Below are 72,089 nucleotides of genomic sequence, written 5' to 3'. Positions count from 1 at the left end.
TATTGCATTAAGGTCATACTTTTACTCACGATTCAGATCTAGAACAAATATGGCACAACTGTCTTATTGCTGCCTTGAAAGCTTCTACAGCAAATTTAGGGGTGCAATAGTGCTAGAAACACTTTTTTCTGGTCTCAAAGTATATGAGGATTATTTGAAAATTGCTGAAGAAATTAAATGGCAAAGAAGTTTGTTTTGTTTAAAAAAATAAATATAAAGGCAGCTAAAGGTTAAATTGGGTACACACTAATAATATAAAATGTGTCCTCAGCTGCAATTACTTCCGATATAATAACATTCAACTTCATATGTCAAGCTTCAATGATTTTATTAGCTTCAAACTCAAAACATTTTAATCTAAGAGTAAAGAAAAAGAAGCATATGTATATATTAAGGATGGACGTGTCTTGAGCAGACGAGACAAAGAACAAGGAAGAAAAAATTGACAGTTCTCTTCAGAAGTGAGCAGTGAGTGATTGTTTCACAAGGTGGCAAATAAATGAAATATATATTCATACTACTGCACCAAAACTCCATCTCATTAATCCTTGGAAGAGATATTTGATAACACAATTCATATGCAAATAGGCTTAATCCATATTTAATCTGTGTCGGAGTAGTTGGTGCAGGAATTGTGTGCTTGTGGATGAATGTGTGACTGGGGTTGCTCTTCATCGCTCATATCACTGTATCGCTGCTGTCATTCCTGTTTATCATTGACTTTGACAAATTCAGAGGAAAAGGCAAGGAAGGACGACAGACACTTACACAAACTCATGCACATACAAAGTGGTTTTATACTTGTACAAGGCAGTCTTTTATGCGGAGTAGGATGCAACTTGAGGTTTGATTCAACTGAATTCATGGCAAAATCCAGCTCCTCTAGAATATGAAATATGAAGGAAAACTTTTGGATAAAATCTCTTTAAACCATCAAAGCTTACAATACATGGAAAAATACTATAATATACTATATTAATCTATAAATCCAAAATAACTTGTTGGCATAGTGGTTCACACTCATGCTTCTGATACATTGAACCATGGTGCTCACGTGGGAAATGCAGGTTCAAGTCAGGCCTGCATTGCCCCTGCTCCCATTTCTCTTTCCTCAATAATTTAATGTGCAATTTTACTGTCCAAGTACTAAATCACCCCCTGAAATAAGGTTTATATAATATTAAATCCATAATGGATGTATTTACAGTGCCCCAACAAGTATTTACACATTTAAGTCACTAAAATATCTGAATAATTCATATATTATTTAAATATGACTTGTGTTGAAAAAAATGAATAAATAAGTAAATAAATAAATCACCCCCTGGATTACTTAGAAAATGAAGATTATATAATGTTTAATCCATAATGAATGTATTGACAGTGGCCCAAAAATTATTTAGACACATAAAGTCATACATTATTTAAATGTGACTTAAAAACAAACATACAAACAAACTCCCAGAAAATCAATAACTTCAAATGACTGAAGGTCACTGATATTCAGAGACACATATTCATAAACTGTCCTGTCTTTTTAAAAATCTGTCTGTAGTGTGCGTGTGTGTGTGTGTGTGTGTGTGTGTTTTATGGCCTCTAGAAGTCAGCGACATTGAGTCCAGGCAAACTTTATTACCACTGTCTAGTGTGTGCAGAGAGAGAGAGAGAGCGAGAGAGATTAGAGTCTCTTGGGGGAACCAGAGATCCCAGCGGCCCTCATTATCTGCCTATTTGGTGTCACTTGTGGTCAAGCATAAATATGTATTGAAAGATCAATGTTTGTGAGTGTGTGGGTGCGGGTGTGTGTTTGCTCAGTCCCAACATGGGCCTGTATGCTCATTGAGACACAGGCCAGACTCTGTTTACTTCAAAGAGACCCTTGTTCACAGCCAAGAATTATGTGTATTAGTGTCATATTCATTTACAAAAACCCATTACAGTCTAAATACTCTCTCAAGCCACAAACAACAAGAGCCACAGATCTATACTACAAATTATGTTATTCCTTCATGATGAACATTACTTTGACTTGCTTAGTGCACAAATCGTATTAAGGTGCATATGTTTTCACTCGGGATCAAAGACATTTCTTTCATATGGGTGTACGCTTTCAAAAATCACACATTTATAAAACCCCTCAGTTCATTTCAGCATTAGTTGCATCTCTTTCACGCTGTAAATGGCTGCATCTAGACTTTTTGCATAAAATAACTTGCTCAATTGAGAGCCTAACCAACCATATTTCCCTTGGGAGAGAAAACAGAGAGGAGGCTTTCTTGGGCCCCCTGCAAAATCTTCTGGGAGCTGGAGGGAGTGTCTGGTCATCAAAAAGGGGCGTGGTTGCGTCCAACCATCAAAAAATCTCCAATCCCCTGGGCCCAGGCCTCCCGTCCAATTCATTCGCAGGAGCTGTCAGTCAAATGAATCGCCTCACTTTCAGACACTGAAGTGCAGCATTTCTGTTCCCAATTAAATGATGGACTCTCTCCTCAAGTACAACATATACATAAATGCAGCTGGTCCACAAAAGGGTCATTCATTAGTCTACTCTTCCCACCCTCTGGGATTTTAGAGTTGTCGAACTTCATAGCCCTGGGCTATATTTGATGAGGTGATCGAATTCGAGGTTTTTGCATTTTTTATCTGCTGATACAGAAGCAACTTACAGAAGAACAAAATCTATCGAGATGGAAAATAAAAACATTTGATGATGTTTTTATGGTTAATTGATTAAAAAGTACCTGCTCCATATGACGAAGTCTCAGGCCGAGAAATGTAAAGTTGCCCTGGGATTTGTCAGTGACTATTTCTGCAGTAGGTGGTGACACATGACCTTTTGTATATCACGAGTGAATTAATGATTCATTCACTGAACTGATTCATTCAAAATACTGATTCATTTAAATATAAAATAAGTATCTTAATGAAAGAGGCTTTGAATCTTTCAATCAACCAATTTGTTCAAAAACGCTAATGCATTCAAGAATAAATAATGAATGACTCACTGAATCATTCAACATATCAACCGATTTGTTCAAAAACACTGATTAATTCCAGAATGAAACAAGTGACTATATATGAGGGTGTCACTGAATCACTCAATTAACTGATTCATCTGAGTCTAAAAAATAGATGTTTTAAATAAAGTTGTTTATGAGTTATTTAAGAGTGTGTCACTGAATCATTCAATAAGCCGATTTGTTCAAAAACACTGATTCATTGAGGAATGAAACAAGTGTCTTTATGAGAGATTTAATGAATCATTCAATCAAACAATTTGTTCAAAAACACTGATTTACTGAGGAATGAAACTAGTATCTTTGGAAGTGATTCATTAAAAAATTTAATCAACTGATTTGTTCAAAAATTAATTCAGAAATGAAACATCACTACTGGGTGTTGCTCAGAAAGATTCAAGAATTTATTTTTCATTTAGAATTATTTTCATTGGTGGAGAAAAAAAAAAAAAGTCACTGGCAATATTTTGGCTAAAATGTAAGTTACGCAATATTAACAGCAATCTTCCAGAACACCCAAACAACTACATGAATATGTGCTAAAATGACTTTAAGTTGAGCTTTCATTAGCAATAGAGATCTCACTGGAGACTGAGGGATTGTCAATCACAATGATCTCTGCTGTGAGAAACACACATTGTCTTTGCTCTCTCACCAAGACATGCACACATAACAGAGCTGCTTATTAGAGCAGATAGGGGAGTCTGGGAGGTCGTCGGGTCAAGAGATCACAGGTCACCGTGTCTGATTTCCCTGTGCACTGTCATGGGTTGGAGGGGGTGTGGTTTGCGATAAACCTGCCTCTGGCACTAAGACTTAGAATCTCTTCTAGCAAAGCATGATTGACACCCCTGCTGCCTCCAGCCTAGTGTGAGGGTTGTGAAGGTCACATATACAGTATGTTTCAGAGAATCAGTGCACACACACACACACACTGCTCAAGGCCTGTAAATGGTGCTGGAGGTGAAGATGCATTGAGAATATGAATATGAATATCAATTACATTATAAAGAATTTGCAAATCTGCATGCATGATTAAGACTTCATATCTGAAATATATAATCTAAGATGCAATAAACCAGTTCTTACTTTATCTAGGAAAAATCCTCTTTGTGCTACTGTGCACCAAAGACAGGTGATATTCTAGTCTCACTTCTCTGAGGACCCCTTCTGCCCCCATTTTCCTTTCCTTCATTTCAGTGCAACAAAGGATCTACTTAACAGATAATTACAGCCCAAGGCTGGCAGAGATTAAGAGACACTGGGAGAAAGAATGAGAGAATATCAACTGAAATTGAGTTTTCTGAATTTATTTCTCCCATATAATATATTTTTATCTAGGCTTCTTCTTCTTCTACTTCTTCTTGTCATTCGCACCTACCGTTTCTTTTCTCTCTCTCGCTCTGTTTTTCACACGTTCATCAAACAACTGTGGAAAGTCAGAATCATTCAACAATTACGGTGATTCATGGCTTCTTCTCCTGTTATTGTTCCTTGCACTGCTTGCCACATTTATAGTGTAGCCTTCTCTGTCAGCGACGAGGGATTCACATGTGATAAATGCAGGGAAATAGTTCAGATGGTCACTGCAATCACCTGGATCCAGTTCGTATCCAGTCCAGATGGTGGATCAGCACCTAGAGACGACCTCTACAGCCCTGAATGTCAGTGGAGACCATGTCAACTAGACAAACCCTAGAGACAGATTTCCTGTGAAGACCTTGTTGGCCATCAGGCACAAGACCACGAGAACCAGACGAGTCCTCTGCTCAATCTGACCTGCGTTGCAGCCTGAAATTAAACCACACCATGCTGGTTCCATCTGGCCAGAGGAGAACTGGCCCCCCAACTGAACCTGGTTTCTCACAAGGTTTTTTTCTCCATTTCTGTCACCGATGGAGTTTTGGTTCCTTGCCACTGTCACCTTTTGCTTGCTTATTTGGGGACACAATTTCTGGCAACATTGTTGACTTGACTGCACAGACACTATTAGAAGAGAACTGAACTGAGCTGGATGATTACATCACTGAATCAACAATGAATCAGCTTTAATTGTTAAACTGTCTGTTTTCTATATTATCCTCTTGTATTATCAGCACACATTTTTCCTGTTTAACACTGTAAAGCTGCTTTGACAATCTGTATTGTATAAAGCACTATATAAATTAAGGTGACTTGACTTGATTAATAATAATAATAGTAGTGCTTTACCTGATTCCCAAAGAATAATGTTATTGCTCAAATTCATTCACTTTCATACTGCATGCATCAAGACGATGTTTGTCTCACAACGTATTTAAAAATTGCTTTAAAATTACCTTAAAAATAGAATAGTAAAATGAACACAAATTAAATAAACTGACATCACAATAACAGTATATTAAGCTATAAAAGATATACAAAAAAAAGTAGATAATTTTGTCTTTGAAAAATTTGTTGAGAAATATTTCATTCAAAATCTCTGACTTTTGATCTCAGACTTTGGTTTTGTGACAAAAGTGAACACAGTTTGAAACATTGTTGAGATCTCTTTTGGAGCTCCAGAGGTAGGCTACATTTGAGACTTTTACTCAAATCAAGTCTCCATTTGCTTGCAACTCTCAATTTAATCTCATTGCTGTCTAAGAGAAACAGCTGTGATATTACAGAGATCTTGTGTGATTTTTATATCCTGTCGGTTGGTACTGGAGCGCTGACATCCTTATTAACGATATCATACTGCCTCATACGATCTCTCAAGCTCTCTTTGCACAGATAATATAGCTTCTCTCTCCTCTCTCTTAACTAAAGCGCTTGTACATTAGCAGAAAACTCAGTGTCTCTGGGTTTATCTCTTAGTTCATCTCTTTTATCTGAGTAAAAAGCAGGCTTTCATCTCCCTTTTTCAAGTGTGCGTCTGTCCCCACCCAGCCTCTCTGCTCAACCAACAGACACCTGCACACATGTGCACGGATGTGCGTGAGCACCAGAGTGCCTTTAAGTGCCTCTCCTGCCATAAATCCCCTGGTTGCCAGGCAACAGGCCCCTTGCTCTTGTCAGAGAGGCTGAATAAGCATGTCTCTCTCTCTTTCTCTCTCTGTGTCTGTGTGTGTGTTTATGGGGCTTCCCAACCTTTTATACACTGCAAGCAAATACTTAAACTGCAAACGAATGGTGAATCAGCCAGTGCTAGGATTGTTGTGTCAGCTAATCACCCATGACAGCCCAGCTGTATATTGATGATTGTTAGGAAAATGTGTTTTGATGGTATTTTGAATTGCTGGGGTGTTCTGTGAGGTTGCTAGGTGGTTAGTTATTGGACCAAGTCAAAAATAACTCCAAATCTCATGATCTGTAGACGACTTCTCTTATAAAACAGCTATTTTTCAGTGTAAACTCTAAAAATAGAAAAATCAAAAATTTAAGTTTAATAAAAAAAATAAAATAATAATTGGTACTCTCTATATGCACACGCACACACACATTTAATTTAATAAGTGTAAATGCCCAAATCGTTCAGTTATTATGTATATAATATAATATAATATGTGCTGTCTGATCAATTTTATGCATTAAAACCGTTTGCACAGGTAGTTCCAAGTCATTATGTGCTATATAGTAAGCAATTATATAATTTTTTTAAATTAGCCTCGTTTGTGCGTACTTAGTATAATTATTACTGATAATTAATAGTAATTGGAGAATACATTTTTCTCACGACAAATGTTCATTTTGAATCAGATTCGCTGTGGGAGACGTGAACTCAGTAAAGTCTCCTGGACGACTCACCGATTGAGTCTAATAATTCAAACCATTAACTCATGAGCGAGGCCGTTTCGTGAATCTTTTCGACCAACATAATCACTCACTGGTGAATAAGAGTCATTTTTTTCGCGAAGCGTAAAGAGCCATTTATTGAAATGGCTTTAACGGCATCGACCGTTAACGCAAACACTGCTAATAAATAAAACAATTCGAGTTACAGTTCACGTTTGTGTTGTTTTAAAGGCTATTTGACTCTACAATAATACTCTATCGACGTTCCTCTCACGCCTCATATGGCTCCAGAGAAAGAAACATGAACTGCAGTAAACTATTGTCTACCTTGACACTTGCCGTCTTCACAGCGCAGGGACTGACAGACATTAGATCATGATCCGTCTATGAGCTTTGATCTCACGGTCTGTCTCTCTCAAACACACAGACGTCCACACAGGTGTGTTGCCTCGAGGTAAGGGAATATGTGGGAGGGAAGGTCAGAGAGTTTTTGGGCTGTCTGTCTCTCTCTCCAGGGCAGCCGAAAATCTCCCGTATTCTGTCTTACCTTCCTTTCTTGGATCTGACGATGTGACTTCTAAGAAAGTGTTACATTCGCGTGTAACTTTTTGTGCATTTCTATTTGAGCGTCTAGCCTATGGGTTTTGCCACGTGGACTTAATACTCCATCAAACACTTTTAATTTGTCCATTACATTAATTGTGCAATAGTGGACATAAATACATGCATCACAGGGAAATTCTGTCTTTTTTTCCTTTCTTTACATTTCCCCCACATTATTAGTTTGATAGCATTGTTTGATGCAAATAACAGTAACAAACATTTCTCGAATGAAAGGGCTGACTACTTTGTCTTGTTCGGTTAATTTTATTGCTAGCATTTTTGTGCTCTAAATACAAAGTTTGATTAGAAATGACACAAAATAAAAAAATGTTTGGTTCTCAAGTGATATTTACACCACTGTTCAAAAGGCAGCAGGATTCTGTTCGTTTGAAAGAAACTAATACTTTTATTCAGACATTTATAATAATAATATATTTGTGATAATATTACTGTTTTTACTGTATTTAATAAAATAAATGCAGTCTTGGTGGACATAAGAGACTCTTTCAAAACCATCTTACTGGCCCCAAACATTTGAATGGTAGTGTTTATAAATTTTTCTTCACATATCAGGTCTCATATTTTATCTCAGGTTTTTAACACTGTTGACACTATTGTCACCCTCAAGTACACTAAAACAATAATATATTTATAAAACTTTATTAGGGGCAAAAAATGTTGGATGCGGTGGAAGTGACGCCACAACTGAGAATATGTAAAAAACAAACAAAAAGTTTCCAAGACATTTATAATGTGGCGATTATTAAATCATGAACAAAGTTGAAATCAAATTTTTTTTTAATGAACCCCTAGTGACTAATGTTGAATAAAACACATACATAGGTCAGGATCTTTTGCGTCTTTGAGTCCTGTACTTTCCAGGCTCATGTAAGTCCATTGTATAGACATGTTTCCCTGCCCCCTGTCCAAACTGGGCAAATCCATCCCCCTCTCTTTTTCTATCTGAAGAGGGGGATGAGTGTGTTTTTTTGTGGAGGCGGTGAGGGTGAGGGCTGCTCAGCACAAAGCACTCTGGCAACACTTCAAACTACAGCCGCTGTTTGGCAAGGCCTCAGTGAAATTCCTCTCCCAACAGAAAAAGAGGTGAAGAGGCAGAAAATGGAGACGTTCATAAAACTTCCAGAGCACAAGTTAAAATGCTGATGCATTACAGCTCATTTAATGGTAAACCAATCAAAGTTTGTACGGATATAGATTCAAGCAAACAAAAAATATGCGAAGAACCTTAAAGATAACCTCAGATATAAAATGATGTACACTTTCCTGTAAACATGTAATCTATAAAATGGTAACTCTATAAGGGGCAAAAGACATGCAACTTCAACAAATCAATTAAAAAGCACATCAAACATGAGATTAATGCATCATATCAGAACTGCTGCGGTTTAAGTTAATTAAATCCTACTGACTTGAATCAGCCAAGCTCAAGACATCCGTTAAGATAAACACGCTCTCTCTGATCCGAGGCTCATATGGACCCGATTTAGAAAAAAGGGGGTAGCTAACAAACCCATATGCATGCACAAGTGCAGATTTCATTGCCTGCCCTCGTCCCCACACATTCAGATAAGAGAACGGAAATCATCTCCACCCCTCCAAGGCTGATTTACTGATAATGAATATTCAACTTTGATTTCACAAAGACATAAAGATGTTATTGGCCCCCAGAAAAGTGGAAATGAATGGCAGGCAGCAGAAAATGGAAACTCTGACGCAGTTAAACGCAATAAAGTTTATAGGCATCTTATAACTGCACATAGTAATATATTGTACTTAATAGATTGAACTTTATGGATTAAAAAACTGCTGAAAATTTACTCATCCTCAACCTCAGGCCATTCATGATGTAGAGGAGTTTGTTTCTTTATTGGAAAAAATTTAGCATTACATCACTTGTTCGCCAATGGATCCTCTGCAGTGAATGGGTGCCGTCAGAATGTGAGTCCAAACAGATAAAACATCACAATAATCCACAGGACTATAGTCCATCAATTAATATCTTGTAAAGTGAAAAGCTGCATGTTTGCAAGAAACAAAATTATAGGGTTTTAATTTTAAACCTTTGCTTCTGGCCAAAATACTACTTCATAGTTTATAACAACGTTCTTCCAGTTAAAAAGTCCATGCCGTGGTACTTGATCTGTGCAGATGTCTCTCCTGATTCAGACAAGATGAGTTTTTCCACTAGAGAAAGCAAGATTATGGATAGGGAACTCATATTTTAGCCAGAAGCAAGTTTGGTTAAAAACATCTTTATGATTGATTTGTTTCCTACAAACACAACATTTCTCTTCACAGGATGTTAATGACTGGAGTCGTGTTGATTACTGTGATGATTTTATCAGCTGTTTGGACTCTCATTCTGACGGCACCCATTCACTGCAGAGGATCCACTGGGGAGCAAGTGATGTCAATTTCTCCAAATCTGTACCAATGAAGAAACAAACTCATCTACATCTCGGATGGCCTGAAGGGGAGTAAATTTTCATTTTAGGAAGAACCATTCCTTTAAGGTAATAACAGAGAAAGGGTGAAAAGTGCCAAATAATGCAAAAATTGTTTGCTCTTATATAATAAAAAAAAAAAATTGCCTTTTATATTTAGGTATCACACAAACACAAGTGGAATAAAAGTATTTTATTGATTAGCCATGTCATTATCCATGTTCCCAAAAGAAGCGGCACAGGCTAACAAACAATGACGTTGCTTCAATAGAGACTACCTCCAGATAGCATAGAAAAGATTTCTGTCTCTGTGTATACCTCATAAACCCCATCTACCCCCACCCACCCTTGCTGCATCCACACCCTTTTTGGAACAATAGTGACATTGAAAACTGCTTCTCCTAGCTTAACTTTAAGCATTTTGTAAGAATGCATATAATTTTTTGTACTCCCAACAACCACCATTTTAAATGATCATATAAAAAGCTACACATTGTTACACTTTCAGTCAGATTACATAGGAACCGAGATTAGTGTTGTACACTAGCACATGATAAAGATCCAGAAACCAATGAGGCAAGTCCACTACAACTTAACACTACAGAACACATAAAAAAAGAGAAAAAAAAAAAAAAAGGAACAAAAATATATGGAATACAAAAGTTTTAAAACCAAGCTAGGGTCAGTACCATGAAAATGCTGATTTAAGGAAAAGGAAACAAAATAAAAAAGTTAAAATAGTTCCATCTTAAAAGATCCTTTTCATGTGCACTCGTCAGCATCTGCGTCACAATCCCTCCATACTTGCATTTTTTCCATCCAGGGCAAAAACAAAAAAAAGGGGGTCGTAGCAATAAAGGAGACTGATATCCACCATTTCCCTGTTAGACTCCCTTTCATCTGCGACAAGTGTGTGTTGTGTGTCAGGCACTTTCTGAAACACTAGCCCACCCTCTGGCAAACCTTCCACGACTCTTCAAATCACAATTGCAGATTCATTCAACATACAGCTGTGGAGAGACAGAAATACATTGTTCATTTTGAAACTTAAGCAGAATGCAGTGAATACAAGTTTTTTTTTTTTTTAACTCATCTCACCTTCAATACTTGTAGACCGTGAGTGTTTAGAGGTCCGTGTCAAACCAGGCCAGCTGATTGGAGTCTGTAGGGGGCAGACCATCCATTAGGTCCTGAGCGTGGCCCAAGTCTGGCAGTCCCTCTACTGGGTACTCTGCTCCAGGATGGTGGCCTCCCATCTCATGCTCCAGCATGCCATCCATGCCCAGACCATCCTGGCCATAGCCAGAGTGGAAAGAACGATAGCTGGGGTCTGAAAGGGATATGAGAAGTCAATTGTATCATTTAAATAAATGTTTAAAGACAACATTTATACTTTATAAAATACTTTAAATAATTGATTAAACTTGAAACATTTCATAAAATTATAAAAATATGAATAAAATTAGTTCAAACAAATCAAAAAAAGTTTGAATAAAACATTTAAAATAATTTAAATAGACATAAATAGTTAAAAAAATTTTAAATAAATGTTTAAATGTTTAAACAAATTTATAAATTTAATAAATGATTAAATAAGAAATTAAAAGTTAGTTTACAAATAAATGAAATGCATTACCATCTGGTCTGTATCCAAGAGGCTCTCCCGGAGCACCAATATCAAGGCCCAAGTCACCAGTCTAAGACAAACACATTTCTGGTTTATGAAAGTGGATTCATAGTACATTAATAGCCTTCATCTGAGAGCAGACAAATGTTTGTACCTCATTCCAGGCCATGGGCTCCGTTCTGAAAAGAGAGCTGGTAAGTTCCACGGAAAGACGCTTCTTGTAGTCCTGAGGCTTATCCTCGGACATGCGGAACAGCACTGCTGCAGCGTATGTGGCTATATAGAGAGAAGTACGTAAGATATGAGTGTCAAGATCCACTCTTTAGCTGGTAACACAATCCACATCAAGAAAGAAACAGACAGATTTTGCCCACTGATATTAAGAGAATTTTTATTTGTTATAATGCTGTATGGTATCTGTCAACAGGGGGCAGTCACTCACCCACTCCCTCGTTCCTGGAGTGCAGCAGCTCTGTGAGAGGAGCCGTGGCTCCTTCTGCCTCAATGGCCTCTGCTGACTCTTTATCCTGAGCCAGCTCGCACAACACTCCTGCTGCTACCCGCTGGATATTCTCAATAGGAGAATACAGCAGCTATAGAGCAAGAGAAACACTTTACAAAACTCAAAATCACAAGGTTTGAGACTAAAGATGGCAGCCATCTTTCATGTAGAATGCGTGAATGTAGGCAATCAGCACGTAAGTCATACTTGTACGAATAAGGGGATGGTGTTGAGCCCCCTGATGACGATTCTGTTGTGTACGTCTCTGGCCAGGATGTGAAGTGCTCCAGTGCAGCCTTCCACGATCTCCTCCATACGAACTCCCTCCTGAAAATTACAATCAGACAATTAGTGTCAAACATTTAATTTTCCACAAGCACAGAAAATGCCAAACCAAAAACCAAACTTAACTCACCACAAACTGTTGCTGTGTGCCACCCATTGAAGTGCGCCTCTGGGTGTCCTGGTGTGCCCTCACCAGCAATTGGACCAACCGGGGAATTGCACCCTGCTCACGGAGCGGCGCGTGATTGGCTGGGCATAGCGCCAGATTACGGATCAGACCGACCGTGGCCTAGAAGGACGTGGAAAGACTCTTGTTAGAATGTGCAATATTTCAAAAGATCATGTGCAAAAAAAAAAAAAAAAACCTGGCCACTATCTGGCAACGTACCTTAATTAACGGCCAGTGTGAGGGTGGGTGCAGCAGTTTGACCACTACAGGCAGGCCGTAGTGCAGACGCACTGCATTCTGGGCCATCTCAGCATCTTGGTGTCTGGATGTTAGATGGCGTAGTGCGCAAACAGCAGGCTCGGTGATGTCCTCTCTGTCACCAGCTCTGAGAACAGTACGGACCAGGGCCTCAATTCCACCCACTTGGCAAACCATCATCTTGTTCTTGTAGTTGTTACACGTGAGGTTAGATAGTATGCCAGCAGCGCAGGTGACCACATTGATGTCATCTGAAGCAAGAAGCTGAACCAGAGTGCCAAGAAGTCCTTCCATCCCTTCCTACAATGGAAAAAAGTTAATTTAATAAAAGTTGTTTAAATACCCATGACAACAAACCAAACCATTGATGGTTTGCATGAATTTACCTGCTTGGTGGCGGCATCTGACAAGTTTCTAAGAGTCCAGAGGCAGTTTTGAACCAGACGCTGGCTGGGATCTGTCAAGTGAAGGCCAAGAGCCTGCATGCCACCTGAAAAGCACAAGGGAACAGAAGATGAGACACTGACATAACATACATGAACGCACACTTATTTGATACAAGCAGGCAAGTACGTACCAGCCTCAACGATGGCAGGTTTGTTGCTGGAGCAGACAGATAACACCTTAAGCACACGACTTGTGGTCCAGAGCAGTTTCTCATACGTGTATGTTCTCATGATGTTGACCAGAGCCTGAGGTCCTCCACTGGCCAGGATGATCAACTGTGGTGGCAAGAGTTGAGACAAATTAACATGAGTACATCTAGTATATTTCCCCCCCCAAATAGCAAGACCAGTGCAGTATGTACCTTGCTCTCCTGGTTGCCATATGCCAGGATCTGTAAGCAGTCTGTGGTGATGGCAAGGAATTTGACATTGGTTTTGTTGAGCAGGGCCACCATCTTCTGAAGTCCTCCAGCTAGACGAACAGCCATTTTAGCACCTTCCTGATGGAGCAGGAGGTTGTGAAGGGTGGTGATGGCATAGAACAGCACACTATCAACGTGGGACCTGGAAACAAAATCATGTAAGGTCCATTTAGTGGAGAACTAGTACAAGAAGGTACAAGAAATGAAGCATAAAATCTTCAGTTTCACATGTTAAATTTCATTAATTCAAGACTAAAGCATTTGTGTTTCGGGTCACCAGCTTCCCAGGCGTTTCCATGCAACACTAATACTAAAGGGCCCTTACCCCAGCATCTTGACCAGGGCAGGGATTCCTCCTGACTTAAAGATGGCAAGAAGGCCCTCTCTGTGGTGGGACAGGTTGTGTAAGGTGCCGGCAGTACAACGGGCCGTCTCTATATCACTGGTGTTCTGCATGGTCCTCACGATGGCCGACACCATCTGGGGAGAGCGCATGATGGCGTGGCGAGAAGCCTCTTTCTTGGACAGCTGGTGCACCATCACTGCGGCTTTGTTCACCACCACCTGGACAGGAAGAGTGAATAAGGGGGAAGTGAGATGGAGCAGATTTAAAATTGCTGGAATTTGGCTTCTGGTCATTTAGCAGTGCAAAATGCAGAGACTGATCAACCAGAGAAATCTGTTAAATGACTAATTTGCTTGTCAAATGCAGAAATCTTTCAAGGGTCTCTTCAAACTAGTGACTTTCTCTACCAATCTCAGATCTGCCAACAGGAAACCGCTAGCTTGTGCAAATGACAACATCCAAAATCAAAACTTAAGGTGATTCAGACAGCAGCATTGTCACTGCTTCAAATTGTAGGTCACTATATGGCTAAAAATAATCTTAAAATGAAGGCTGTTTACTTTCCATTTTTAGCTTCAGCTGCAAATGTTCCCTGAAGCAGGAATGCACGTCTTGTCAAAGGAAATTGCAAATTTGATGGCTTAACAACATCTTTAGAGAATAAGCATGAAGTATTGGGACGTTTCTAACCTGGTCCTCATCGTTGAGAAGTTTGGTGAGCTCAGGGATGGCTCTGGTGGCCAGTTCAGCATCATCCTGGTAGTTAATGAGATTGACAACGGCATGTTTGAGCATTTGAGAAGGCTCGGCCAGCCTCTGCACATTGGTGGGGTGTGCAGAGTCAAACTGGGTAGAAGTGACCTGCATGCCCTCATCGAGTGTCTCAGGAAACATGGCAGCACGGACACGCTGTGCACGGGTCATGGCGTACTGCCCGTCCAGGTCTAAGAGAGGAAGTTTGTGATTAGCCAGACAGGAAGCAGGCAGGAAAACGGCAAAACTGAAAATATCCAGTTAGAAGGGCTTTCACTTTTTCCTAATACAAGCATCATCGCGTGTTGGAAGCAAATACAGCCACATACCTGCCACCTGCTCAGGTGTGAAGGGCTGGTTGAAGCCCTGCTCCCACTCATACAGCACCTGGTTGTCCAGATCCTCCTCTTCAGGGTTGCCTTTGCCTGACAGAGATGGCGCTGTTGTGGTGGCCCCAGAGTGAATACCTGAATCCAGGTAGGACTGCTGCTGCCAGTGACTGACAGCAACTTTACGATCCTGCTCCATGGCCATATCAAGCTCCATAAGGTCAGCTACAGGAAATAAGACATCAAAGTCAGACAGTCATTTTAATGTTCCTCCAGACAGAAATTTTTGGATCTACTCTAAAGTTTCATGATCGTGTAATATTCCTATACCTCACTGAACATGCAGTTAAGTGGAAGATATTGCATATTTCAAAGCCTGCAGCTACAGTGACCTCTTTAAAAGCATTGCCCAAAATAATTTTTCCTTGGCCATTTTTTATTGCCGAATCAGCAAAGGCTATATTCATGGAAAAAAAGTCTTCCAATTAAGAATTGTAAAACCCTATTTGAATTCTGCAGTCAAATGCTAAATCTGATCCAAAGAGTTAGCTGTGGTATTAGATAGCAACCATGTTGTGTGGCCTTTTGATATTGTGGGTCTCTGAGGGTTAACCGAAATCATTCAGTAAATAAACCTGTTCTTTATCAGCTCATCTGTGTTTGTGTCTGCGTCAAGGAGCACAGGCATTGGACAAACATGCTGATAATCTGACAGGTTAACTTGGACAAATACTTACACTGGGTTGCCATCGTTGCGTCAATCCCTCAGCCTGAGCGACTTCCAAATCTGTAGAGAAAGAATTTTTAAAAAGCTGATCAGGACAAAAAGAAAACCACATAACAAAATCAGTCAAGCATAGGAAGGTCAAGGAGGTCCATTTTACAAACTAGTAGTAACATTTGGCTACTCCCCCTCAGACACCAGCCGTTTTACAAGCGAGCAACAGGCTTTAATCTACATTACAGACCCTAAAGGTAGTGTTAACTGTGGGAAACTCCCCTCATTTAGTCTGCAGGGTGTCACGCGAGAAGTAGAGAGAGGGAGACGGGATGGTGAGTCATCTTGGCAATGCCAGTAAAAACATGCTGAGGGGGTTAGTCAGCTTCATTCATCCTAGCTGATGAGAACAATACAGCATCAAGCACCACAAATTTTGTGATAATAAACAGCCCGAGGACATGAAACCCACACTGACCTTAAGTTGCTTATTAGGATCTTAACTTCATGAAATCAGATTTACTTGTTTCACTATTAAGGCAGCAAATTCGATTACATGTTGCAGACATTATTCTAGGATAATGGGATATTCCAAGTAAAATAAAACAAGCCTCAAGAGTTTCAGAAAAGTTTCAAGTTTTACAATAAAATGTGTACCCAAACTGTCAGTTTTAAGTTATAATTAACCAGGCATAAATTATAGGTGACTCAAGCTGAAAACTTCCACTCAACAATATATTCAGGGGGTGGGGGGTTTAGATCACTACAGAAACCGATAAATGTAATTAGCAAGCTACTGAAAAACAATGAACATACCCCATCATGTAGAGTCACACACAAAGGAAATGAATGATAGCAAAAGTGAATGAGGAAAAAGTAGATACTAAACCACCAATTGACCTATCGGTAAGCCCCGCCCCCCTTAGATACTGTAGCTCACTCGGACAAACAAACAGAGTTACTCACTGTCTTACAATGACAGTTGTCAGTTCCTTCTTCCGAGGTGTTTCTGATACCTTTGGGACACAGATGGACCTTCAATTTAGACTTAAATATGCCATGGAGTGATATATAAAAGATATTAAAATAAATATGTATTTATATGTAATATGCATTCATTTTTGACCCTCTAAGTCTAGCACTTTCTATTCGATTTTAATTCTACTTTATCCATATTTATCTTTTTCTTAAAAAAACAAAACAAACACTAGCTTCCTATTTTTTATATTATATCTACTTGTTTTTCTTTGTGTGTATAATATGCGTGTATAATATACATATATATACACACATACATATATATATATATATATATATGTTAGTTTTGACTGTTTTTATTGTCCTCATTTGTAAGTCGCTTTGGATAAAAGTGTCTGCTAAATGACTAAATGTAAATGTAAATATGTAAAAATACAGATCACAATGCAAACTGGAGAATTATGTTATGGTCGTCACAATCGAAATGACAACATCCTGGATCAACACCGTTCACATACCTCAGAGTAAGATTAAATTAATTTACAATTAACCAGATTAATATGGAGAGGGACTCCAATATAGACCTTCGTTTGTGTGTTTTTGACTTTCACTGCATGGTACATGACGTGAGAACAGTTCGCTATTTAGGTTTGTACGTTAGCATGGACTCACTAACTTTAACGTATAGGAAATGGAATAAAAGAAATTACATTGCCTACCCTCTCTCAGGATAACTGGAATTAGTGTTACAAGTGCCCTAGGCACATCGTTTTTCCATTTTTGTAGCATAAACACCATTAAACCGATGCGAGCTTCGGATCTTCCAATGTTTCTCTATGGCGCTGAAACCTAAAGATGTGAGCCTGAGGCTAGTGATGCCAGTTCATGGGGTAAAGGACACATTTAGAAGCGTGAATAATAAAAGTCACAAAACAAAAGCTGCCAAGCATTTAGAATGTGAAATAAGTTTCCTCACGCTGGCCTCAATTCAGAGTGGTCGATTTTTATTTCCATAGGAAACCTCTCATCTCTGCTTCAGGACCAGTCTTCCTTCCTGCATGGGCCTTCAGCACGCCAAGCAGCAATTAAATCAATTAAATGAGTCTAACAGCCCTCCTTGGCTCAAAGAAACTAATAAAAGCTGTCTAAATCAACATCTTCTGGTATAAATCAGCATCAGATTAAACTCTTCTGTAGAAACAGGTTAATTAGTAGGCTTACTGACTTGAGGGGACATTTTCACAGAACAACATCTAGAAAGCGGACAACCCTTGGAAACGGAAACGCTGACAAAATCTGGCTTCCTGCTGCAGCGGAGAACATCAGCTCACATCCTACAAGCCTCAAAAGACCCGATATGCGTCACGATATTGGGGTTAAATGTAAAGTACTGCAACAACATGGAGAGAAACAGAAAGGCTCATTTCCAACTAAACTACACATTCAGCAACATCAATGTGGTTAACCCGACCGCAAACAAACATCCTAAGCATTGATTTGGTGCCGTGGAAAGGAAGAGCATCATGTGGCAAAGAAGATCAGTACAAGATGTTTACAATTATGAACATAGTTCATATATTTACCACTAAAAACTAGTGCTCGACCAATATGGATTTTTGGATAACCAATGCAGATATCCTTTAAGGTTTGTGAAATTAAAATGTTTTAGATTTTCAAGGTCTTGTTTAAATGATATAAGTGCATATTTGCTAAATACTGATGGTAGATGAGTTATAACATTTGCTTTTCTATTACTAATTGAAAAGCAAGCGCTATAATATTTTCATATATGTTTGCCTTAACATTTCTAATAATAACTTATACAGAACTGTTAAACAGAGACATTAAACTAACAAAGACAGAATGTGAGCACCATACAAGCTCAGCGCTGTTAAAATAAAAGTCCTCCTGGCATGGTCAATGCCGATAGTTAACAACCCTAAATATCGGATAGCATATCGGCTGACCACTAAGAACATATACACACACAGTGGCATTTGGGAGCAAGTGCACATCAATAACAAAGCGAAAGGATAATTTGTAAACCAGTTAAATGTTAAAAAGCTAGAACATTATTATGACCATAAAAAAAAAAAAACTTAAATATTCCAGCCTGTTTTTAATCACTAAATTTAGGAGTCAGTTATCACAAACTTAAATTCACTGAATTGTATTGGGTACGTTATATTTTAAAACTCAATTAATACATTTATAATCATTTACACAAGTATATTCTGAAATATGCTGACTTTTTTGGTAAAGAACTGCAAAACATTTTTAAACATTGTAAAATATATAAAATCAGAAGGTACTACACATGTATTGGCAACTGAAAGCATTAACAAATTCACTGAAGTACTGAATAAACGTGTAAAGAAAACTAATAGAATTTAAAAACAAAAATCTGAAATTTGAGGATGTTGCAGGTTATTCCAAATTAACATTTGTCAAGTGAATTGAACTTCTACAGATTTCCCACAGTCATGGGTGCAGAGACTGTGTGAATCAGAACACGGCTCAAGTCACATGCACTCCAGAGCTCTTGTGCTAAAAAGCAACCCTCTGCAAGTAGGTTAAAGGTGGGGTAAGCGATTTTTCAAAAAAGCTTTAGAAAACTGATTCGGGTCGACTAGCAAAACAAACTTGTAGCCAATCAGCAGTAAGGGGCGTGTCTACTCATGATGTGGAGGAAAGAGGGTTCAGAGCACAGGACGGACATTAGCTGAGCCGAGCAACAGTAAGATAGAGATGGCGGATAAAAAACAAGAGGGGAAAACGTCTGCGGAACAAAAGGCTTAAGGCAATAAGGCAAGAATTAGGACCCGTGTAAATATCGGATCAGCTTTCCAGCGCTGGAGAGAACTTAAGGAACGGAAGGCCTGCGATCGGACGCCGAGGTTGCTTTGTTTCTTCTTGATAGGCGAGTAACACCGTGTCTGCGCCACAACAGCTAAAGTCTGTTACATACACCGGATGCGACAAAGCGACCGTTGAAAATCATTTGAAATTTGTGTCAATACGTCATGAATAGAACGCAGCTGCAGTTTTCTGTCGGGGATTTGTCATGTCGTGCCGTATCCAGTGTAGACCATAGATATGTATATATATCTATGGTGTCGACAGCATCACTGATTAGGAGTTCCATAGTATTACAGTAAATAAATATCGGTTCTGCATATCGGTTATCGGGCACATAAACATGCAAATAATTGGTATCGGTTATAAAATATCAATCGATCACTAATTTTGTCGCACTGTGCCACTCGCGTCCTCTGTAGAAACTGTGTAACATTGGTTTTGCTTTGTTTCACAGAACTGTGAATCGTTGCCTGGGTTGCGTACGTATGTGTAGGGCGGAGCTATCAAAATAGGGGCGAGACCCTTTTGGGGTAGGGGCGTGTTTGTTTTGGTGATTTCAAAATGTCAACATTGGCTACAAGAAATCGCTTACACCACCTTTAAGTGCTGGTTCTCAGCTGGATGAGCATCCAGGCTGTCTGAGAACATACGGCCGAGTGAGAACATCTTTCAATGATGAAGCTGCAGAATCACAGTGCCATCCTTCACACAGTCACCCAAAAAAAATAAAAAACACACCTTGGTCCATACAGCATTCTAAAGCACTACTGTACAGAATATTTTGACATGACCTCCAAAATAAAACATCAAGAGCTGCTTCCACATACAGGAAACCTTGCTTATGATAACATCCTGCAGTCAGCACTGGACATTTCTTTCCTGTGTGTGTCTGCATGACATAAGATACAGCACTTCAAATACAGGCCTGCACTGAAAGTCCCGCTAGCGGGAAATACAGTGCTGTGAAGCTGTGCCAATGTTAATAAATTAGGCTTTTTAAGGGTGCATGTAAAGGCAGAGGGTCTGATTTGAGAGCAAACAGAGGCAGCTGGGGTAGTTTATGCAAAACGCATGTGTAGTCCTCTACAGTGGTGAGACTGACCTGGAATTAATTTACCAGACAATAAACACTGAAGGGAGTCAGACACAAACTCAAAGGGTTTTCCTTGAGGCACCAGTCAGCATTCCATACAGGCGCACAGGAGGCGGACATGCAGACGAATCACTGTGTGATTATGGGACGGATTTGGAAACTGAACCTTCAAAGTAAAGGAAGGCCATTTGATTAGCCCTCTTAATGGGCTCGTTTAAGGTTTATTCACTGTGTCTTGTTAACAAGCCGAAATGTTACTGCACAGGGCTGGTGCAAGTGAAGCTGTTTACATTCAAGAAGTGGTACTCTGACTCTTTTGAAAAGATTTCCCCTTTAAGAGAATTTTAGCATTCATTTACACTCATGTTGCTCCAAATCTTAGTATTTGATAATGACACAAAATAAGACATTTTAGGCCCATTCACACAAAGAACTATTACCCGTGAAGTTTTAATGAGTCTAATTCTGCAAACAGGGATGTCTGTACCATAACTACAACAAGAGAAAAGATAATTGGAATCACTTTAAGAGAAAAAAAAATTATGATAAAAATATTGTTATCCAATCACAGTATCCATCCCTACTTTAAAGAGCTTGGGCATCGAGGACATAACTGCAGAAGGCGTTTCTATCTGTATCCATCTACAAGTCACCATTCAGCTAAATTTAATGTTTTTCAATACAGTGAAAACAAACAAAGGGAATGTTTTGCTAAAGTCATACACGTCTGAAACAACAAACTATCTCTTTAAACAAACTTTTGTTGAAAATATTTGATATGATTTACAAAAGCAAACATACGTATATTACATGCGTGAATGTAATAGTAAATACATCCACAGTAAACAAGTCAAATTAATCAAGTTCCAAAGTGGATCACTTTCACGGGTTCTTCCATAAAACCACCATTTCTGTCTTATGAGAAAACCGATGTTGTTTTTAAACAGACTACTGCGGGTATTTCCCGCACAGGTACGAAACCCGAGATACGCTCGCCGCTAAAAATGCGACCACAAACGCGTAATCGTGGAAAAGTTTCGACCTCTTCAGTTTCCAGAGCGCACGCTGCCGTCGGATTTCAGCTCCTCCCACACTTCCTCCAGCGGAGACGCGCACGGCGGCTGATCTGAGGTCAGCTCTGCCGTGCCTCTCAAGGTGGGTACATCTAACTAAAGTGTGTGAAACAGCTGTTCCAGGCTCTGGGAGCAGAGAAATCCGATCCCCCCTGAAAGCACGCAGGAATTCAGCCATCAGGGCCTTTGTTTCGAGGAAGAGTAATGAACTCTGAAATGTTTCGACTCCGTTTAAAAACTAACTTAAAAACCCGCCTATCGGGTGACAGAGAAATTTGACCAACTATAACATCACATTGGATCTATGAGGAGTCTAAACCAGGATAATTCGTGTAGCAAAAACTTGCCTTTTCCGACAAATCCAAATGGACTTGACAACCCATCCAGCAACACTTTTATCAAGAAAGACTTTTTAAAGATTATATCTCATTTCAACCCAGCCTTAAGTGTCTACTTAGACTATTTGAACAACCTCAGATTGACTTACTAACTTCACGTTGAACTCTTTATTCCCCCAAGTTTACTACACGTACATAAAGTTACGCAAAAAAAAAAAGGAAAAACAGATTTTCCTCCATTCTCAATTATTAATAAAACGAGTGCATTTCTTTCTGACACGCATTCACTCGATTGATTTGGCAATCTTACAGACCATAATCAATCGGCTCAATTTTCACTATTATTTGTAAATGACAAAACACACAAATAAAAGTTCCCAGGTATGTCTGACGACATAAACTGTTGAAGCTGAGAAAACTAAACCACGATGTGGTTAATACAAAAACAAGGGTAACGTTAGAATATTAGTGTGAAAACAACACGGGGAGTCCCTGGTAAAATCATGTGTATCAGTATTCTAAGTTTATCGATTGAGATCTGCTGGTTTGCTGTTAGCTCGCCGCTCGAGCCATAGAACTGAATGAATGCTAACGTTAGCTAACATTAGCCAGTGTTTGTGGAGCTCTCGTAAACAAACACAAGAGTCAATGTGTGTTGTGCATACACCTGCAATTTAGAGGAAAACTAGTATAAAACAAAAACCTAACCGAAGCGTTTTACATGCTCAGGTCGCGGAAGGTAGATCCAGCCTCAAGTCTACCATGGAAAACCCTGGGAAGATCCTCCCGATGCTCAAATCTCCAAACTACTAACTTAGGAATTTAATCATTCCGCATTTTTAAAGCTTACCTGAAATTAAAACGACGAATCCCTTTGTTTGGCCGGCAAAGCCTGACCAACGCGTCGGTATCCCAATGGGAATGAAACAGCCAAGCCAGCCGGTGAGATTCCCGGACGGGTAGCTGTTCTCCGGCTTTAGCGGTGCGGCAAACCTTCCGCGCTGATGTGAATCTAGACCTTAAAATGGCGTCGCTCCGACGCAGCTCTTATACGAGGAATGCAGTTCATGTATCCTACCGCACCCGAAAAAATAGGGCGCAGCAGCGGCTCAGTCCAGCATAGAGCTAAGCGTTAGTATTATATGTATAAAGTGACAATTGATAATCAACAAAAACTTTATTTTATTCCGAGTGCCTCGTCTGATGTCTAGATGTTTTTAAGTCGGCACCGGGAATGTGGTATGCGCGGAGTAATATAGCCGCTACAGGAAGGACGAGGTGCGTCCATTAGGTTGGAATGTGGGTGTTTTGAATGGGATGTCGGGAGCAGCTATACAAAGGTAACATTTGTACTAGGGATACAGGAAACCCTGCTCATGCTGCAGGATGGTTAACTCAACTTACACAGTTTCTTACCCTTTTTTTGGTTATAACTAAATTTCTTGTAACATTTTTATACTGCTTTATCTTTTAAATATATATATTTGTAATCATAAGGACCAAACGGGCACTGAACACTGTAACAGTTTTGCTCATGCAGTAGACCTACAGCTATCACTGTATATCTTGTGGTTTATAGCGAGTGTTCGCTATTTAATTTAACCGGACTAATAAGTCAGTTTTGAAAATAACAATATTCTTTTTACTTTAGCAAATTTAGCTCTTTGCTTTGAAACTTTTTTTTTCTTTATGTGATTTTACTTATAAGTAAAATAATGTGATTTCCTGTTTACCAAGGCATTTAACACTTCACATCCAACCTAAATACTACAGCACAATATAAATGAATAAGAAATAAAAGGAAAGCACAACTGATGTACATAATTTGTTTTTAAGTCAAATAATGTGATTTCCTGTTTACAAAGGCATTTAACACTTCACATCCAATCTAAAAACAGCACAATATAAATAAATAAGAAATAAAAGGAAAGCACAAATGCTGTAAATAATTTGTTTTTATTATTTTAACAATCAAAGATAAACATAAAATTCATGTCCATCTGAAATTCACATATCATGTTTAAAACCTGGCAGACTAAAATATGATGATTATACAATAAGGAACACACATAGACTCCAAATGAGAAATTAACAAATATATTAAATCAGATAACTGAGACTTGCAGACTTAAACAGCAGCTGTCTAACACTGAGAGTGCCGATTAAGGCTGCAGGTTTAATCACTATGTATTCTGCAGATGTTAGGTGTGTGTGTGTGTGTGTACGCTCTTCATTCATGTCACTATTCAACAGTCAGTACCCGGTAAAAAAAAGTGTTTAGCACTTCTGACAAGTGAACATCAATTTCTCTTAATATAAATGTTAAACATTAATTATCCACAGGTGATGTACAGTCACATTTAACAGCAAGTTTCCTCAGTTACACCAGTTTACTAGGTAGATAGAGACATAATAAATAGCATGTAGCTATTGTTTACATAACATGCCTCAGGATGGATGCAATTTAGAGATCACATTGTTTTATAGATGCATACACTTAATTTGTGTTAGCACATTATTCTTGAAGCCAGTGTAATAAAACATCTGGAAATGTCATCAGTGTATTAATTAAAAGCATTAGTGTTTGTACGTGCTTGTGTGTGTTTCCATATCACTATCAAATGGTAATTGTGTATGCACATTTTAAGGAGTGGCCACACTAAGTGCTTCTGAATGGTGGGCGTGCCCTTAACAACTTTGAGTGCTTTATGCCTTTCATCAGGCCGACCCTCATGACCCGCTCCCAAAACAGATACCATCTCTTATATTATGGGCCTGTTCTCCTTAAAAATACATAACTCGAACATATACAGGTCTGGTAATTGCATTATTGTGAAAATCATTTTAGTTTGAAAATAAAATCATTACCACTATTTTTTTAAAGAAAAAAATTCTTATGTTTCTGTTACTTAATGGAATATAAATCATAAAAATACATGCAGCTTTATAGTAAAAAAGACAAGAAAATAACAAAGAGAAAGCTACCCGTTTTCTTTTTATTTAGCTGTTTTTTTTCTTTTGGTAAGAGGTACACCTCAGTTCCAGTTCATGCTGCGAGTACCAGGTGTGAGGTAGCCAAGCAAAACTCAAACAGTCATATTTTAATAACCTCCTCCTGTTCCCTATTTCCCTAGCACATCATTCCCTAGTACAGACTTGCCAAATTCACAGTGGCCTACAGAATCCATCCGTCTACCTTCATGGGCAGATACAGAAACAATATCTTAGAAATATATTGATTTTGTTACATCTCACAATTTTGCTTTGAGTATTTTAGGGAAATATTTGATTATTTATTTTATACTGGAGTGGATCTGTTGCTTTTTTTTAGCATTAAACAAAAATATATTTTTAGCATGAACCATTTTAACATTACAGTACAATTATAAAAGTAATGCTGGATTAAATAAAGGATTAAAAAACCTAATCAACAATTTAAATGTTAAATGTAAATCTATACTGTGTTATAAAATGGCATGACAAGTGATTAATTCATTTTTAGGCAATAAATTACAATTGCTGCAAACATATTTTGTATAACTAATTATTTCACAATAAACTGTAACTTGTTTGTCATAAATTAAAGAATAAAAAAATACATATCTATTTAAAATTCGGATACAAATACAAATATGGAACAAAAATGAATGATCAAACATGTTATTGTAATCTTTATTATCATCACATTATTTTTTATGTAATACAAATGACACAGTCCCACATCAACACTGTGTATCCTCAGGAAATCAGTGAGACAGGCCTTTGTAATGAAGATTAGAGGATAAAAAGAATAAAAAGGAGAGAAATGATCCATATTAGCTTCACCTTACATCAAATTTACATTTACAGCGTAAACGTCACAGAAATCGAAGGAGGGCTCCTCGAGTCATCTTAATATAGACTCAATATCTTGTTCTGCTTTCACACAACTGCATTTGTCTTTTACCTTTTTTGGAGGGATCTTCTTAAAAACCAGAGCACACCTTAAACCCAGCCGAAAATCAATCAACTCTCATCTCCTCGCCTTAAAAGGTGGAGATGTGTGTGTGTGTGTGTGTGTGTGTAAACAGCAGAACATATGTACACTCTTAAAAATAAAAGTGCTTCACGATGCCATAGAATAACCTTTTTGTCTAAATGGTTCTATAAAGAAGCTTTAACATCTGAAGAACCTTCCTGTTTCATAAAAGGTTCTTTGTGGCGAAATAAGGTTCTTCAGATTATAAAAAGGTAAGAAAGAGATGGTTCTTTAAAGAACCTTTGACTGAATGGTTCTTTGTGAAACCAAAAATGGTTCTTCTATGGCATCGCTGTGAAGAACCTTTTAAGCACCTTTATTTTTAAGAGTGTAGGGAATCGGCCGCCTCGTAATACAGCTTTGACAATCCTGTGCGTCACTAAATAAACTCTCATGTGTGGTTGGTTCAAACATTATTCATGTAATATTATCATTTGCATGCTTGTGAACACATCATAGAGTATTTAAATGAACAAACCCATGCAGATTGAATAAAAAAATCTCTTCTAATTTCTCTCCTTTTTTGGCATGTATTTCCCACTAAGCAGAAATTCCTGATGGTACATTATATTCAATACACTATATGGAGACTTTGCTCTTTTCTTTCCTACTGGTTTCATTTATACACTGCTTGACTATTGTCCTTTTTTTCTCCCATCCTCTCCAATGATCTAATCCTCTCCTTCTGCTCATGCTCAGTTTGCAGACATTCACACACATACTCTCTCTCTCTCTCTCACACACACACACACACACACACACACTTATTTTTATTATATTTTCCTATATATTTTTAATTATTTTTTTTGTCCTATTTACCTAAATCAAACCGTCACATTTACCTTATTGCATTTTTTAAAATTTGAATTAAAACATGCTTTAGTAAGCTGTTTTCTCATTGAGACCACTGACTGGTAAGAACAAAAAAGTGTTTTACTATCATTTGGTCCACAATGCAGGCAAAACCTAAGCTTAAAAATATTAATTCAATACGTGATAATGAAAATGCACAAATCCTCAAAATAATCAATGAAATTGCTATTTATATTCTCAGTTTTATTAAATCCATTTGATTACATCATATGCAAACTGAATCCATTATCATCATACAAGTTCATTTTGACCTTTTGGTCTCTATATCTTATAATGCATTCCAAAAATATTATTTTCACTGTCATCTCTTGAACACTGTGATGTGCCTGAATAATATATCTTCATCATTGATTTCTACTCCAAGCCCACAATAGCAAAACATTAGCATAGTCAAATGTTTTCAAGCAAAATCTTACCCATAGTAAAGTGCAACTTCTTCCACTCCTGGTGTGTCAGATTCACATATTAGTAACCCAGATATACAACTGCATATATAAAAAAGCAAGTTTCTAATTAAATTGGCTTCACAGTATATAACCCAAAAACAGAGAATCTGAGAGTGACTGTGGTTGCTCACGTTCACCGTTCGCATCCATTTCTGAGTTCATCTCTCGTTTCTCCTGGGATGGGGCATATGCACGCTCCAGGAGGGGTGGGTTGGCGGGGGTGGCACCCTGAAATTTTAAGCCTAGTTTTCTAAGCTCTTTTTGTCGGGAAAAGACACCGCAATCTGGGCCTCTTCTCCCTAGGAGCCATTAGGCATGGTTTGGTGGCCAGTGTGAAAGGAGTACAAGGACTTGGCACAAAAGGAAAAAAAAAAAACTTTATGCTTTCTTAGAAAAGAGGGCTTCAGATATATTTTTTGTGTTTTTCGGCAAATGATGCAACCCTGGAGTTTTGGTAATGTGTGAGATGAGAAGTGAGGGGGCTCGGCTGGCATCGCAGCTCTTCAAATGAACAGCGGGATGTTTGGCCAGAAAAGAATGCAGGATTATGCTTGGATGAGGAGTCTGGATTTTATTTCATTCTTTATCAGTCGTTCACCATCCATATTTTGCACAAATGCCCACAAACAAATGCAGACTCTTCCCTTCCCTGGATTCATGATATTATAGGCCTCCTTGGGGCTTGTTCACACCGAACGTGTTCTTGCGTTTAAAAACACGAGACGGATCGAAGCAGAATTTTGAAACGTGTTCACAACGGTGCTCATGCACAAGACAATGAAAAAGCGGAGCAACATTCAAAGACATCTGTCTAGTGGATGTTTACATAAAAACACAATTTTAAAAACAGTGCAATGAAATACAAAAACAAAAAACGTGTTTGGTGCAAACTGACTGTTTGGGGCCGATTTTGGTGCAAAAGTATTCAACTGCAAAGCCACAATGTTAAAGAACGGAAAAGAAGACAGGGTGTCCAGGTGCGTTTTTAAAAGTTGAACTTCTTTGAACTTTGTTCAAATATGAGCTTCTTTGAACTGGCACTCATGCGTGAGATGTTGAAAAAATATCAAGACAGCACAATGGTCAAAGACGTCTAGTGCATGTTCACATAGAAAATCAATTAAAAAGCATCACAGAACACAAATGCGCTCGGTTCACTTAAAACGTGTTTTTTTTTTTGCATTTCACTATGCTGATTTTAATTGCGTTTCAATGTAAACATGTACTAGACAAAAGCTGACCATTGCAGAAATTATACTATTTCTGCTGTTTGCTCTTTCTGTTACCAGTCAAAAAAAAAATGTTGGCGCCATTATTCTTTTTTTATACATCACTTAAACCCATTTATAGAAGAGGGGGAAGGTTTGGACAACAGAAACCACAAAGTAACCAGATATTGGTCAATATATCTAACACACTCTGTGTTGCAAATATCTAGAAATGACGCATTATTAGGTTTGTTGGCTTTTTGCAATTTACAGTAAACTGTATTGTCCCACCCTGTTTTATGAAATATCTTTTAAGCAGTGTCAATCTTGTTATGAAATGACACATTTGCCTGTTTTATTTTCTCAACAATAAGTCATAAACAGTTATGCTTGTAATTAAAAGCATACTAGTGCCACTAAAAATAAATGGAACTTCCTGGAATAGACTGTATGTGTGTGTGAGTGAATGAGCACAAGCATTGTGAAAGCTACGCATTTCCAACAACACATATCACTGAAACCATAGCAATACATTTTTGGAGGCTAATTTCTCTCCATTTCACATCCTCCTCCTCATCCTCCTGCTCCTCATCCCCTTAAAATCACATCCAGAATCAGATCTAAAATGTGCATATGTATTTCTGTCTCAGAGAATGATAGAAGACAAGCGAAGCCTGCTGCTGGATTTTGCTTCAATACAGCATAACTAGATGTTCTTCCTCTGATCAGCATCATTCACACTGCCACTGTCGGTTTTCACAACACTTGTATATGTGCGTCAAAAAATAGGACATCATCCTGTGACAGATGCTGCACTTTGCATTATTTATAGACTGTAATAAAGGATGGATGCAATTTTGCAAACTTTTTTATAGGTAAGGTAAATAAAATACTGGATATCGTTTAAAATGTAAATTATTTAAAATGTTTATATAGAATAGAAGTCTTTTATGCTCACCAAGGCTGCATTTCTTTAATCAAAAATACTGTAAAAGCAGCAATGTTGTGATATATTATAAACTAAAATAACCATTTTCGATTTTTTATATATTTTAAAATGTAATTTATTCCTGTGATGACAAAGCTGAATTTTCAGCAGCCATTACTCAAGGTCTTCAGTGTCACATGATCCTTCAGAAACTAAAATTTTCTGATTTGCTGCTCAAATTTTTTTATTATTATTTATTACTTATCAATATTGAATTTTGTGGTACTGATTATTCCAGAAATGGTGATACCTTTTTTTCAGGATTAAAGTACATAATTTATTTAAAATCATAAATTTATAAACATTATAAATATCATTCATTATCATAAATATCTAATTATAAACATGATAAAAATCTTTACAGACACTTTTGATCATTCTTTTTTTTGCATTCTTGCTGTTTAAAAGCATAAATTTCGTCTTTTTTTTTTTTTTTTGCTTTTTTGTTGTTTAAAAGCATAAATTTCTTCTTCTTTTTTTTTTTCTTTTTTTTTTTACATCTTATATACCGCAAGGTTTTGAATGGTAGTGTATCACCGTTTCCACAAAATATGAAGCAGCACAACTGTTTTCAGCATTGATAATAAGAAATGTTTCTATTTGATTGTTGTAACAATAAAAATGTAGCACTATTTCACAATATTAACGTTTTTCTGTATTTTTGATCAAATAAATGCAGCCTTGGTGAGCATAAGAGACTTCTTTAAAAAAAATATTATACAGATTTTTAATATACATAGCGAATACGTAGGATACTCACATGCACACAGATTTACCATCTTTGTGAGTATCTGAAGGCTTATTTTAGAGTGCATACACTCATCGTGAGCTTGTATGGAATGCTAAACAGATTATATAGGGAATTATCTACCTTTGTTTAATGTGAGTATTGATTAAAGACAGCAGGGGGTGAAGCTAAAAACTCATCACACATACACTCCTCACTCACACACTTATATATGCTGTCAGCACAACCTTGACATCAAGACGTGTCTGTAAAACACCCAATATACCTGTATCTTCAATGTACACAAAAGCTTTCTTAGCTGCTGCTGGAATGATAACCTTCATCCTGTGTTAACCTTGATAGAAAAAAAGGGGTGGAAAATAAGTGGAAATTTATGTCTGTGCCTTTCCAGATTGTATTATACCATACATGAATATCCCATATAGCCCATCACTTTAAGATGCCCTTGGACACAAGAGCCTTTGAGATGAAGGCCTCATTTTATATCAAAGGACACATAAATTCCATTTTGCTGCCTGACTTTATAGATGGACAAACAGATGATGTTCAGTTCTGAGAGAAAATGTACAGGGCAATAGCAATGTACACTGAGGATCAATTCGGATGGATAGTTTCCCCTACAGCAGGCTTGACTTTCAGAGTATATATGTTATTTGGTCTGGTATTATTCGATTAGATCTGTGTTTTTTCTTGATTAATCTTAAATTGTATGTTTCAGAAGGGTTGCATAACCTGTGGTATGAAATGAACTAAATTATTTTAATTATTCTGCTGGTAATTATATTTCAAATTGCACCTCTTTCAAGCCAGCACAGTTTCAGTCACCCTCTGCATCTCTGATTGGTTAGTAAATCACCTAAACACAAAATAACAGTTTCTGATTCAGAGCTGTAGGCGTAGTGCAAGGTGTGCCTTAATTTTAGACATTCACAAATGAGAAAAATTGCAGAGATCAAAGCTGTGATATATATAAATGTAAAATCACGAAGACTCCCAGTTTTATGCTGCCTATTTTCATATCGCAGCAATGTAATTGACAAAATGATATAACGTCAAATTATTTTTATTACAGTCTTATTTAATTAATTCTCTTGCTATGTTTGATGTTTGAACTGGGGGGGAAAACTAAAGAAATGATAAAGAAAATGTCAGATCTACTCTGTATGGACATTCAAAATTATTGAGGTGTTCTTTGTTGCACAGAAATGGAAGACTTCAAGTCGGAGATAAAGATGTTTAAAAAACAACAACAAAAAAAACATCATAAAGTGATTTATTCTTTTGAAATATCAAATGTTTTAAATATTACACACTACATGCCTTAGAAATGTTCACCTTTGGTCTTTTATAGCAACTAGGTCTTAGAAAAATGAATGATGCACAATTTAAAACAAGAAAATAAAATTAGCCAGCAAAATATGTATAAAAAATTGTTGTATATTCCAAATGCTAAATATATAATAGACATCTTTCATGAAATGAATTGTGCTTTCAAACATCCATTCACATTTGTAAAAACCACAGTAATCTCATATGAGATTACAGTTGATGTGTGATAGAACTGAGAAAAGTATAAAGATATATTTATATTGATAGCTGTACATCTTATATTTAGCATGTAAACTGTAAAATTAATAGAAATATTAGTCTAAACATGTATTAGGCAGTTACATTGTCTGCCACAGACCAATACACTTTCTGATTTTGAAATCAGTTAATCAGCAGCAAATTCCATCAAGATGGAAATCAGATATGTAATAATTGTTCAGATTAACACACAGAATGAAGTCATATTGTACTGAAAGGGATATGCAATAATTTACAGTTTAATACCCATAGAGCTCCTGTTTAGGCCTGTGTTTCATGTGAATCTGTCTAATACCAGTGCTCTTGCATTCCTTCTAGATGGATACAAGGGATTTTAAATTGTCTTTCATCTAATAACAGTTTGCACTTCTCACCTCATCTACTAAAGCCTTGTAATCATCCTAAGCTGCTATACTGCAACGGGCAACGAAACAGCCCATTTCATGCCCTTGCTTGTGTTAAATCTAACAGTACAAAGATACTAAAAAGACTTACATTTACACTTTGAGTATATTGCACTCAGATGGATGAAAGATGCCGTAACAATTCTTTGTCATGTTGAGCTGAGGAAAGTGTGTTATTTTTTAGGGTTGATTTATAAATCACAGATTTAGACAAGAGAAATTTCAAACAATTTAGCCTGTATTCAAACCCATATTCACATGTTCTGAATAGGTTGTAAATTTAGTTGCTGCTAGGCCCGCAGTGACTATTATGGCATTTTCAGGACTGGCTACCCACCAAACCAAATATCCCAGACTCTCTGCTATGGCAAGGATTTGAACTCGAGCCAATATTAGCACAGAGCAGAATCTGAAAATATGAAAAATGATATTTCACCACAAAGCTGCTGTTATACCGCACACCCAGAGAGGTGAGGTAAATATTGATAAGCTCCTAAAAGCTGTATCAGGAACCGCATTGATTGAATTATGACGAATCTCTTCAAACCTCTAATTTTAAAGTGTTTATCAAGCCATCATTATGCCTCTATAATGAGTGTAAATGAGAATTGCGTTAGAAACTCAGTGTCTTGCCAGACCAGCGTACACAGAATTAATTATGACCAAACCCTAACTTTTACATACCTCAGATCTTCATCTCCTGCTCAGAAATATATATTATTCCCAGCTAGTTGTCATGGCTGGAATTTTTGCATGTCGATTAACTCAAACTGGAATCTCCTGATCCAGGGTTGACGTCTGGGTCCAGAAGGACATATAATGATGTTAAAAGAAACTTAATAAGCAGACCAAGACTGTGTTCAGTCCTCTGTGGCTTTGTAAGAAGAAAGTGAGGCTGGAAGACTGAAGATTTCACTTTTCTTTCCCTAAATAAGTGGCTGCTGGAGCTTCAGGCCCCCCAACTGTGCACAGCATGGGCCTAGAGCTGGGAAAGCCAGAAACAGACTCACGTAGCAAAGAGAATGATACCGGTATAAGGAGCATTTGTTTTATATTACGTAAAAATAAAAATATATCAGAATACCTTAGAAATATTTAGGCCAACTTATAGGGAGAAATCCAGGTCATACTACTGGAGCAATCCTAAAAGATAAAGACACATGACTTTATTTTATTTTAAGCCACATTACTTTATAATTGAATTAACTAACTCAAATGCATGCAAACACAAACACCTGCCTTTTTTTGTTAAGCTTAATTGACATTTACAGGTATATCACATAATAATTTGTTATTAGGGCTAGAAACATATTTATTGATATACACACGCTCAGTATTATCACAAAACCTAATAACATGGTATTATTTAAATGTACTTGCATGCTCCAGCACTGCTTTTGCATACAATATAATAGCGAAGTCTCTCCTCGCTACACGCAGTCAGACTGTCACATTCGGTCTCTTCAGACTGAGAGGGCAATGAAAGGACCAGTGCAGCTTACACAGTAGCTAAACCAACAAAAACACACACTCAAACACACACACACACACACAGTCTGGTTTGCTATCCTTGTGGGGACTCTCCATAGGCGTAATGGTTTTTCTACTGTACAGACCGTATATTCTATTGCCCTACACCAACCCTACCCCTAAACCTACCCCTCACAGGAAACTTTCTGCATTTTTAGATTTTCAAAAAACTTCATTCTGTGCGATTTATTAGCTTGTTTACCCGTGGGGACCTCAATTTAGGTCCCCACCGTGACACGAGTCCCCACGAGTCTGTGTGTATTCAGGTTTAAGTCCCCACCAGAATAGAAAAACAGGTACACACACACACACACTCTGGTCTGTGTCTGGAACCTAATATCATGTTAATGACCCTGTGCCTAAAGGCTGCCATGCATTATGGGGTTTGTGAGTAGCCGTTTGGTCGCTTTAGAGCGGGTGGATTAGGGAAATGCTGTGGTCCCAGTGCTCGGCTAAAGAAGAGCGGGGTCGCAGGACTAAAGGGTTTACCCTACACACACAGACCCAGACCGACACTCTCTCATTCGGCTGTCACTTTGACTCACCTCTGCGAAGCTCCGCACCCTCTCCTCACAAAAGCGTCTCCCTTGTTTTCTTTTTCTCTGCAGCCAGACACTCCTGCCTTTGTCCAACTCCAGCTTCCTTTTTGTTTTATTCTTTGTCATTCTTTATTTTCTTTCTTCCTTGCTTTGTATTTATCTATGTTTTGTCCTTTATTGTAGCCTGTTATGATATTCATTGCAATGTTACATGAAAACTAATTGGTAAAGCAAAATTGTTTGAAGTTTATTTTTTTTAATGCCGTATCAGCATCAACGGCCATATTCATTAAATAAAAAAATAAAAAGCTAAATAATACAATATACAATTAAACTTCTTACAAAATAACAATAACTATAAATTCAGTTTAACATTTGAAAAACGGAAAGGTTCTCTATTTATGCATTTAGCCTATACAGATACATATTTACTAACAGGATTCAATAGGAGGCACCGAGACTGCAGAACACAGTTCCGTGGCTTGCTGTTACGCCATATGTTTTGAGATAACAGGCTGTTTTCCAAAAATAGCATGGCCAGAAATATCTCATGTTTGTTGGTCATTTTCAAAACTATAGAAGGCCTAAATGAGCAATGAAAATGAGCCTCAATGAGCTTGAAATAGTTTACAAAGTAAAATACGTTTTGCACATATATTGCAACAGGCTATTTGTGACAGAAACAAACACAAACATGCAACAATAATGGCCTCTCATTAGTGACCCCTCCCATTTGCTTTCAAACACAATGGATTTTTAGCTTCAAAGCTTATTCCAATGGTTCAAGACCTACTGTTGTTATACATATAAAATACAAGTAATTGCTCTCTGCACACTGTATGGATACAAATTATTTTTAATGTTACCGTGACAGCAACCTGCCAGGCAGCTGCTAGAGGAAAATTCTATTAAAATAAACCAAATCACACTGTATAATCATCATCATGCAAATCAGGCAGAATCGAAATGCTTAACAGACAGATGTTTACTTGTAAATTTAAATTCAAATTTTCCTAACCCTCATGATCTCTTGAGACTGTGTGTGTATTTTTGCGGTCCCAGAAACCCAATGCTAATTTTTAATTTATGGTAATAATCTAACAGCAGTTTCAAAAAATTAACCTTATTTTCCCATTAAATGATTATAATAAGTTCCTCTAACTTAATCAAAAGCCATAAGACATATAGATATTATTGAAGCTTTAACCATCAGTTTGAACTAAAAGCAAATAACCAAAAGCAAGTATCTCATTTAGAAACGAGAATGGTATCCAGTTCTGCTGTTTCTGTTTTGATCACAATGAAAATATGGGTCTCAGTCACCAAACATACAGTACGTAACATATCTCATCGAGAGCAATGTAATGTTAAAGGGGTCATATGATGCGATTTCATTTTTTCCTAACGCATTGGATAGCTGGCCAATCAGAGCACACCTCGCTTTTCAGACCGATTAGTTTTGTAAAAATCGACGCGTTTCAAAAAGGCGGGGCATAGAGGAATGTACAGTATGTACAGTATGTGGAAAATAATGTGTTTTTTTTACTTTAAACCGCATAAACACATTTCATTACACCAAATACACCAAATAATGTTCTTTTTAGCAGCATCATATGACCCCTTTAAGATTAAACTTTTTTTCCATATATGAATAATTCACCCAAAATTGAAACTATGTCATCATTAAACACACTCATGATGTTCCAAACCTGTAATCATTATATTTTGTCCATACAATGAAGGTCAATAGGTCCAACAGTTGATATATTCTTCAAAATATCTTCTTTTGTGTTCCACATAAAAAAGTAAATGACAATTTTCATTTTCATCAGCAACCTGATATTTCACTGTATTTTGAGCAATTAAATCTGTGAGACCCCAAACAGAACACGAGGATTTCGCCATAAAGACAAAAAAATATCGGAATTGAAATGCTTATTGCGTACTGCAACTTCACTGGAAAATCTTCTCCATTTGCAACCTTGGCCTGCACTTCCACAACACTATTTCTACCGGCTGCTCGAAGAGATGTCTAAAGTAGATATTTGAGAATGTGTGTGCGCATGTGTGCGTATGATAGACAGGGACACTGTCTCTTATGTTTCATTATCATTCCTGTTGCAGACCCTCCATGAAAGAGCAAAAATCCAGAGATTTATGAGGCGGCTTACCCCCCCGCAGAGCACATCATCAATGCTCTGCGCTAACCTGACTAACTCACAAAACACGCACATATATACTTAGACTCTTGCTTTGCCCTCATCTATGTCTAAACCTTCATATGAACACATACACAGATGCTTCATGACGTTTGCATACTGACAGATAGACAGCACTGTATAGGGAGGCTTAAGGCTTAAAATAGTCCAAGTGCGCACTGTCAACTGATTGTCACATTGTGCTTGGACGTGTTTGCAAGTGCAATTGTTCGTTTTTTTCCCAAATAAGAGACATATCAAAGCGTGATTCCTGCTGTGCGGGCTAGTTAGAGCAAGCAGACAAGGGAATGAATTTTTTCACAGGCTAGCCTCTCTTTTCCCAACACACACATATACAGTCACATTCTGCTTTAAGTCTTTTTCATAAATAATAGTATGTGCAATCTGAGTGACAGTCTGGGCACAGGCTGTACAAATACTAATTAAGTTTCACAGCAGGGGGCGGAGCTGTAAAAAGGATTACTTTTGACAAAGAGGAAATTAAACTAGCAGCACAATAACATAATTTGCATATTTATTCACAGAGATATGCTATAGATGGTTTGGGCTGGACTGTTAAGTGAGAGCTTAGTTCTGTCTTCAAAACAACTAGTCATTTCCTAAAAGATATTTCAAACTTTGCTACAAAACCCATAATTTATGGATTTTCACTCGAGTTAAGATGTTTTCAAACTATTTTCCCCATTTAAATTCGTTTTTTGAAGACCTCATGAATACTGTTTGGGATCTCAGCATTTGTAATTAAAGTTTACTTTTGCTTTCGAAAAATATGTTTTCAAGTAGGACAGATGTGTATCTATGTGTGTGTTACGAACACAAACAAGCCTGCCAGGTGACTCACCTCAGATAACAGTGAGTTCATGCACGAGGTGAGGGGAGAGAACGACCTCTTTGGATACAAGGATGAGTCATTAGTGAGTAACCCACTGTCACTCACACCCACGCACACGGTCCGTATCGGGTTAAAGAGCTAGAGCACACTAAACTGAAAATTACGCCATAATTTAGACCAAGAATACGCGAGCACGAGGTTTATCTGCGTTTATCTGGCCGTAACAAATCTAAACATTACGTGTTCTTGTTCAGGAAAGTTTCTATAGGCTATTTACTTTACTTTCTCAGCAAGATTGTCTCCACCATTTACCCGAGAAGCAATGGATGCACGTTTACGAAAAATTTGTTGAAATGCATTATTTATTTATTCATTTACAGTGAAACTATATATAGATTGTCTTTGAAAAATATTATAGTACAATTACGATATAAAATAAAACGATTCACTTTACAGTGGCTTCATTAAATGGATTAAAACAAATCAGATTTTTTTTTTTTCATTTTGTAAGAGTAAGTTGAAACTATATATTTTTTATAATTAAGAACTTAACTGTTATATACTGTATTTTTTGTACTTATTGCTGTGTGCCATGACTGTCAAGTGATTTAGTGAATAACAATGTATATTTCAGTCTGTTACTTACATAGAATTGGTTTCAAAATATAGCAGAAAAGTTGCATAGACCACTTTTAGGTGGCTATATTGGGCTTTTTGTGAGCGTAAACATTCTTCATAACATCTCTTATGTCCCAATGAACAAAAAAGTGTGAAAAGTTTGGATGAGGGTGAGCAAATGATGAGAGAATTTTCATTTTGTGTGAGCAATCCCTTTAAGGTGAAACTACCCCTTTAGAAATGACTGTACTGGCCAATCTCCAATTCTCTCTTTTATATATGTAGCTTATGTGTGTTTGCATTCTTTCACAGATGTGTTGTTTCTGGTCTTTAAGTGTCACTGTTACCCTGTGCAATAAACACACACATGCTAGGAAATACAGGAAAGGGGCAAACCACATGATGCTGACTTCCTGCCTTTCTGCTTTACAATCAGGGTTATATTATAAAAAGCTTATGTGTGTGCTTGTGAAGGCTGAGTATTAGTTTGAGAGATGTGTATTTTAAGGCTATGAGAAGTGGGGACAGTGTGTTTATGTGCGTGTGAGCAGAAGTGTGTGTGTTTGGGCCTGTAAGTCACTGCTGAGTGATGCAGTTTTTGTGTGAGCAGGTGAGTTTGCTCACATTTGAAAAGAGAGCTAGCATAGTTATCAATTCTGCAATACCATAGAGTGGCTGGGTGTGTTTTGTATGCTTGTATGCCAGCTTTCTGTAAAAGACATTTCATTGTTCATTTCAGACATTGTTTATGACGCTTTCAATCTTATGTCAACAGACAAGATCCTTCTATTACAGGTGCATCTCAATAAATTAGAATGTCGTGGAAAAGTTCATTTATTTCAGTAATTCAACTCAAATTGTGAAACTCGTGTATTAAATAAATTCAATGCACACAGACTGAAGTAGTTTAAGTCTGTTTTTTTTATTGGTCTTATTAAGTATTCTAATTTGTTGAGATAGTTAATTGGTGGGTTTTTGTTAAATGTGAGCCAAAATCATCACAATTAAAAGAACCAAAGACTTAAACTACTTCAGTCTGTGTGTATTGAATTTATTTAATACACGAGTTTCACAATTTGAGTTGAATTACTGAAATAAATGAACTTTTCCACGACATTCTAATTTATTGAGGTGCACCTGTATATACCTCACTGTGGTGCTATTGAATTGTCTACCTGAGTACTGTGCTGTACTGCCATCTAGTGGCATCTCTACAAATTAATTTTGTCAACAATTTTGATGATATAAGATGAGATCAGACATCCAATAGACCAGGGGTGTCAAACTCAGTTCCTGGAGGACCGGAGCCCTGCATAGTTTAGATTCAACCCTAATTAAACACGCCTGATCCAACTAACCAAGTCTTTCAGGCTTATTTGAAAGCTACATGGTATGTGTGTTGAAGCAGTGTTGGAACAAAACTCTGCAGGGCTCCGGCCCTCCAGGAATTGAGTTTGACACCCCTGCAATAGACTAATAATTTATATTATTCTATATAATCTATCATATAGAATAATTTATATAGGGCTACAAAACAGTTCCACCATTTATTTATAAGATATAAGATTCATACGCTGACGTTCACATTTTGTGAATAGAAGTTGTGACAATGAAAACCCACCTGGCTTCGTTACAATAACATTGGACTACAATTGCCAGTGCGCATTGAGTGAAGTGTACGGTTGCTAAGCAACGCAGTCATAAGAAGATGGACGCTTGCGAGACGCTAACAGATGTAGTTACTTTACAAAGTGTTATTTTAGTGAAATAACACTTTGTATGCCTCATTTTGACTTAACACAAGGTGTTTGAGATATGCTTCGCGTTTGTTTATCGTTTTAACGCAATTCCTATAAAATGCTTAACAAAATTTGAACATTTTAACTCTAGGTCATCAGCAGAAAACAAACTTGACATCTGTTTGCCCAACAAACAATTATGACTGACATGTAAATAATTATTTTCATTGTTAAGCAAATTTTTATTCAGTTATTAGTAGTGATTATCACATTCATCGTGTATATTATTATTTTCTCATTTGTGTGTCAAATGCATAATGAATTCACATGATACTCCTGATTTAATGGCATTTTAATTTCAGAGCAGACTGCTGTTTTTGGGGGTTGAAGAGTGTGATGGAAACCCTCAGGAAGAGCAAAAGAAGTCAATCCCAGATGATTACAGCTATGAGGAACTGTGCTCCAGACCCTTCATCACTGCAGACTCCAAAATCCCACAGAACCTGCTGCACCTCTCGTATCCACAGCAGCTAACATTATAGAAAATATATACTATACATTTCTTCAGTATATATATGTATTGCCAGTCAAAAGTTTGGAATAATTTACATTTACATTTACATTTAGTCATTTAGTAGACACTTTTATCTAAGTGCTTCTTTGGGATGGCACAATAAAGTGACGTTCACTTGCAGAATGCAAGCTTCTAGAGGGCACATAAGTCTGAAGTAATGAATTTAGGTAAAGGGGTGCAGAGCCAGTGGTGGTTTTGTAGGCAAATATTGATAAATAATTGATATTAATATTTTTTTGAACAGTGTCTCTTGTTCTCAAAGCTGCATTATTTAATTTAATATGATCAAAAATATAGTAAAAACAGTAATATTGTGAAATATTACTACAATTTTACAACAGTTTTTAATATATTTTATAATTTATTCATGTGATGTCAAAGCTGAATTTTCAGCATCATTACTGTCACATGATCCTTCAGAAATCATTCTAGTATGCTGACTTGGTGCTCACGAAACATTTCTTATTATTTTCAGTGTTGAAAACACTGCTTAATATTTTTGTGGAAACTGTGATACACATTCAAAAGTTTAAAAAGTATTAAAAGGACACAAATTGACCAAAAGTGACATTAAAGACATTAAAGACAAAGTAAAGACATTTATAATGTTACAAAAGAATTTTATTTAAAATAAATCACTCACTTTCTATTCATTAAAGAATCCTGAAAATGTATAATGGGTTCCACAAAAATATTAAGGAGCAAAAAACTCCTTTCAACAATGATAATAATAAGAACCATTATTAATAATTGAGTCCCAATAATAATTGATAAAAATCAGCAAAAATTTTGGAAAGGATCATGTGACACTGAAGAATGGATTCATGCCTGCTGAAAATTCAGCTGTGCCATCACAGGAATAAATTACATTTGACAATGTATTCAAATAGAAAACAGTTATTTTAAATTGTAATAATATTTCACAATATGACTGTTTTTTTGATAAAATAAATGCAGTCCTGGTAAGCGTAAGAGACTTCTTTCAAAAACATAAAAGCTGTAGTTATTCCAAACATATGACCTGTAGTATACTGCCACCTTGTGATGCCCTGCTGTGATGAAGGGTGAGGATTCATGACTATCTGTTCAATTAATTTGCTCCCTAAACTAAGCCCAGACATTCATTTGGCTATGACTGGGCGGAGAGGGAACCTACAGCTGTTGGATGAGCATTGGCCTTCATAGCCGGGAATCTGCTTATCCTAATGGACGTGTGCACACCAAAAAGCAGCGTTACATTCGCTCTAGCAGAGGGGGTGGGATCGGTGCCATTATGGTATATCATTTAGATGACAATGTGTATGGAAATTGCAAGGTCAAATTAAAATATCAACAACAACAACAACAAAAAAGAATGGCCTTGATATATGAGTGTATGAGCAACACGAGAAAGGTCATAAAACTTATCAGACTTAGACGTATTAACATTTATTATCATAACTCATTTTACACTGTATAGTGTACACATGGATTATTATGCACAATTATGAGGTTACTATACAGATTATTGTGGACTTGAAGACCTAATATCTCCTTTTCTCTTTCCAAAGACTCATCCAAGTAAGCAGTATTTTGCAGTGGCAGAGAAAGGCCATCAGCTTAACATCATCATATATGAGTACCCGTCCCTGTGGCCTTACAGAATCCTTAGAGGTAGGACATCAGACATCAGAGGCAGATCAGATGGATTACGACAGAATTACTTAAATTTGAACTAGATGTGGTTTGAGACAGAATCATACATGCTTGTTTTGTTTAACTTGAAGGTGGCACAGGCAGCACATACAGTTTTGTGGATTGTAATCGTAATGGCTCTTTACTGGCCAGTGTGGGTGGAGCTCCAGACTACATGCTTGCACTGTGGGACTGGAGGCAAGAACAGGTGACACTGTGCAATAAAGCTTTTTCTCAGGAAGTCTACAGGGTCACCTTTTCACCTGACTGTGTTGGACAGCTCACTACATCTGGTACTGGGCACATTAGGTTTGTATTAATGTAATCTAATCACTTATGTATTTGCATTTAAAACGTTTTTTTGTTTTTATATTAAGGTTCAACGATTTGAGGCGAGTATGATTTTTTTAAACAAATTAGTACTTTTATTCAGCAAGTTGCATGAAATTGAAGAATTAAATAATTTTTAGACTTTACACTGTTGCTATGTTTTTAAAATTACATTTTAAAATATATTCAAATAGAAAAAAGTTACTTTAAATTGTAATAATATAATTTGTAATAATATTTCCACAATATTACTGTTTTTACTGTAGTTTTGATCAAATAAATGCAGTCTTGGTGAACATAAGATGTTTCTTTCAAAAACATGAAATCTTACTGACCCTTTTAAATGGTAGTGTATGCATGTGCTGAGAGAATTTTTTTTTTTTTTTAGATTCTGGGAAATGGCTAATACCTTCACTGGTTTAAAGTTGCAAGGGTTGCTGGGAAGTTTTGGATAAACAACAGTTACAGATATAGAAGGATATGTGGAGCTTCCAAAGCTTCCATGGAAAGGTTCAGTACCTTCTTACATTTTGCATATTTACACACAAACCTACACACCTTTTAAATGAATAAGTTTTTTAAAGAAATGAATTTTCTTTCTGTCTCTCAGGTTGTATCAGGGTCAGAGTGGGGGAACATGCTCCTTTGGGAGGGGGGGCTGATAAAGGTGGAATTATGCCGTAAAGGTGGACACACATGTCATAGTGGAACTATTTACCAGTTTAACTTGGATGAGGGAGAACTAATGACCATAGGATCTGATGGAGCAGTCAGAGTAAGGTTGCTTATCAGAGAAATCAGCTACTTCACTGATTGTTGCTATTGCTAAAAAGGATAAGCTTATTTGAAGCAAATTTGTTACATGGTGAGGATGTTTTGGTTTTTGAAAGTTTTTTAAAGCAGTTTCTCCACTTTTTTCTCAGAGCTGAACTTGGAGACCATAGACACCGCAGATGCAATTGATGACAGCGGCCTGTTTGAGATTGAACCCATGAATCAGATAATAATAGGCCGTAATGTCAGCTTGTACTCTATGGTCAAGAGTGCCATCCCAGAAACCTCCATCTGGTTTGCTTAGGTATACAATTGTTTCTTTTTCTTTTTTGACAATGTTTTTAAGCAACTAAGGCCCAGTCTGAATACATATATTTTTGTGTTTGATTTTAAGAGGACTCCAATGGCTATATTTGGAAACTGGATCTCTCATTCTCCAACATTGTGAGTCATGTTAAACTGGTGCTTAGATAACGGTAGGCCAGATAAGCATGTTTTCTGTTTTGCAGACCCAGAACCCAGAGTGTCTCTTCCTATTTCACGCTGGTGCCATTCAGGGCATGGATGTTTCTGAAAGTAGCCACCTCATGGCCACTACAACCTTGGACTGTAAGAACTAATTTAACATTGATCAAACACACACCCACATACACAGACCTATGATGTGCTTCTATAAACATTGACAAATGCCTTTTTATCTTACACAGCCTCAGTCAGGGTGTTTGACTTTCTTTCAAAGAAAGAGCTCACAGTAAGCCGCTTCAAACAAGGAGGGACAACACTCACATGGGCTTCAGACATGGTAATGTAAATTAATATCAGATAAAAAAAAAAAGGCCAATATAAAAACACTATACTATTTTGTCTAAATAAATTAATAATAAAACACTAAAAATTAAAATCAGCTGTTTTAAATTCTTCAGTGTTGTTATTTTTAATTAAAACTAAAACTTTACAAATGTTTTCAGTAATGGAAATAAAGCTGAACTCTAAAAGGTAATCTAAATGTAAAAAATCAAATCACAAATAAATATCCAATATCAAACAATACAGATAAATGCAAAAATCTCTAATATCGGAAGATGACCAGTATGGTACCAATATTTTGTGCATCCCTATGTCTGCATATTGTTTGCTGATGGTGTGTGTGTGTGTCTCTGCAGGTGAACACTGCCGGGGGTCTGCTGGTTGTGGGTTTTGATGATGGTGTGGTACGTCTCTTGGAGCTGTATAACACTCAGAGTTTGCACCCAGTTGCAGGACGCACACACTCTGGAGATGCTGAACTCCGCCTTAGACAAGCTCTCAAGCCCCACAATGCACCTGTGACCACCATCGCGTTTGAGAGAACTAGAAAGATCATGGCTACTGGGGTAGGGGTTGAGTGAGTGAATATGGTTTGTGTCAAAATATTCTGCTGTGTTTGATATTTTGCTCTCTCTCTCTTTAGAGTGCAGACAGCACTGTCTTCTTCTTCAGGGTGGGAGAACGATATAGGCCAATAGGGTTTGTTACTGTCCCATGTCCTGTGCAAGGCCTGGAGTGGTCACCTCAGTCACATGTGAGTGTTGATTGTTTGCAGTGAAGCTTGCTGAGGTTCTTGTTGTGATCGTTTCATATATGATTTATTGACACTGGAGGTTTGTGTATGTGTTTAAAGGAGAAAACACTCTGTTGATCTTTTGTCAAAATGGTGACGTGGTGGAAGTTCAGTGTCTTGATCCTGGGGCTCAGACTAGTGGAAACACCTTTTTAGCTCTCAGACCTTCCCACAATGCATTTCTGCTTCAGCAGCATCAAGTCCCAAATTAAGGTTATCCACTGACTCTCTCTTTTACTTTCTCTCTCTATTTCTCCTATAGTTTGTATTGTTTTTAATTTAATTTAATTTAATTTAATTTAATTATAAAATGATTTTGTTTTATTTTGTTTAAATGTGTTATTTCAAAATAAAACCTTTTATAAAATAATAATAATATATTTTTGTTTTTAAGTTTTATCAGTTTATGTTTTTTTATTTTTCTAATTCTATTTATTGCATTTATGTTAATACAATTGATTTCTTAATATGCACTGTGATGATACAATCACAATTACTAAAATCACCACAAAGGTCTGTAATGACTACGTTGTTTATTGTTCTGCCGCTGTAATGTTGCTGCACATGGATATATGTCTGTTTTCAGAGAGATGCAGAGGTAGCACTCAGGCAGGCCAGAAAAGAGAAGAAAGAGAGGAAGAAACGCTTGAAGAAATTGAAGGAGCAGAAGCCAGAGGCCACAGAGGAGGAACTACAGGAGGAAGAAGAAAAGGATGAGGAAGAAGAGGAACTGCCTCCTCTTTACATTTCATCTCCACCCAGTCCTCTACACTGCGGCTTTTACTCAACACCAGGGTCATTCTGGCTGTCTATGGTACATACACTCACAGTCATACATTACATTTCAAAAGTTTGGAATTAATCAGGAATACATGGCATTTTAAAATATATTAAAATATAAAGCAGATATTTGAAATTGTAATAATATTTCACATTATTACTGTTTTTAATGTATTTTTTATCAAATAGATGTTTGGTGACTTCTTTCAAAACATTATAAAATCTTACTGATCTCAAACTTTTGAATGGTAGTGTAACTTACGGTTGTACATGTGTCACTAAAATGCCTCCCTCTCTCTCTTTCAGGGTGGCCATGACTCAGGGTATTTGTACCACTGTAAGTTCCCTGAAAAGCAGAGCCAAGATCCATTAGAGAGGAAAGATGAGCCCTTTTCCTTCATACCTGTGCATGACACAGACCATAACCCCATTCTCACCATCACCTTCAAGTGAGATTTTTCTGTCTCTACACTAATAGCCCAGGACTGAGCCAGGAATTAGTGTCCTGGTTTGATTTCAATTTCAAGTCAATATTTTTAGTCAATAATTAGTTGATTTTTATCATATCTGATTTCTTACTCTCCTTATCTTAGTTCAAGTAGGCATTTGTTGTTATGTGGCATGAAGGATGGTAGTATTTGGGCGTACCCTGTACAGGCCTCGGACCATCAGCTCAGCTCCATAAAGGTGTACTGGGCCCTCAGCATCCATGGCAACCACTATGGCCATGTGAGCAACATCCGTTTCAGCTTTGATGACACATTTGACCTGACTGCAGGAGAGGATGGCAACATCTTCTCCTTCAGCTGTTTGCCAGAGAAGGAGCTCCAGAAAGCCATACTCAAACATGCCAAAGTGCCCTCTCCATGGGTTAGTTTTTTTTTTCAGTTGTGGGTGGGTAATTGCGTACTTGTGTGTTTCAACTCTCTACCACTTTACTCTACCACTTTTGTCATGAAAACAGGTTGGGCTGGAGATGGAGAAAGCAGCGCAGGACATAGAGGATCCGTCTGCTTACAGGTGACTATGTGCATTTAAATAAAGCAAGTAATAAGGGTCAAGGCGAGTGCCTTTCTATAATTTGTGTGACCCGACCCCCAGTGGGCTACAGAGGTACTGCACAAGGGATGTACATTTCTTTTTTTTAATAATAATTAAAAAATATATTTTATACAAAACATTCTAAATGTTAATATTTTGATATAACTATTTATTTCTGATTATGTATCTTAATCATTATGTTACATTATAGATAACACTGTGGCAATATTATTTTACCATAGTTGCATAGTTGCATTGTAAATAAAAACGATTTCATATTTGTTTGTTTGTTTACATAAATATATGTAAATAATGCTAAAATAAATTATGTCTTGTTTTCTCATGATCACAACATAAAAAATTATACTTGAGGTAAGAACATATGTATCTTAAGAAAACAGTCCCATTTACAAGGTGTTTAACGTTTAAACAAATATCACATAATGCAATATTAGAAATAATGAAAAATAAATAAAAAGATTAAATATAAAAAACATAGATTTCACGTAATGTTAAGATCTGTTAAGAAACTCTCACTGTTCTTGATTTTAATTAAAATAAATCCAGATAAAAAGTAATGCTTCCTTGCTATTCATTATTTATTATTCAATATTTATAACATTATATGTATTTTGACCTATATTTAACTGATTTAAGTATTTACAAATAATTCTTAATCAGTTATGGGACTGTGACTTCTATTTTCTAAATATGAATAAATTGTGATCTCAATAAAAGTAATTTTAATCTATAATCATGAGAAAGCAAGACGAAAACAATATTTTGTTTTAATTAATCGCAAAAACAAGGAAAAAAAATGTATCCATCGTACCATAGGGCTTCAAAAACACCAGTAAATAATGAGTATATAATAACCAAATTTCCATTTTTATTATCATGCATAGACGGTGCTTGTTTATTTAGCATAAGTGTGTGTGTGCAGCATAGAAACAGCTAAACAGAAGCTAGAGCTGGACCGCATGCAAAAGGAAGCAGAACAGAGGAAACAGGAACGGCGTAAGAAACTGGCGGAACTGCAGAGTTGATTTCAAGCTTTACTGGAGCAGAACCAGAGCCTTCCTGAACACATCCGCCTCCATCGCACGGTTTATAGATCTCACACACCTCCTCGCTCACTCACCTATTTCAGTGTAATGATTACATAGACACGATGATCTAACATAATATTTGATGGGTGTTTGTAGGAGTTTGAACTGGACCTGAGCTTCCGCGAGGAAACTGAAAGACAGACAGAAGAGAGAGTGATGGAAGTCAGGAAAGAACTCGCCTGGGAGGAGGAGAAACACCGCATCGGCCTTAACAAGCTACAGACCATGTACTACACTTCCATCCAGAGCCATGTTTTCTCCATTCTTATACTGTTACATGTTTTTTTCTTCTCAATTCCACTTACTGCTTTTTTGCCTTTCTGTCTCTCTTGAAATTTCATAGATAAGGTAAAAAAATGTGCATTCTGTCGTTTATTCACCCTCATGTTGTTCCAAACATGTTTGACTCTTTCTTCTGTAGAACACAAAAGAAGATATTTTGAGGAATGTTTCAACCATTTTTGTCCATATAATGAAAGTCAGTGGGGTCCAAAATAACACTGAACGTACGTAAATTACTTACAAAGAAGAAAAAAAGTCATATTGGTTTGAATTTATATGAGAATGAGTAAATGATGACAGAATTTTCATTTTTGAGTGAACTAAATATATTTAAAGATGTTTCTCATAAACCTTCTTATAAAAAAATAAAAGTAGACACAACTGAGGCAATTGTTGACCTACAGTAATAATATAGGGCTATAAAAATAAATACCAAAAAATACAAATCTAAGCCAATTTTTGTAAATCCCAATTTATAAATCTCATTTATTCTCATTGAATTGTAGGAAGAAGCAATTGAGAATCACAGCTTTTGTTTATAATTTCGTATTGCTGTTGTCTCTGTAGGTTTTGGGAGTCAGTGGTGGAGGACACAGTCACAGTCCATGCGTTTAAGAGTGGACATAAGGTCTCCAACTACAGGCTGCTGGCTCTGTCTGCCATACAAATGCACCTGCACCAGCATGGCACAGCAGCATCTCAGAGCGGACCCAGGGAACAAGAGCACTGGCAGAACAAAGCACAGCCTGGCAAAGAAGCCAGCAACAATTCACGTGAGACAGGATTAGTGTGTTAAATTAACATTTAGGCTTATAGGAGTGTGTGTGTGCAGTCATCGTTCTCCTTCTGTCTTTCTAAGCAGTGCAGGATGAGCTGCTAAAAGATCCGGGGATGCAGGCAGGAAGCATGCAGTGACAGTCAGGGTCCCGTAAACTGGCCAGCAGAGAGGCAGAAAAACTCCGCAAAGCAGCCGAGAAGGCAGAGAAAGCCCGAGCCATGATAGAGAAGAGGAAAAAAGAGTGGGCAGAGCTGTAAGTACCTGTGTGTGTGTGTGTGTGTGTCTTTCTCTCTGTGTTTATGTGTGTGTGTGACATTGTTAATGCTTCCTCAGCTATGCCTCTAAGCCTAGTGAGCAGTGTTGCCAAAACCCTCCCTCAAAAAATCTCTAGAACCACCCTCAAAAGTCTCCATTTTTCACAAAAAGTCGCCAAATATGAAAACAAAGTAAATACAGGTAAATTTGGTAAAGGTAAAGGAAAGTAAATATATATATATACTTTACAAATGATGACAGTATAAAAAATATAACAAAAGATTAAGTATAACAAAAAATTCTGAAGTGAAATTAGGAAATGCTTGTCAAAGGTATAACTTTTGTGTCCGTGGTTAAAACAAGATGTTCATTTTTTCTCTGCCATCTTGATTGATGCTTGTAATTGGCGTACTGGTGTGTTCACTGCGCAGACTCGTTAGGTGCGTTCGACTTGAAGCACGGCTACAGACGGCGATCAACGAGAGTAGCGGAGGGTGTAGGGCGGAGTTGAAAAACGGAGCCGTCAAGCCGGACACTTTCTGCTCCCGTTAGTGATACTCACGTGGTGTTTGCATACCCTATCACAGATGAAGTGATTTAAATGCAATATTTGTCAAATACACAGATGTTTCAGAAACGTAGCCAAGTAAAAAATAAAAAATCGCCAAAAAATCGCTAGTTTTATTTAAATATAGTTAAAATAGCTCCTTGTCGCAAAAAAAATAAAAAATAAAATCACAGCTACAATGAGAAAGTAGCTAAATTTGGCGACAAAATCCCCAAATTGGCAACACTGCTAGTGAGGACTATGAGGACCCTAAGGATGTGGAAGCGATCCGATTGGCTAAGGAGAAAATGGGTGACTTTAAGCTGAAGTCAGCAAAAGACTTTACTGTTCCTGAGCACCTGAGGATGAATGTGGAGAAGAAGAGAGTGCAGTTAGTGGAACTGGAAAACAAGGTGAATGTATCAGCAAAAATGAAACTTTCTAGAACCGAAACATAAACTTTATGACATAGAATAAACATAGAATTAATACTGTAAATGTAATATATTATAGACAGTAAACTATGTAACAGTCAGAATATATAATTAGAATATGATGTTGCCATATGTGTTGATAAATTTAGATATTTTTGACATTTTTAATATTTTTGTTTAATAAATCTTTATAAAATTTTCAAAATAAAAATTGGAGCTCACCATTCAAAAGAAATACCGTTCAAAAGTTTCGGGGTCTGTAAGATTTTTTATAGTTTTTGAAAGAAGGCTACAGTTAAAATGTTATTATTGTGAAATATTATTACAATTTACAATCAACAGTTGTTTTCTATTCTAATATATAAATGTAATTTATTCCTGTGATGGCAAAGCTGAATTTTCAGCATCATTACTCCAGTCTTCAATGTCATATGATCCTTCAGAAATCATTCTAATATGCTGATTTGCTGCACAAACATTTCTTATTATAATTGTTGTTGTTGAAAACAGTTGTGCTGCTTAATATTTTTGTGGAAACCATGACACATTTTTGGGGATTCTTTCATAAATAGAAAGTTCAAATGAAAAGCATTTATTTGAAAAATAAATATTTTGTAAGATTTTAAATTTGATAAATTTAATGCACCCCTGGTGAATAAAAGTATCAATTAAAAAAAAAAAAAAATTCTTACTAACCCCAAACTTTTGAACGGTAGAGTACATTTTCTCCTTTTTTGCATATTTTTGTGAACGAAACTGTAATTTTTACAACCAAAAACATTTTAGTAAGAGTCAAATGTTTGAAATTCATCAAAATGAAATGAAAAACTTCTAACATCACCAACATTAGGCAAGTGGATCTCATAACAAAAAAAAAGTATTGTTGTGACAACCTCTTTAAATGATTTTTGTGGCTTTTTAACTAAAATAAGCTGAGCCAAAATGCATGACTATAAGAAGCAGATGGAGCTGAAGAAGAGAGACATCCTGAGACTCCAAGGGAAGGAGAAAACAATCGCAGCCACTTTTCAGGCCTCACTGGGGGAGAACAACAAGTTTGAGGAATTCCTCACCAGAGTGTTTAAGAAAAAGATCATGCGTACAAAGAAGAAAGAAACACATGGACGTGACGGTGAGCTGCAAGTGTTCTATGTATCTCACTGGGTGAAACTCACATAACCTGTCTAAAAGTCACATTTCACCACAAAACTAATAAAAAGAAGTCATATTTTGCATAAAGTAAATGTATTGGAACCCTTGGATTATTTGTTTTTTTTTGGCCAATTTGCCATTATTTTCAATATAATTAAGCAATTTTTATTACTGTCTGATAATAATTCTTCCTATTATTTTTTTTTAAATGATTGCAATTATTAAAAAATTATTAATTTTTAAGAGGCTTTATTTCAATTAATAAAATGTTTGTAATAGTTTTAGTCAAGTTTTTGTTAATTCAAATGTAATATTTGTTTTGTTTCTCCTTCCATCAGGCGGTGATGCGACAGAGGAGGAAGATGACAGCGATGAAGACTCTGATGAAGAATCAGATGGGGATAATGAGGAGGATTATGATGACTCTGAGACTGGAGCTCCCCTGGATGACAGTGTGTGCCCACCAAGTAAGATCAACCTGCTCCCCAGAGAGCAAATCTATCTTGTTTGCACCCTGTTGTTCACTTGTGCATTGTACTTAATATATAACATATACTACATTATATCCACTACCATTCAAAAGTTTGGGGTCAGTAAAATTGGCATCAGACTTTTCTTTAAATTAATACTTTTATTCAGCAAGGACACATTAAACTGCTCAAAAGTGACAGTAAAGACATTTATAATGTTACAAAAGATTTATATAAAAAAAAAAAAAAATTAATCAAATAATATATCACCGTTTATACAAAAATATTAAACAGCACAACTGTTTTCAACATTGATAATAATAATAAATGTTTCTTAAGCACCATATCAGCATATTAGAATGATTTCTGAAGGATCACGTGAAAATGGCTGCTAAAAATGATAGTTCTTTAAAATGATTAATGATATTGTATTTTTACTCTATTTTTAAACAGATAAATGCAGACTTTCGTAAACATTAAAAATATATGTATATAAATTATGTAATATATAATATAGGTCCTGTGTGTTTCAGACTGTGATCCTGAGCTTTTTGAGAACACACTGAGGTTGTGTGAACATCGTCTGCATGTGGAGGAGCAGCTGCAAGAGGAGATAAAAATTGTTGACAGTTTAAAGAAGGAGTGTGACACACTGATCTATAAAATGAGAGAAATAGTTCTTTCCACTCCTCTGTCCTTTCTTTCTGTTGTTTCTTTTTCAACAGAACAGCCTAAAGAGACAGCATGTTTGTTTTTGTAGGAGAAGATTTTGCAGAACAATCGTAAAGCAGCAGAGGGCGATCTGGAGCTCATTAACCGAGAAAAGCAGCAGAAGCTGAATGAAGTGAATGTGGTGGTGCCACTCAGACTGCATCAGGTGTGAACATAATTACATGTACTTGCTGATTATCTTATGTGTTAAAGTGCTAAAGTGTTAAATCTGCTAAAGTGTAATTTACATCCAATATCAAGTCTCTTTCTCTTTCTCCATCGGAACAGATTGAATATGTGAATAATGGTCTATTACCGGGTAAGCTTGACTCAGCATTGGTCCTGAACACAGCTGATCTACAACGTCTGCAGAAGCGTATTAAAGAGCTGCAGCAGGAGAAGATTGAACAGCGAGAGCTCTATAAACACGCAAAGCAGCAGCAACACGTGCAGCTCACACATGACCTTAAAGATATGGAGGCCAGAATAAAGGGTCAGACATCTACATACATGATGACAACTTCAAATCACGCACTTGCTGCTAGTTGTAAAATGCAGTTGTAAATTGTACTATGAATTCTTACTTACAATGTTTTTTTTTTCACAAACTGAGGAATGAGAAAAAAGATATTATATTTCCTTAAACTTGAGGTGCTAGTTTCAGGAATAAAGTGTTACATTAAATACATTTCTTTGCAGAGTCGGAAGTACATTGCGAGCAGCTGATGCTTAAGAAGTTCGGAAAGCTGGTTGACCTCGAAGTTCTGCAGACTCTGTCAGGCAACAGGAGGGTAGAGGAGATGAGACAGGAGATCAGAGAACAGGATGCCAAATACACAAAGGAGCTCAAACACTGGGAGGTACACCCAGGGCTGTCCTTAGCTGACGCGGGGCCCAGGGCGAGGTAGGGAGCGGGGAGCGTTCGCGATCGCGTTCTGGTGGTGGTGGGGGGGTCCCCTCGGTCCGTTCGCCGTGGGGCCACCAGTTGCACCCCCCCTAAGGACGGCCCTGGGTACACCGACACTTACACTACCTTTGCCTTACACTACTGTTCAAAAAAAAATTTTTTTTTAATGCTTTTTGAAAAAAGTCTCTGATCAAAAATATTGTAAAAACAATATTGTGAAATATTATTATTATAAAATGATCAGCCAATTATAATATTATTAGCATTATTATTAAAATAACTGTTTTCTATTTTAATATATATTAAAATGCAATGTATTCCTGTGATGGCAAAGTCTTCAGTCTCACATGATCCTTCAGAAATCATTGTAATATGCTGATTTGATGCTAAAGAAACATTTATTATCACTGTTGATTTTTTTTTTCAGTTTTCATAGATTTTTCAGGATTCAGTGAATTTAAAGTTCAACAGCCTGCTCAGTCAGAAAAAAGCACTGGATGAACAACTCAATGCCAGACAGCGGAAGACGGTATTCAGTTCTTCACATATTTGTTGTTGCTAAAACCAAACATGATTTAGTTTACTCAATTTCAGTTCAGATTCATCTTGAATCGCTACAGTACTGACAAATGAAGCAGTAGCAGCACCTGCAGCTGTGAATGTTTATGCAGGACACTTCTCATACATTCAAAATGTGTGTGTGTTTGTTTAAGGTGGGTCAGTTCGAGGCCATCTGGTTGAAAAACAGGAACTGCAGAGGCTGCAGCAGCTGGTAGCGGCTCAAGCACAGGACATCGAGGCTCTCACCGATGAGATCCGTGCTCGTTCACGCAAAGACAGCCATGTTCTCCCTCCTCTTGAACCTGTCCTGCCTCCCATTCCCACCCTGCCCCACAGACACACAACAAGCAATTCTGTTTTGCACAGGAAACACAACCTCAGCAGCAAAGCTGTGAAATAGATCCACACACACACTTTTACCATAAGTGCAAAATCAGCATGTTAGCACTCAGACCTCAAGCTATAAATCTGTACCTGTAGACATGTACGACAGACTAAATATGCAATTGTCTAACTGTAATAAATTGTTTTCTTGGTGATTTTAATGTGTAATGTGTCTCCTTCCTCTTAGACTGACCTTTTCAGAAATTGCTGCATAACCTTTGAGATTTCCCCCATTATTTTATCATCTTAATCTGGCAAGTTTCAAATCTAGAATGTCACAACTCAACCAAATCTTAAAAAATATTAATAAAAACATGAGCAGTTAACATGTGACAACATTTTGCTGTAGCTTGAAATGCTATATCTAAAAGATTTACTTAAACTCTATTTACATTCATTATATATGCACTTTTTGTGAAATCATTAAATGAGAGACAGAATATTTGTACTTATAACACCACAGATCTACTTAAGTAAACGAAAGAAAAAGATAAGGCAAATGTGAAACATGTTAACATTAAGAATAATATTAAAAGAAATACTGAGTACATCATCTAAAAATATAAGCAGATTGTCTGGCATTAAAATGTTGTTGACATTTCCAAATATACCTTCTCCTGTTTTCTAGTATCAATGAATGAACACTAAATTTACAGAAAATAAGAAATACTGAGTACATCATCTAAAAATATAAGCAGATTGTCTGGCATTAAAATGTTGTTGACATTTCCAAATATACTCCTGTTTTCTAGTATCAATGAATGAACACTAAATTTACAGAAAATAAGGAAAGCTATAAAATATATCGCAGTACACGTGTACAGTGAAGCTGTGTCACGTCCTTTGTGACATTCTTGTGCTGTTTCGACGTGTGATGTCACGGGCATTGCGGCTCTATCAGATTGAGAATGAAAGGAGGCGATACAGGAGGAGAGGATGATTTATAGGATGAGCGAAATACTAAACATACACTAAGAGGAGCTAAGAAGTAAGGTTGAATGGTTTGGGAGATTCGACGCCTGCTGTTTTAGGCATTTGTAACAATCCCGGTAGTAAAACAATCCGACAATCTAGTCTTTAGAGACAAAAGCAAATGTGTAGCCTTTGCTTTATTGTTGTCGTGATTAACGCCGTTGACTTGAAGAAATCAGTTCATTTATGTTGCGCGTTTCATCCGGACTACGATAAACGTTTTATATGGTTTCCACACTGACTGGAGTTAGGCTACCTTACTTGTAAGTAAGCAGATTCTTTTATCTAGACAATATCACAGTCATGATATTATCGTGTTGGATAATATCCATTAGTAGCTACAAGGTGGACTATAATGAAATGCAGATATTCATTTGTAATACTTTTTTTTATACATATTGTAATATAGTTTGTTTACGCAAGGTACTGCAGAAGATGCGGAGGAACGTCATGACGACACCTGCGTAGATACGCCCATTACAAAAACAAACCACGTGATCTCATGTTTTACAATTAACACAATGCACTCAGTGTGAGTGTTGTCTGTTTTTTTTATTTCTTTGCACAAAGATCTAATAAGTATACAATATTTTATATAATTCTTTATGAAAGATGATTGCGTTTCATTCCACGTGGTTTGTGTGATCTGCGCTAAATGTCAGAACAGCATGTAAAAACAAATAGCATCTTTGTCATTTTTAATGTTGATTTAGGTCAATGGCTTTCAAACTTTTTGATGCCAAAGACCCCATATGGACTGCATCGTTTTTCTGTTAGGTTAACCTCCTTGCTGCACATGGTGGTCGTTTTCTCAAAAATAATAAGCCTTAATACCTAGCTGCAACAATTCCAAACGGTTTGTGGTTATTGATGAAATAATTCATTATTAGCAAGATCCTTAGATCACACCAATACTGAATCAGGCAGGATACTGAAACAGGATATACTTTTGTTTTTTATGTTTTATAATCTTCAATCTCATTTGTCTGCATTGTTTACAGGGGGCCAAAGCTGGACATGTTCTAGTATCTCATTGAGAAGCTGCCAAGCTGGACGAGTCCAGTTCTGAATACTCGAGAACAGACCCTACAGAAGCCGTACACCTTGGACCCATCCCGGAAGAGCAGTATGTAGGCGAAGGAACCGAGAAACCAGTGCCTCTAGCGCCACACGCCCGCTACAGGGACGCAGAAACAATCACAGGTCAGAATGTGTGTGACTGTGTGTTGTTTCATTACAGGATGCACAAGATGTACTAGTGTTGATTTTCACATCTCTGTCTCTCTCTCTCTGATATAGATGTTTGTAACAGCACAGAGCTCCCTGAGGTGGAGATTATCAGTCTGCTGGAGGAGCAGTTGCCGGTCTACAGGCTGAGGGCAGACTGTGTGTACGGCTATGAGCACGACGACTGGATCCACACACCTCTCATCTCACCCGACACACGCATAGACCTCACCTCTGAGCAGATTGAGGAAACCCTCAACTACTTTTGTGAGTGAAAGAGGCTTGTTATCATGATAAAGATTTATTACCACTAACAGGTTTCTGTGCATCTTAAAAAGGTCTCAAAAAGTCTTAATTCACCCTTCCACTTTTTTTTTTAAATTTTAAGAAAACATAAACTTTAAAGAAACATTTCTTGCACAATTAAAAATGCATTGTTAAAAATCAAAATTATAATTTCGTAGTACAGCTGGCAGAGGAAAGCTGCACTAGTTTGTGCTACTGGAGCTAAATAATTGCTAGAGTTAGTGGTTGTCTGCAGATTCCTCTACCTTTTATCTGGTGAGTTGTGATCTAATATTTGAGTTAAGATTATAAAAACTTTTTTCCTGGCCATATAATATGATAGTGCTGATTTTTCCAGTTTTTAAAGGACCTAGATGTAACAGAATATGTTGCGAAGATATATCAAGGTCATTGTGAAAAATGAACTGTGTTGTCACTGACATGGCTCAGCCAGTAGATGGTGCTGGTTTCTTCTGTTTCCTGCACTGGTTTTGTGGGTGAGATAGAGTTTAAAATAAAGTGATCTGATGTAAAGCTACAGCTGATTGCAGCCCATGTATTGTAAGCAATATTTTCTCAGCTGCGTGAACTGGAAATAAAAAAAAAGCCATTATTGTGACTTGTGAACTGCACTGTAAGTTAAAACATAAATATTAGAACAAATGTTACATAATATTGCAAAAGTGTTTATAGTGAAAGATACGCTACCATTCAAAAGTTTGGGGTAAGTAGGAATTTTAAATGCTTTTAAGGAAGTCTCTTATGCTCACCACATAATTAAAGGACACATTTAATTTATAATTTGTCTTAAATCTAATTTTGTAAAAAAAAATAAAAAAATCGTGAAATCAAAATCGTGAATCGAATCGAATCGTGAGTTGAGTGAATTGTTACATCCCTACTCACCACAGTTGCATTTTTTTCAATCAAAAATAAAGTGAAACAGTAATAGTGTGAAATATTATTACAATTTAAAATAACTGTTTTCTGTTTGAATACATTTTAAAGTGTAATTTATTCCTGTGGTTGCAAAACTGAATTTTCAGCAGTCATTACTCATTACTCTAGTCTTCAGTGTCACGTGATCCTTCAGAAATCATTCTAATATGCTGATTTGCTGCTCGAGAAACATTTTTCATTATTGTCAATTTTGAAAACATCTGTGCTGTTTAATATTTTTGTGGAAACGGTGATAGATTTTTTTTTCTTTGTTTGAAGAATAGAAAGATCAAACGAACAACATTTCCATTACAAAGTCGTTACTGTCACTTAAATAAAGTTAATGCATCCTTAAAGTATTCATTTAAAAAAAAAATCTTACTGACCCCAAGCTGTTGAACAATTAATAACAAATTTTTCTATTATTTATTTGCACTGACCTTGTAAACAAGTTGTCTGACTTGTAAACAATGACCCATTTTGATTAGCATTCTGAGACTTTATCTAATTAACCTTTTTGCAGCCTTTATTTTTTTAAAGTGGTTCTAGTTACATAACTGTTATAGATCTCCCCTCCTGTGTATCAGACATGTCGGAGTGTCTGATGCACATGCATCGACTATTGCACGATTCTAAAGTTTCTCTGATTGGCTGCTGCATGTGCCAGTGTGAAAGAACAATAATAAGTCGTTTATTTTACACTCATTCACTTACTCTTTAGAATAAATACCACCAATAGTTTGTTTATAAATAAAGTTCACACCAATAAGAAAGAGACAGTAATTGTATTGTTGTGTAAGATGTGAAGTGAATTTCAACACTTAATTTAAATGATAAATGTTCAATTGGATATTTGTGTACAGCTCTTGACTGAAGCCCATCTGAATAGATCCTACTGAGTCATGTTTACTGTCTGAATCATGGCTTATATCAGCTTTCTGTGCAGACAGAATATACTGACAACGACATAAAGAATGATAATGTAATAATTAGTTCATTTTCTTTTTCTGATGGACTCTGCAATGATATTATATTTCAGTTATCTTTATTTTCTTCTTAAATGGAAAAACAATTGATATCTGCACTTAATCCTAGAGAGAATACTATGGTGGTTTCTGTTGTTCAGTACCTTTTGAATTCTTCTTTTTAAGGAAGTATTTCTATAGAATAGTATAGACTTACAGGGAGATGTTCTGGTCAAGCTCAGGCACGTAAACCTATTTACAAATAATTTACACAATGACAAGACAATTATCAAGCTGCCTAAGAGCAAATAAACAACTCAAATTAACTAGTGAGGGATTGACAGTTAGGTTATTTGAAAATTTACATTTTTTATGTTTCATATTTTGAACATTTTTTTAGTCAATTTTTAAATCGTCTTTTGAAATTTGTATATTATCATACTAAAAAAAGTTGCCAGTTACAATAATATTTGTGTCACTTTTGATCAATGTAATGCATCCTTGCTCAATAAAAGTATTAATTTCTTTAAAAATATAGATAAAAAATAATTTATTGTTACTAAATAACTCTGTGTTGATTTTAATTGTCATATTGTGGTAAGAGAAAACAAATGATAATGATTTCCACCTTTACAAATTATAAGTTTAATATTTTATATCTTATGCTAATCATGGATAATATTGCATAGTCATATGACAGGGGCATGAAAACACATTGCATAGTATGAATGTCCCACTAGTTAACACATTAGTTATAGTCTAGTGTGTAACCTTTACATTTGACCTTGTGATGTCAACACTACCATCAGTATCATACATCAGTTAATCAGTTAATGTTTTTGAAAAAGGTCACAGAACAAGGGATGCATTTATTTGACCGGAAATGCAGTAAAAACAGTAATATTGTGAAATATTGTTAACTTAAAAAAAACTTAAAATTATTTTCTATTGTAATATATTTTAAAATGTAGTTTACTCCAGTGATGGCAAAGCAGAATTTTCAGCATCATTACTCCATTCTTCAGTCTCACATGATCCTTCAGAAATCATTATAATATGCTGATTTGGTGCTCAAGAACAGATTTGGTGCTGCCTAATATTTTTATGTGAACCAGGATACAATTTGTTTCAGGATTCTCTGATGAATAGAACGTTTAAAAGAACAGCAATTATTTGAAATACAAGTCTTTTGTAACACTATAAACTTCTTTATTGTCATTTTAGATTGCATTTTCTTAAAAAATGATTTAAAAATTATTGCTAAATACATGTTTCCAAAATAACCTGACTTAATTGACTTAACTGTCATATTGTGATAAGAAAAAAACAAATATGATTACCACCTCTACAAATTATATTTTATTGGATAATCTTATGATAATCATGGATAATATTGCATAGTCATGTGATAGAGGCATAAAAATACACTGACTAGTATGAATGACCCACTAGTTCACACTGTAGATTATAATCCTTTACATTTGACCTTGTGATATCAACATTACCGTCATGTCCCACATCCCCCCACCACCACAACCTCTCTCTCTCTCTCTCTCTCTCTGTCTCACTCCTTCCCTCCCACAGTCTCTCTCTCTCTCATCGTAGTGTTAAATATAGTCACTCTACTCTTGTTGCTGTAACTGACCACACTCTCAGCATCACTCAATAGCATTACGGGAGGAAGGAAGTGTAGTGCTCAGGTTTGGTTTAGTCTGGTCCTCTCCTCTCTGCTGAGTGGAGAGGGAGTGAAAGGATGCACAAGATCATGGGAGCAGAAGACTTTGAGCTGGAGTGGTGCTATGAGCAGTATGCTGATGGTAAAGTGATGTGTGTGTTTGTGGTTCATGTACTTTTAGTGTCTCCTTGAGTGGTTTCTGCATTGATTTCTCATTATCAGGGGTGTTTTTGTAGATTTTGAGGTGTTTCATTTGTGTGTTGTGGGCTACTTTTATCTATAAATTATTTGGATGAGATTCAGAAGTGCTTTAAAGCTAAACATTCTCTTTTTTACTCTCTTTGTCCTTTTTGAGTGTAGCCTGAGGCCTCTGGTTGGCTTTGTGCATGTGTGTGTGTGTGTGTGTGTGTGTGTGTGTGAGAGAGGACAGCATGCTTGACTTATTGTTTGCTCAGTCTAGGGCCATTTCCTTTTCTGACAGTATGTCCTCATAAAACTTTTCTTTCTCTTTCTCATAACCAGTCTGGAAGTGTTTAATATTTTTACAGTCAATGTTCCGAGGCTGTGCTCTAAATTTAGATTTATAATCCTCATTAAAGCAGTTTAGGAACAGCTGCATTAATAAGACATGATTTATTACTAAAATTCATGTAAACAGGGCAGCAGGCATAAAGTTCAGTCTTTGTCTTTTGAAGAAGACTTTACTGCATATTCAGTTTTGTATATTGAAGTTAAGCTTCTATTTTATTATATCCTTCTAACAAAAGTAGTTTCTCTTGCCCACATCCTTGTACACTGAATTTAGTATCAAATGTTTCATTGAAAGGATGTCAGAAAGTTTATATTTTTATATTTTATCTCTTATTACTTTTTATTTTTGTGTATACTTTGTGTGTGTGTGTGTGTGTGTGAATGTATGAGCTTGTGATATAACAGTAATTGTGGCTGATCTGATTCTGGCTGACTGTGGATGGAGTTGCTGGGTAACAGCACCATGGAAACAGTTGCCGGGGCAATCACGCATGGTTTGTCATTGATTTTATTGTAAGAGGGTGATGGGGCGAGGTCAGCAAGCCAGTTGCCCCCCCCCCCATCTATGTAAACTCACATTAGATTTCTGTAAGCTTGAGAGTTTTTATGTCAGGATAATTTTTAGGTCAGGTATAACATAATATTATATACAATATAATAATTTTAGGTCAGGTCTATGTAAGAGTTTTTCCACATTGTACTGAACTCTTTTTGGATGTTTTTAGGTTCAGGTTAAATTTGTTTAAGCAGGTCTGATGTACTCAAGTGCTTTTTCGGTCTGTGTTTCAGTGCTATGTGCTGAGCGAGTGGGCCAGATGACTAAGACCTACAATGACATCGACGCTGTCACAAGACTTCTGGAGGAGGTGAAGTTTAAAAATAAATTATGTGCATTTATTATGATTCTAGAGTAGGCCTGTCGCAATAATCAATAAATCGACTTATCGCGCAATATATTGCACAACAAAAAGTTGTTATCGTGACAGGCCTATTCTAGAGTTTGGGGTCAGTAAGAATAAAAAAAAAAAAATTATAAATTAATGCTTTTATTCAGCAAGGATGCATTAAATTGATTAAAAGAGTCAGTAAAGACATTTATAATGTTACAAAAAAAAAACTATTTTAAATGTTGTTCTTTTGAACTTTCAACTCATCTATGAAACCTGAAAAAAAAGAATCACGGTTTTCACAAAAAAAATTTTTGCAGCACATAATGAGAAATTATAATAATAAATGTTTCTTGAGCATCAAATCAGCATATTAGAATGATTTCTGAAGGATCTTGTGTTACTGATGATTGGAGAAAGTTCAGGTTTGCCATCACAGGAATAAATTACATTTTAAAATATATTGAAATAGAATTTTTTTTTAAAAACTGTAATAATATTTCACAATATTACTGTTTTTACTATATTTTTGATTAAATAAATGCAGCCTTGGTGAATATAAGAGGCTTAAAAAAATCTTATCAACCTTAAATGTTAGAACTGTAGTGTATTAGCAAATCTTTTCCTCGACTCTACAGAAAGAGCGGGATTTGGAGCTCTCTGCCCGCATCGGTCAGTCCCTCCTGAAGAAGAACCGTGTTCTGTCAGAGCACAACGAATACCTGGAGGAACAAGTGGGCACCATCAGGGAGGAGGTACATGAACAGATTGATTACAATGTTCAGATGAAAGTGTCAAATGGTCTTTCTGGTGGGAATTCACTAAAAATGAGTTGCTCCTGCTGAAATCCTGTGTGCAAAAATGTTGCAATTCCTTAGTGAATTCAGCTCTCAGTTTTCAGAAGCTTTTTTATGGCTTTTATTTTTTAAGTCTGTTAAACTGTTAGTAAGTATATGAGTAATGGTAATTAGCAATGAAGCATGAGCAATGAATGAATTCTTGTTTACATTTTGTTCATTTTATTGTACACAGGTGGCTCAGCTGCACCATGAGTTGAATCTAAAAGACGAGCTCCTGCAGTTCTACACTAATGCAGTGGAGGAGAGTGAAGAGGGGTCTGGATCGCCCACGTCAGTCCACTGTTTTATAACACTGTCCTCTTTTATCTATTGCTCAAGGCCGGTGGAGCTGGTTCTGTTGGCTTCAGTTAGGATATTTAGGGGCTTTTCAGCTGTAGTTTAATTTATAATGCACAACCATTTTCAACAACCTCAACACTTGTTATTTCTGTTGAATCAGACAGAAGGTCTCTGATGAAAATAAAGTAAGCAGAATTGTAATATTTCAACGTGCCCATATTAGGGCTGATTTCTTATTCATACAGTCTTTTGTTTTCGGGATCAGGAGTCAACAGGGAAGGGCAGGAGTTTCTGCCAGAAGCGGTTCCTCTCTGGACATTCTGCAGCAGAAACTTCGAGACCTGGAGGAGGAAAATCTCTCTCTCAGATCAGAGGTACATGCACATGCCAAAGCAAACAATAAAATAAATACATATATATTTATAAACACATTACCATTCAGAAGTTTGCAGTGGGTAAGATTATTTTAGAAAACAATAATTTCTTTGATGGAACAGACATTTCAGAAGAACAGCTTTTACTTGAAATAGAAATCTTTTATAACATTATGAATGTCTTTACTGCCTCTCTTGATTAATTTAATGGGTCCTTGCTGAATAAAAGTATTAATTTAGCTAAAAATTAATTAACCCAAACTTTGGAATGGCAGTGTATATATAAATATGAGGAACATCAGCTCATTCAATTCAATAAAGCAAAAGCAAAAGAGGAAAGACATTTTGGCCAGTAGCAATGTATATGCCACTGGCCAATTTCCATGTGTGAATAGAAAAAAATATAGATTTCTATTGTGCGTGCATGCGTGCCGTGATCACAATATCTTACAGAATATCTATGACCTCTGTTAGTCAGAGTCATTCTGAATTCACAGTGAACAACCAGCAAATGGTCGAGCAAATAAATATTTGTTATGCTTATGGATAGTATTTCATGTTTCCAGAAGTTTACTGATTCCACCATACAAAGATTGCAATCTTTTTGCTTTTTTTTTTTTAAATGTCCCATCTTGATTTGATGTATTTAGAAAACATTTGATTGAATGTTCTTAGAAATTACACAGAACAGATCAAATAAGACACACTTGATCTTTAAGTAGTACCAGTCTCTCTTTCTGTCCCTAGGCGAGTCAGCTGAAGTCTGAGACAGAGTCATATGAGGAGAAGGAACAGCAGCTGGTGAATGACTGCGTCAGAGAGCTGAGTGAGTGATGCTTTGTTTAGGGCTTAGGTGGAGGTGTAGAGCTCTATATTTTAACTAAACAAAAAATAAGTCCACCCTTTCTCCTCATACAGGGCAGTCCAGCATCCAGATCTCCAGTATAGCAGAAGAACTGGCCAAAAAAACAGAAGACGCCTCTCGCCAGCAGGAGGAAATCACACACCTTCTCTCTCAGATAGTGGACCTGCAGAAAAAAGCCAAAACTGTGAGAATCCTTTCGTCTTTCACTTTATTGGTGAATGAATTGTAAATACATGAGATAAATATGTGCTAAGATTTATGTGTGTATGTGTATGTTTTTGACAGTTTGCCGTTGAGAATGAAGAACTTTCTCAGCACCTTACGGCAGCTAAAGATGCTCAAAGACAGCTTACTTCCGAGGTACTTTATTTCAGACATAATAAACAATATTCCACATATTTAATCTTACAAAAACATACCTTCATAATATATTCATTCATTCTGTGTAAATGTTATTAACAATTGTTGGTTCCTCACACATACACAGCTGCAGGAGCTGGAGGAGAAATACTCAGAGTGCATTGAAATGCTCCATGAGGCTCAAGAGGAGCTCAAGAACCTACGGAACCGCAGTGTGTCCGCAGGAACTCCTCGACGCTATCACCCTCTGGGACTTTTTCCCATGGTGAACACACACACACACACACACACACACAGACAGTTATATAACTCATGCATTCAATAGCAGTCAATTTGCACTGCTGTTCAAAAGTTTGGGGTCAGTAGGATTTAAAAAAAAAATTTATATACGTTATTCAGCAAAAACTTGTTAAATTAACTAAAAGTGACAAAACGTGTAAAAGTGATAGACTTTACATTGTTACAAAACATTTCAAATTGAACTTTCTATTCATCAAAGAATCACAGTTTCCACAATAATATGAAGCAGCACAACTGTTTTCAACATTGATAATAAAAATAATTGTTTCTTGAGCACCAAATCAGCATATTAAAATGATTTCTGTCGGATCATGTGACACTGAAGACTGGAGTAATGGCTGCTGAAAATTCATTAACCACTTCTTTTAAATTGTAATATTATTTCACAATAAAAGTGTTTTTAATGCATTTTAGTCTAATAAATACAGCCTTCAAAAACATTTTAAAAATCTTATTGACACCAGACTTTTGAATGGCAGTGTACTTGAAGCTATATAAATAAAAACATTATCAAGTCCTAACCGGTTTGGTATTGACATTTACTTGTAAATGTACTTTTTGGCCCTGTCAATTTGTATTGTACACAAATACCAAATTAATTGAAAATTATAATAGTACAAAATATAATTTCCCTGATTCTAAGATATTTTACACATTGAAAGAGGCATTTAAAAGTCTGAGAGGTGAACAATCCCAACATAGAAAAATTGGGGCAAATTTAATCCTTCTAAAATGTCTAAAAATAACTTAAATTCTAAAATATAATTTAAAATGTATAATTACTTATTATATATAAGTGTGTGATTTTTTTTTTTTTATATCGTTCAGGGAGACAGAAAAGTTCCCCAAATTGAATAATCACACATATGTATGTGTGTACCTACTTAACCATATTTTGGAGACATAATCGTACTCTAAATTGAGCTAAATCTGACAAAATTTCAGTTTGAGAATGTCCTCATTGGTAAAAACGGTATAAAGTAAATAGTTTTTTTTTTTAACTGTAAAAATGCAGAAAGTCTTTTTAGGTTTAGAGTGTGGGTTAGATTACAGCATTTATAACAAACTGTATATAAAAAAATAGAGGTCTATAAAATGTCTCCATGTTGATAGCCAAGTAAGCGTGTGTGCATATGTGTTTTAGGACTCCCTGGCTGCTGAAATTGAGGGAACCATGAGGAAGGAATTGAGTCTGGAGAATCCTGATAATGAAGAACAGAGGTTTGAAATTTTCCTCTCTTTTTTTACTTTCCTTCACAGAGCACATTTTCTTTTATTGTCATAATCTGAATTAGTTCAATATCTCGATTTATCTTGCTTTGTGTCTCAAGTGTGAAATGTGCTTTGTCTCAAGGGTTCGTCATAAGCGTGTGTTTGAGACTGTGAAGAACATCAACCAGTCTGTCAGACAGCGATCTGCTAATTCTGCTACCAACATCCCTGGATCCAATCAGACGCTCTCCTCCCTTAGCTCCGCCCTCTCTGACACCAATGGCAACAATGCAGCACCTGATAACCGTACACAGAGCATGCTCCAGGAGACCGGCTCCTCAGATGCTGCGTGAGTCTGTTATGAGGCTATGTTTACAGAGGCTGTAAGCAAATAACTTTAAATTGACCTTTAGGTTACTTAAAATATTAATGGGACTGAAAGGCCACTGGTTCTGGCACACTTGAATTTGAGTTTGAGCGTCATTCTCAGGAATCCATGGCATTTGTACTAGAAGATTTCAGGGAATTTTTACATTTAATTATTATTTTATTTTAAAAGGTCAGTGCTGAATTTCCAAAAGTCATATTTTTTCACCTACACTTATTTCAGCTCATTACAATTGTTACATTACAATTCATTGTTTGAAATGTTTCTTGGAGTAGACTTTTTTTTTTTTTTAATCATACATTTAAGAATAAAATAAATGCATAAAATAATTTTGCATTACACAATAAACAAAGTCAAAGCTATGAAATAATGTGACTAATTTGCGCATCCTTTTAAATTAAATTAAACAAATGCCACAGTTTCCTGAGAATGACCCTTGTTTTCAGTCATACGACTTACCTTGTTCTCTGACTGCAGTGTGGATGCCCCTGAGAAGCGATCTGGCTCTGAGGAGCTCAAACTTGCTCTGAGGCGACTGTCTTTGCGACGGCAGAACTGTCTGAGTGAGCGTCTCTTCTTCGAGGGGGAGCGAGAGAGGCGTAATCGGCAGCCAGCAGACAGTGTAGATTACTCAAACAGGCTGGTGCACAGCGAGAGCATCATGTCCCTGGGCGCTTGGGCCAGTCGGCCCTATCTTCCTGACAAGCTCCAGATTGTCAAACCTCTGGAAGGTGACCGAAATACCCAAAATATCTATCCTAAGACATTCCTGCGTTACCGTTCCAGGCCACGTCCACCCACTATGATACTTTTCAATTCACTGTGGGGGCTAATGCATCCCCGCAAACACTAATACTTTAGAGAGTCCCGCTCCTGGATACATTTACACTAGCGATCAGGTTATGACAAAGTTTTGAAAATGGATAAATGTAAAGGAATAGTTCACCAAAAAGTCAAAATGTTGTCATCTAGCCCTTTAATTCTAAACAAATGCTAATTTTGAAGGAAACACTCCCTCCACTGTATCACTTAGCTGATGCAAATTATTTTGCATATGCTGTTGCTGTTATGCATATTCATATATACTATAAAGGCTCTTTAATAGGAGGAAAAAGGCAGGACTTTATTTGTGTTTTATGTACGCTAAACCATGTATGTGAGATGTGAAAGAGTCCGATCAGTCATATATATTCTAGTGATGTGATGTAATATACACAAAGTAGTGACTGAAATACAAAGTTTGTTGTGAAAGTTCTTGGGGGAAGAAGTTCTGTTTTGTATTTTATTAACGCCACCTAATGGACAATGGGTGTAAAATGAATATTTTCACTTTTGTGTCTTATTCTTCAGTCTTCAGTATTTTCTGTTTCTGTATTTCTTGTACTTTCTTGTATTTTTTTTTCACCTCTCATTTTGGTAAAATTCTGTTCTGCACTTTCATTTAGTATATCTTCAATAAAGTCACTTCATCTTATTCTGTTTGCTATTCTCATTCTTTCTTTCTTTTGTTTTTCATTATCACATCATTGCACCATTGTTAATATGTGTGTGTTTTCACACTGACCTGTGTAAATAAGGTTATATAATCACACAGTTCTTCTTCTCAGCATCCCTCATGTTTTCTTCTTTTCCTAGGCTCGGCTACACTTCAGCATTGGCAGCAGTTGGCTCAGCCTAATCTGGGTGGTATCCTGGATGCTCGACCTGGTGTGGTCCCGAAAGGCTTCCGTCCCTTGGAGCTGGAACTGGAGGAAGTATATCACTATGCTGACTATGAGGAAGATGAACCTGGAGAGCAGTACTTCCAGAACCTTCCCACCACAACCACATCTAATCCCAGTGTCCCTCCTGCCCATAGCCTCGCCCCCTCAGCCTCCCCGTCACCATGTCTCAGCACAGGTCACGCTTCCATAGACTTCTCAAGTAAGTCAACCAGTTTTGTGTCCTATACTCAAAATTTTGAATGTGATGCAAAGATTGATATTATAATAATGCTAAGAAAACTTTCCCATTGTTCCAGGCAAACAATTTCCTATAAATTAACCTTACAAATGTATTGTTATTATTTTAAAACCATTTATTTGGTAAATATTTATTTAGATAAAATGAATTAAACTGCATATTTGCTGTGACTAGTTCTTATATGACAATTTATGACATTAGTAGCTCAATAAAATACAAAATGAATTTATTTAAAAATACATCAAAACTGTGTATTTGCCCATTGTCCCAGGCTAACAAATTTTTAATTTCAAGTTTACAAATTTCTCAAATCAATATTTCAAATACATGTATTTGGCAAGTTGCCAAAAATATTGTATTTTATTTATTATTTCATTCACTTTTTTTTCATAAATTTCATAAATTATTATTTAGATAAAAATAAATAAACTCTGAATTTGTTTTGACTACTCTCAGCTCTTGGATCTTTTCCAGTGTATTTCCCAGGGAAATGCATGGCTCATACAAGTTCAACCTACACCTTCACCACCTGCAAAATCCTCCATCCGTCTGATGAGCTTACAAGGGTGACACCCAGGTAATGCACTGTCCTGTAACTCATACAATAACGGATTAGCCAATCAGCACATCATTTTCTGCTTTTCTGTCCAGTTTAAACCCCGTCCCCACTTTGTCTTGCGTGATGTCAAGCAGTCTGCGCTCGACACCTGCCGCCACGCCGTGTACTCCTCGGCGAATGAGTCTGTCCCAGTCTCAGTCTTTCACCAACCTGCGGGACTCCACCAAAACCTTCAGCACATCTTTGGGCCTTGTGCGCCTCTTGCAGGAGAGAGGCATCTCTGCTGCAGTGTACCAGCCTCACAGCTGGGACAGAGGAAGCGGAGGAGTTCTCTTCTCCACTTCAGTTCTTCCTCACCAGAATCGTCCCACCACTCCGCCTAATTCCCCCACCCGCTGCACTCCCAGCCCCAGTTCGGCCGTTTCTGATGTAGATACCTCCACACCTTTCTCTTTTAAGAGCCCGTCCTATGAAAACTTTTTGGCTTCCAAGCCAGCAAGGTCCATTTTGAAGGAGGTGGCGGGGGTGTCTGGGGCTCAGGCTAAAGACTGTGAGAGCCAAACCGATGTCAGTATGTATAATCTCAATTTAGTTGATAAGCTGAAAAGGCTGGGGTTGGCAAGCCCTGGGGCTTCTGGGGCAACAGGGGGAGGGATTCCGAGGCCAAGCCCACTTATAGGTCATCTGGGTGGGCTTCGGAGGGCAGGGTCCCCCTTTAGTCCACTGAACGAAGGTATGAGGAGGAATCGGAGCTATCCTGCTATGGTTGGTGCCAGCATGGCAATGAAGGGGCCCGGCCCTCAAGGGGACGAAATGCTACTGGCTCCTAAACTACCCAAGCAAACAAGTCTCAAATAATGAGTTATACATAATAATAAATCACACAATCAGTGGATTGTTCCTCACTAACTTACTAACACAGAATTCAAAATGTAACTTGTAAAAAAACATACAGTAGAAACACACTTAAAGTGATAATTCACCAGAAAATTCTGTCATTTACTCACACTCATGTTGTTCCAAACCTGTATGACTTTACAGAAGACAGTATTTTGAAGAATATTTCAAAATGACTGGACCCCACTGACTTTCATTGGATGGCCAAAAAAACAAAACAAAACACTGATACATTTTTCAAAATATCTTTTGCACTTCACAGAAGAAAGTAAATCATACTGAATTTTCTTTTGTGTGTGTTCAGCAGAGGAAACAAATGCATACAGGTCTGGAACAACATAAGAGTGAGTAAATGAGAGAATTTTCATTTTTATCCTTATGAAAACACGCATACATATGCAGATGTGTTTAAAGTGTTATTTTAATTCAGGCTGATCTGTCTTTATGTTCTCTCCTCATCAACTCCCTGATTTGCCCTGTACAATCTAATGTGATGTGTATCCTGTACAGATGCTGATTGTATGTAACCTTTGACCTCACTTTGACTTCCCTCTGCACATGCAGGAAGGAATAAATCATCAAAAACCAAATGAACTGGTCACATGTACTCACTATGAATTAGAACTACATTCAGTTATCACAATTGACGTGTAGTTTTCGAGCTTAGGGCATTTCCAGGGTATATGAAAGTGTATTGATCTGGGATCAATGGTGTTCTGTTCCTGCTTTCAGCAACTTTAAAAATGTATTTTCCCCAGTTGCCTGCTGGTTTTGAAGGGTGGCATTTGAGGCTGATGTATTAATGCTGGCAGAGAATGTGTAGCACAGTTTTAATCACCCACCTTGACCAACTCTCTTTTCCTCCATTACTCTGTCTTTATCTGTCTGTCTATACCTTTTTTAGAAGACAAATCTTTAATAATGAAGTGACAATTGTAGCTTTTCATTTGATGAGTGGTTGAATGAATTGAGGGTTGGCAACATGGATAGACTGATTTCAGAAAGTGCTGCTGTCTTGCTGGTTTTCTATGATAAAAATGCGAGTGCCTGTATTTTAGTCATCTGTCATGTCAGAGTTTTTACTGAACAATTGGAAAACGTTGGAGAGCACTGTAAACTTGAATGAGCACTGAGCACTTGTGTTTAATAGCAATTTTATTCTCTTTATTTATTCATTTACCTTTTGTTGTGTCATGTTATTGAAATGTGCACATTGACGTTCTATTGTGCTGTTTAACACCACCTGTTTTTGAGATTTAGTTGCTCTCAGGTAATGGTCATAGAAGGGAAAAGCTTTTAGATTAGTGACTACCCAATAATGTTTGTTTGAATTTTTATTTTCAGATAAAAATAAATGCAGAGAAAGAAAGGTGAAGATTCTTGTCTGTCGATGCCCATAACGATCACTAGAGGGCAGTGTGTCCTCATTTGTTTTTTCATTCTCTTGTCTTCCCACCGATAGCCATTAGTTAAAAGTTTGTACCTTTTTTACACTGTTTTTCATGATTAAAAAAAGCTTTTAATGTAAAGGCTCATAATTAAATGTTTGAATTGAGTTTATGCAGTAAAATCTCTTAATAATTAGAAGCTTACTTTTTTGATAGTTTTGATATGTTTAACATTTTGGTAACTGCGTTATTCCCCTACGTTAATTTCAGGACTTAACACGATAAAACAACCGTTAAATAAAAGCGAAGGTCAACTAATTTGGCGCGTTTTCAAAATTGGCGCGAAGAATTGCCACAGGAATGAGGTAAACAGTGTTTTTTGTGTGCATTTTCTTGCGTTGTGTTTGGTCGGAATAAATGAATACGCCCCTACGAGCTTTTGTTTGGAATTGCATTTGCAATTATGTATATATATTAGCATGATTTGGACTTTCATAGTTTGGAGTCGTTTATATGTGTATTTTCTGGCGTTGGGTTTGGTCGGAATAAATAGACGCACCCTTCCAAACTTCTGTTTAGAACTTAATATGTGTTATTTCATCATTTGGATGATTTGGACTTGGTTTCATAGTTTTGGTCAGTCAGAATGTTTCCTCCATTTGAACTCAGAATGGGTTGCATTTCTCCTATAACGCAGCTGTATGGTTATTGTTTGTTTGAAGAAGTAAAAGGAAGCAATTTGTTATTCCAGACAGGATGACGACTAACCTAATTTCAGTTCTTGTCTACTTCAGACATGCACTCCAAATTAAGTGTCCAAAGAAAAAGAAAAAAAAAAAGAAATGGTCATGGTTTTCATAGTAATTGCCATGGGAACAGGACTGGAATTATTTGCACTCAAGTGTTTTTTATAAGCCACAAAGATGTCCCGTAAAGATGAATCAGCCCAAACAGCAGCATTTAATATGATCCTGAAGCAGGTAGGAGGACATTTATACAGGCTAATGAAGGTGCG

General features: G+C 36.8%; 2 protein-coding genes, 1 long non-coding RNA gene and 1 pseudogene across 4 annotated transcripts; 3 read left to right on the top strand and 1 right to left on the bottom strand.

Annotated features, from left to right (window-relative positions):
- Positions 1-10,003: 10,003 nt before the first annotated feature.
- Positions 10,004-23,053, bottom strand: LOC107710337 (catenin beta-1-like). Its single transcript, XM_016515086.1, has 16 exons — positions 22,888-23,053; positions 15,716-15,765; positions 14,979-15,203; positions 14,587-14,840; positions 13,876-14,114; positions 13,491-13,692; positions 13,260-13,404; positions 13,069-13,172; positions 12,644-12,982; positions 12,386-12,544; positions 12,178-12,297; positions 11,911-12,061; positions 11,623-11,744; positions 11,478-11,538; positions 10,940-11,171; positions 10,004-10,851 (listed from the first exon to the last, which is right to left on the bottom strand). The coding sequence occupies exons 2-15, from the start codon at positions 15,726-15,728 to the stop codon at positions 10,966-10,968; spliced, it is 2,340 nt and encodes a 779-aa protein (XP_016370572.1). The 5' UTR covers positions 15,729-15,765; positions 22,888-23,053; the 3' UTR covers positions 10,004-10,851; positions 10,940-10,965.
- Positions 23,054-41,417: 18,364 nt separating this feature from the next.
- Positions 41,418-51,713, top strand: LOC107710311 (cilia- and flagella-associated protein 44-like; annotated as a pseudogene).
- Positions 51,714-52,235: 522 nt separating this feature from the next.
- Positions 52,236-53,183, top strand: LOC107710320 (uncharacterized). The gene is made up of 3 exons (XR_001636588.1): positions 52,236-52,463; positions 52,586-52,790; positions 52,997-53,183. It is a non-coding gene; the product is annotated as an uncharacterized LOC107710320 (long non-coding RNA).
- Positions 53,184-60,129: 6,946 nt separating this feature from the next.
- LOC107710336 (trafficking kinesin-binding protein 1-like) lies at positions 60,130-69,817 on the top strand. 2 transcript variants are annotated; one of them, XM_016515085.1, is made up of 15 exons: positions 60,130-60,354; positions 61,533-61,609; positions 62,269-62,385; positions 62,663-62,760; positions 63,035-63,143; positions 63,891-63,969; positions 64,062-64,192; positions 64,294-64,368; positions 64,496-64,633; positions 65,813-65,889; positions 66,023-66,229; positions 66,746-66,999; positions 67,904-68,191; positions 68,705-68,807; positions 68,882-69,817. In XM_016515085.1, exons 1-15 carry the CDS (start codon positions 60,291-60,293, stop codon positions 69,645-69,647), a joined length of 2,583 nt encoding a protein of 860 aa, XP_016370571.1. In that variant the 5' UTR covers positions 60,130-60,290; the 3' UTR covers positions 69,648-69,817. The 2 variants fall into 2 exon arrangements, with proteins under 2 accessions (XP_016370571.1, XP_016370570.1); XM_016515084.1 differs by having other exon boundaries at positions 60,131-60,354; positions 68,687-68,807.
- The last annotated feature ends 2,272 nt before the right edge of the window (positions 69,818-72,089 follow it).

The sequence above is a fragment of the Sinocyclocheilus rhinocerous genome, unplaced genomic scaffold (assembly GCF_001515625.1).
Source record: "Sinocyclocheilus rhinocerous isolate Xijiao unplaced genomic scaffold, SAMN03320098_v1.1 scaffold897, whole genome shotgun sequence".
In the NCBI taxonomy this organism is placed as follows: domain Eukaryota; kingdom Metazoa; phylum Chordata; class Actinopteri; order Cypriniformes; family Cyprinidae; genus Sinocyclocheilus; species Sinocyclocheilus rhinocerous.
The sequence above is the reverse complement of the archived record's forward strand: the minus strand, read 5'-3'. Positions and strand labels throughout refer to the sequence as shown.

Coding starts and splice junctions, on each gene's coding strand:
- LOC107710337 (XM_016515086.1), bottom strand. Junction 13,173..13,259: donor ACCTGCCATCGTTGAGGCTG/GTACGTACTTGC, acceptor TGTGCTTTTCAG/GTGGCATGCAGGCTCTTGGC. Junction 11,172..11,477: donor TCTTGGATACAGACCAGATG/GTAATGCATTTC, acceptor TATCCCTTTCAG/ACCCCAGCTATCGTTCTTTC.
- LOC107710336 (XM_016515084.1), top strand. CDS start 60,291: ATGCACAAGATCATGGGAGCAGAAGACTTTGAGCTGGAGTGGTGCTAT. Junction 60,355..61,532: donor CTATGAGCAGTATGCTGATG/GTAAAGTGATGT, acceptor TCTGTGTTTCAG/TGCTATGTGCTGAGCGAGTG. Junction 62,761..63,034: donor GAGGGGTCTGGATCGCCCAC/GTCAGTCCACTG, acceptor TTTCGGGATCAG/GAGTCAACAGGGAAGGGCAG.